The sequence below is a fragment of the Mixophyes fleayi genome, chromosome 7, assembly GCF_038048845.1.
Source record: "Mixophyes fleayi isolate aMixFle1 chromosome 7, aMixFle1.hap1, whole genome shotgun sequence".
Classification (NCBI taxonomy): Eukaryota; Metazoa; Chordata; class Amphibia; order Anura; family Limnodynastidae; genus Mixophyes; species Mixophyes fleayi.
In genome coordinates, this window is record NC_134408.1 from 91830367 (window position 1) to 91882204 (window position 51838).

Below are 51838 nucleotides of genomic sequence, written 5' to 3' on the forward strand. Positions count from 1 at the left end.
TAGAAAGCAACAGAGGAGAGCCAAATAGTGGGCAAATACTAAAAAACATAAATGGTTACACCGTTACTGTAATTCTCCTATGCTTGTCTGTCCCTTCCTACCACCGTTCTGCTTCTTTAAGCGTAGAAGTGAGAGTTGGGTCTTACACTTATGAATATTTTGTAAGTGCTGTCACAATATCAGGTTAGGGGTGTTGTCTCCTGGACTAAATGTCTGCCTTCACATGCATCAACCAAGTAAAGCACACCAGTCCAGTGCCTCGGTAAAAGTGGCTGCAGCTAGTTTTATTTAGCAGCATAAAAATAAACAAAACATAACAAAAATCATACCCTGTCTGGCTGTAACTAATACAATAAAGAGAATTCCCTCTCTAAGGTGGAAGGACCTAATGTCCCACACACATAAAACAACAGAACTCATAGGTAATAATGGCAATATCTCTCAGCAGGTCTCTGACCTGTTCCCCAGGTAGTGAGAGACTGAGAGCACAGCCTCACAGCCTTTTACCAGCACCATACAGGTGCAACTCCTGATTACCAGCAGAGTCTGGTAGGTTGGAAGACACAAAATGGGCCTTATGAATGGAGCTTGACCTTCTCTCTCCATTCATAACCCCAGGGACCCTTACACTGACTGACTGAAGCCAGACCGCTGTTACATCCAAACATACGCACTCTCCCTAGGGTTTTAAAACATATAAAACAGAACCCTGGGGCATATCTATCTTCCCTCAGCAATTTTCCCAGTGCTTCTGTCACAGTGCGTATTTTTATGCAAAAAAACCAAACACATCTCCACCTCAGCATCAGGCCCTTAATGTCAAGTGTCACTCTGGGTGTACTTCACAGCTTCAGAAAACCACATTTTATTTTGGGAGGTTTAGGCATTCATAAAATATTTTTAAATATCCTATTTTTGTAAGGGAAGTTTTGAGATGCGAAAATTGTGACATAATATTTGAACAGATAAAGTTGGTTTGGATTTTATTTAAATATCAGTACCTTATGCTGCAAACTGGGTAAGTGATTTTATACAAAACATGTTTGGTTTGTTTTTTATTGCGTGGAGTGAAGCTGTGTGTTGGTTGGAGTTGTGGCTTGGGAAGCACTCAGCTCTGCTTGTGTGTCTCTCTTTCTACCCCTCTCTCACTGTCTCTCTCTCTCTCTTTCTCTGCTTACTCAGGGTTATGTAAGGACATTCAACATAATTTAGCAGCTTGCAGCCAACCTCCAACCTCATTCTCAGTAACAGCAGAGACCTCCTCTAAAGCTCTCTCTACTCCTAGTTAAGATTCTAGAGTTTCCCAATCTTAACCCTAACTTGTCTGTAAAAGAAGTTATTATCTACCAAAACTGTTCCTTCTTTATTGCGTTTTCTCAGATTGTTACATAAGGTAAGATGCTTTTTTTTTTACTACTGTACTCACTGCATACTGGCATAACATAATTCACATTTGGGCAAGAAATAGTCTTTAGTACACTTTTTATATTTAATAATCAGATAGCTAACTACAGAATGTGTTATGTAGGAAATACCAAAATATAACACAGTGCTGTAGAATTAAGTAAATTATGCTATAGATATTATATATATATTATGTAATAAATGTACAAAACATATGGTAATAAGGGGTCTCTTGAAACAAGCTTACAGTAAAATTATATCTAATGGTAAAAGGGTCTTTCATCTCCTACTATATGACCATGGGTAACCTGCTTTATTACTCTTACAATGTTCGCAGTGTTTAATTGCTGAAACCATGGCTTGAACTACATTTATGACATTTAATATTCATATCCTTAGTTTTACTATCTTATTCCTCGATGACGGTTGCATCACACACAAGCTGTGGAAAGTGCAGAAAATTTATTTTTTTCGAATGAAAAGGGAATTTTTTAGAACTGTTATGGAATAAACTTGGGACTTTCTTGGAATGGGGGTGGGAATGTCTAAGTGGAATGCAAGCCTGACATAACACATCTTGGCAATAAACAATTTACTGACTGCATAACAGCAGCAACATTATGTGTGCTGAACTTATGATATAGTACTACGCTATTTTGTCACAGGTGTTGGGGTTATTCTTCTGATTCTGATGCAAGAACCTGCAAGATACTTTTTTCCTGAGGCTCCTCCAGGGTTTAGTGGACTTGACTAATAAAACAGATTTATTGACCTGGCTTTGCAGTACTTTAACACAGATGTTTTCCATATAGATGGCTTAAAAGCATTGCTCTTCGAAAAAACAGAGGAGGCACACTCTTGAGTCTCAGGGTTTTCATAGCCTTATATTTTTCACTATGAACGGTATTAGGGGATAAAAATGAACTGCTCAGACCTCCAATGGAATTACAGCATGCACAAGTGAATGACATGAAAACTTTATTTTTTTTATTTGCTTTTTTTTTTTTGCAGTTTCTGAATACATGAATCATTATGGAACAGCCAAACTGGAGTACGAGCTCTAATGATAAGGTAAGGATAATGTTTGGTTTAACTAATGTATTTTTAATTTAATTAATATGGCTTTATGACTTGTGTTTTTGTTAAAGTGTTAGTAAAGCGAGTATAGTAAAAAAATTATTTTTGGTATGAAGATTTTATAATTTAATCAAAATTGTTTCTGTATGTTGGCTGGTCTAAACATGCAGTTGTGCAAGTTGTGATATAGTCGAGGTCAAAACTAACAATGTGCAATGTATATCATCATCATCACCATTTATATAGCGCCACTGATTCCACACGCCTCGGTTTGTGCAAGTGTGCCTTGATTTTGGCAAAGGCACTTGAATTTCCAGAGCAAGATGCCTGGGTTTGCACAGGGGACAAAGTAGGGGCACCTGTGCGCTCAATTTTGCGGAGCTATGAAGAAATGATATTACCCTTTGCAGAGATTATTGAAATTATACAAAGGAGTGGAGATGGTGTATAATTAGTGGCATTCCTTGATTTGCAGAGCAGTTTACTACCATATCCACTCCACAAAAGGACATTTGCGGAGTGGATATGAAATTTTCCACCAGCTCAGACCTAGCAAAGTCATCCTATATTTTTAATGATCACCTTTTTGTGGCCCAATGATGCATTGAGAGTAGACATGCAACTTGAAGTATGCTTTGTGGACCATCCAGATGCACCAAAGCAAAACCAAGTGTGTTGCAGTGTGCTTCAGTGCATTTCAGAAATGTCTGTACACTGCATTGTTGTCAGTTCATTTTGACCGGATATGTGATAAAATTATGCTGTTTTTGTGCATTTGCTTTGATTCTTCTTATTGCTAAAGGTAAAGGAACGCAAGTTAGATGACAACGGTAAAGAAATGCTAAAACAGAAGTTTCTGAAATGCATGTTACAGACCTGGAATCTTCCAAATGTTCAGAATGTCCCATTTTGAAATGCTAAAAATGTTGCAAAGCATTAACACTGATCAATTTTAGTTCAATAAAACATTGCATGTAACTCATATATACATTTAAACATATATTTAATCAATTAAAGTCCTGATCATTTTACTCCTGTCATTCCACAACAAAATTGTTTTTCAGGGTTTGGGTTATTCCCCTTATCTCCAGTGAAGGGCAATCTTAATGCTTCAGCATACCAAGTCATTTTGGACAATGCTATGTGTGACGAAACGAGTGTGATAACAATGTAACCATCCTGTTTCTCACATAATGTGGATTTTCGCAAGTACTTTTTATAGCCCTTGCTTTTGCTCCCCAGCCCAATAGAATACCACTGCAGTGTCTAATTACATGTGGAAAAGGGGACATTGTAGCTCATTGTAAATATATTGTTTATTGTATATTGATGATGTGGCAGTGAGGTTGTTATTCATTGTCCTTAAAGTGAAGCCAGGGGAGTTATGGGAAAATTAATTAGTGTCCATTGTTCTCACCAGACTAGTCCAGACAGGCCATCTAGCAGGGGATGTTCTGTGGAAGGACAGCTTATCTTCACTTCCCTCTCCAACCCCTTCTAGTCCAGCACTGACCAATGGTTAAGAAGAATAGACCCAGGCTTTTGCCCAGGGAGGGGAAAGACTATGGAAATTAGACCCTAGATATAAGGAGCCACTCCAAGGGGGAGATGTTCATTCTGGGATTTCATTCATGGAAGGTGCAAGGTCTGGTTTTTGAGTTGTCGTTCTCTACCAGAGTCTAAATATGCAGCTGAGAGAGATCCATGGTTCGTCAAGCCTGGACAGCCAGGCATGGTTTCATCCATGGTGATGCTCTGCCAGGCCTCTACTGCAAATGTCTTCAGTTCCTGCTTGTTCTTGGGGCATTTTCCCTTCAGTTTTGTCTTCATCAAGTGAAATGCAAGCTCAATCGGATTCAGGTCAGGTGATTGACTTGGCCATAGCATAACATTCCACTTGTTACCCTTGTTAACTCTTTGCTTGCTTTTGAAGTATGCTTCGGATCATTGTCCACCTGCACTGCGAAGCGCCGTCCAATGAGTTCTGAAGCATTTGACTGAATATGAGCAGATAATATTGCCCGAAACACTTCAGAATTCATCTTGCTGCTTTTTTCAGCAGTCACTTCATCAATAAATACAAGGGAACAAGTTACATTGGCAGCCATACATGCCCATGCCATGACACCCCCACCACCATGCTTCACTGATGAGGTGGTATGTTTTGGATGATGAGCAGTTCCTTTCCTTCTCCATACTCTTCTCTTCCCATCTCTCTGGTACAAGTTGATCTTTTATCTCATCTGTCCATAGGATGTTGTTCCAGAACTGTAATGGCTTTTTTTAGATGTTGTTTGGCAAACTCTAATCTGGTCTTCCTGTTTTTGTGGCTCATAAATGGTTTACATCTTGTGATGAACCCTCTATATTCACTCTTGTGAAGTCTTCTCTTGATTGCTGACTTTGACATATATACACCTACCCCCTGGAGAGTGTTCTTGATTTGGCCAACTGTTGTGAAGGGGTTTTTCTTTACCAGGGAAAAAATTCTTCTGGCATCTACCACAGTTGTTTTCTGTGGTCTTCTGGGTCTTTTTGTGTTACTGAGCTCTCCTGTGCGTTCTTTCTTTTCAAGAATGTTACAAACAGTTGATTTGACCACATCTAATGTTTTTGCTATCTCTCTGATGGGTTTGTTTTGATTTTTCAGCCTAATGATGGCTTGCTTCACTGATAGTGACAGCTCTTTGGATCTCATATTGAGAGTCGACAGCAACAGATTCCAAATGCAAATGTCACACCTAGAATCAACTACAGACCTTTTACCTGCGTAATTGATGATGAAATAATGAGGGAATAGCTCACGCATATCCATGAAAGAGGTTTTGAGTCGATTGTCCCATTACTTTTGGTCCCTTAAAAAGTGTGAGGCACATATAGAAACCGTTGTAATTCTTACACCATTCACCTGATTTGGATGTAAATACCCTCAAATTAAAACTGAAAGTCTGCAGTTAAAGCACATCTTATTTTCATTTCAAATCCATTGTGGTGGTGTATAGAGCCCAAAATATGAGAATTGTGTCGATGTCTGAATATTTATGGACTTGACTGTATATGTACAGTATATGGAGATATATATATATATTAAATATTGTGGCAAGAGCCCGCTACTGCTGAACAACTTCTTCCTTTTTATGTAGTTTTATTGTCAGGATGGTTTAAAATGTATTTGACACCATATGAATTTCACAGCAGATATGGAGACATAGACAATCTCTCTCAAGACCAGCCAGCTTCCCCAGCATTGGTCTCACTGAACATATGATACAAACAAGCTTTTATACCTGATACTCCTCCCCCAGCCTTAGCTTGATGGACAGGTGACACACCCACCTTCTCTTTAAGAGGAAACGCCTATTACTGGCTCTGTTTGCACAAACAGACACACCCTGTCTGTTTGCTGAGAGGAAGGAGCTTTCCAATCATGTAAGTTAACCAAACTTTAAACCATACATAAGTCTTTACCTGGTTTAACCTCAATCTATGTGCATAACTGCGCCAATGTTTTATTCTGATTGTATGTTTTCTCTGTATATTGTCAGATCAATGCCTCCCTTTGTTACAATATATATATATATATATATATATATATATATATATATATATATATCAAATTATATTTTGTGTTTTTAAAATCTAAAGTGTTTATAGTGAAAGCAATCTTGTGAGGGGCAGTCTCAGTGGCATCTTTTATTAAGCGGTCAAAAAACAGGGTGTTGCTTTAGTGTGAGCAGCACCCCCCCAGAAATAATAATAAATTGTTTTCTTAAGACCCAATTGCCTACATTTTAATTATGTTGTGAAGTAGTATCAGAAGGTAACAATCCCTCCTTTCCCTATCTCATTGAGAGTTTACCTGGTGTGGTGGCAGCTACAAGTAGCTCCAACTTCAAGTAGCATTACTCCTCTTGGCAACCATGGATCACTCTACAGATCAGAAGCATCCCCGTACTGGCAGTAGTAGTACTTGTATGACCTTTACTAATAAAGAAAAAAAAAAAAAAGGTCATGCGGTAAGAAAGTGTAAGAAAGCATCCTCAAAATCCCTTTTTGTCAATGTCACAGAAAACATCAGCTTTTCATGTAAGGATTAAAAGAGAAGTTTCTGATAAATGTGGTGATTTATCCAAACAAGGAAAATAACTAACATTCCATACACCACCTGCAGTGGCAAGACAAGGCTCAGGCCATGCCTACTTTTTGTTAGCAGAGGTCCTGCTATTGCTGGAACACGTACTAGAACGCTCATTGCAAAAGAAAGTGCCCAACATGGTCATGCATCTTCATTGACTTCCCATGCACCTCCTTCTTACTCAGAATGTAGGTCTTTCAGCTTCAAGACAGCCACATCAGTGCATGAAAATAACACTGAGGCTGAAGAAGAACCTAGGCACTCACAGAATCCTGATGAGAGTCTAAGGGCTAGATTTACTAAACTGCGGGTTTGAAAAAGTGGAGATGTTGCCTATAGCGACCAATCAGATTCTAGCTGTCATTTTGCTGAAAGTACTAAATAAATGAAAGCTAGAATCTGATTGGTTGCTATAGGCAACATCCCCACTTTTTCAAACCCGCAGTTTAGTAAATATACCCCTAAGAGTATTCATGAGTGCTATATGTGTGTCTGACATGTCAGATTCTGACATGAACAGGGAACCAGCAGGTCAGCAACACACAGGCAGCAGACGCTATAACCAGCAGGGAGGCTAAGCGCTCTCTGCCTTAAATACATGGAAGGGCCAATGAAAAACTGGGCATCCACAGGAGGGAGAATTGGCCCCAGCAGGAGACTAATTAATAACTAGTATAGTGTCACGGCTTGGTATTTTGGACTCTGGATCTGTTCATAGATGTTGTGGGAACAGATCCTCGGGGAGTGAGAATATGGTAATACACTGGTAAGTGGTAATGATAGCCTGAGGTTCAAATAGATGCCAGATGCAGGATAAAAGTACAATCAGAGGTTTAATGATGACTGGATGAATATACAGGAAAGTCTTGATATATGTATATATATATACACACTAGGAGCGTAGTACAAGGTGGGCGGAGCCACCGGCAATATCATATGCAATATGAACAATCAGCATATAATTAAATATGGTTTTGAATGCACAGTCCAGCAATAAGGTGGAAAGAATAGGGCAGCAGGTATATGGTATCACAGTTGAGCAGCCCACATCAGAGGAGAGATTAACTGTCCAGGTAGCAGTATATGCACAATAGATGCGGCAGCAATCAGGAACCAAATAATGCCTTAATGCTTTCAATAATACATGAACAGTTCAGCTAGAGAAAAGAACAACAAGCAGCTTGATGATACGACCTGTGGAGTGTCATACAGCAGAGATAGTTGCAGCATGAGCTTAATAGTCTGTGGAATAGTACACAGCAGAGACAGTTGCAGTTTGATCTGTATGGTCTTTAACAGCAACACAGCAAGGCACTGACGATCCAGGTGAGAGCTCACAGAGTAGGTAGGAACCTAATCAGACTGGTAACATGATCAACAGGCCCAGAGGAAAGGAAGGAAGTGCCTTTTTAAGTCTGGAGCCAACGCAGGAACCAATAGGAATCTTAATTAGAAGTAGACAGGTAATCAGTCTGCACATGTGCAGATCAGAACTTGGAGGTTTGAAGTCTGTTAATGAGACACCTGTGAGTGTCTCAGTCTTTGTCTGTGGAAGCCAAATGAGCAGCGTGTGACATATAGTGCACGCACTTGGCTGACAACAGGCCGGGTTGCGGCAGTGATAAGAAGAGTGTTCCTGCCGTTGCCATCGTGACGGCAGGGATGAAAACCGGAAGTGACGCCCTGGTCATCACGGGAACAGCCGGGACACATCTAAGGGGCCCAGAGCGAGTCGCGGCAGTGCTGAGCTGCCGGGGCTCGTAACAGAGGGGAGTAATTGTGGAAAATGAATGTGTTGTACTTGAAAGAGATAATCAGGAGGATGATGATGATTGTGTTGAACTAAGACAGCTACCAGTGGTACCACTTCTTGCCCATGATAAGCGCATTATCATGTCAGGGCATAAGATGAAAAAAACACCTCTTCTGTTTGAAAATATTTTTATCCCAACCCAGACAACATATGTCAAGGCAAATATAGCCTTTGTGACATCAAAAGAAGTAGAGGTACAGATGTAGATCATGTAGTCACCTCCTTCCTGTTACATCATTTGCAGCTAATTCATTCCAGTAGTTTTTCAAAAGGTGGTAAATTGTGTATAGTTACAAGCAGCCCAGCAGCTTGTAAGGTAGCAGCTGAATGGGCAGACACCTCATGAAATTCTCACCATCTACACCTTCGTCACCATTGCCTTCTCATTATTTGTACGTAGTCCAGCCTCCAATTTTCCCAACTACAAACTACTCCCTTAATGCAATCCATGATTCCCAAGAGACATCCTTGCCCGCCACAACTGCTGCTGCTGGGGGTGATACATCAATACAGAAGGGGACCAAAAAAAGTAAGCAGCATAGTTTTACACAATTGTCTGTGAAGCAAGCACTGTTACACAGCGGATCACTAAAGCCATGCCAGCTATATTAGCATTGGATTTGATTCCAATTTCTGATATCAATGTACCAGGTTTTAGCCATTTAGTTGAGGTCATGTGCCACACTACTAAGTTCCATCTCAACTCCATTTCTCCTAAACAGCAATTCCTCAGCTGTACTCGGAGGTAAAACAAAAAATAATTCAGTCCCTACATTGTACCAATCGTTCACTTAACTACAGATATGTGGACAAGTGGTAGTGATCAAACAAAACACATGACCATGACAGCCCACTGCGAAGGTGAATTACCATCAGCAGCACTGGTAGGTTCATCATCCTCCTTCTCATCCTTTCAGCATAGTAGCGCTAACGCACAATGCCAGTTCATTCACAGGCAAGCTACTCTTTGTATCGTTGTGTAACGCCCCATAGTGGCGTTTTAGTAGGAGGTGTTTGTGAAAAGTGACAAGCTGGTTGCTATGGTGATAACCTTGCCTAGTCTGCTAGAGACAGAGAGGAGAGTAAGGAAGGGCTGTCAGCTAGGGGAAAGAGAGACACCCAGGGGCAGAAGAGATAAACACAGGACCAGCAGAGATGATGTGAAAGCTGTGGACCCTGGCACAGTAGAGATGGATGTCCTGGGTCCTCTGGTATTGCCCAGGAGTGGGTGAGTGGCAGCTGCTGCCTAGAGACAAACACTATTGTCCCCTATATCCCCTAAGCAAGAGTGGGGGAGCCCATAAGGGGAAGGACCCCAAGAAAGAAATGGGGACTGCTGCATGCAGTAGTGTGGCTGCATACAGAGGGAGGAGTCCCTAATCCCATAGCGGGGGAGAACCACATGTTACTAAAGAGAACCTCAAGAGAGAGGGGAACATGGAAGATACCCTGGAGTGAGGGTGGCTGCAAGAGGCATGGTAGCTGAAGTGTCAGAGCCAGGGGCTGTGTGTACACAGAGAGAAATGTCAGAGTCCGAAGAAGAAATCATCCCCGCAGAGGAGGGGTGAGCTGTAGTGAAGTATGGAGTACTGGAGTATAAGAGACATGTGAATTATGTTATATAACATCTATATAACATTAACTGTGCAGGAGGAGTAAGGAGATATATTTGCAATGTCAAATCCAACGTATGCTATCTGTGGATTAATGCAGAGCTTATACACAATCAAAGGAAATCTTCCTGCATGCATGCATTACGATCGATTGGAGAACAGAATATACACACCATCATCTCTCCTCGGTATAGAATATGCTCTGTTTAATGCATACCAGGTCACATTTTTATAGTACTTCTGAAGAACTTGTTGATGTACAAAAACAGTTGATGAATCACAAGATCAGTTTGGTGACAAGCCTGCGGTTGTACTTGTTCTAGCGTTATAGTGCAATATTCCAAGAAGCCTTAAGGTAGTACGTTATTTGTAATCAGCTACTTCTGCAGATGCCATCTTTACTTCTGCTTCTAACATCCTCTGCAAAATTTCTAATATATATACATATAACCCTGAGCATATTAAAATGTGAAGCATTCTTAAGGGTATACTACATTTCATATTAAATACATTATCAGCAACCATGTTCATATTGCTCATTAAAAACTGTGCTGGAGAGAGTAAGGAGCTGTATATATATTTCTTTATTGCTGAAACCATTATGATTATCGTTCTGGAGGAAGAAGAGTGTAAATAAAGAGTTCAGTTTGTGATAGAGATGGTCTGGCGCCCAAATTAATCTGACTTTTATTGCACTGCACCACAAAGTGACATCATCAGTGTCCCACTATTTACAAAGAAACACCTGCATGTTCAGGGACCCCCTGGTCATTTACACCCATGCCAATCAGCTAGCCAGGGCTTGAGAAGGAGGTACATTGTGTAACATTTGCACCCCACACTACACAGTGACAGGGGGTTACAGTTGGTTTCACAAATAAAGATACTGGTGTAACTGTTGGTAAAACTCATAGCAAAATGGCTCACCCTGCTAAGACTCTCCTCAGGATTCCTCATTGCCGATAACAGAGCGCATATTGTGTGTGCATTATAACTGGGTGAATTTCAACATGTACCATGCTTTGCTCACACAATAAACTTGGTGGTGCAGAAATTTTTGGGCATTTTTGAAATTTAGTGACCACATATAGAACATTGCAGTGGCTGTAAAGAAAATATCATCTGCTATGCCATCAACTGAAGCAAGAGGTACTAACAGGGTAGAATTCCACACTGTGTATGTTTCAGTGACTAGAGGAACAGCAACAAGCCATCAAGACCTACACATCAAGCCATGAGATTGGGAGAGGGGACATGTTATCTTACTGCAGCACACTGGAGAATCCTTTCTGTTTTATGCAAACTACTCAAGCCATTCAAAATTGTTATAAATTATGTAAGTTTAAACACTGCCAGTCTGAGTCAATTCATACCCCTAATCAAACTACTGGAAAAGTAGCTGTAGAAGTTTAAGGAGGAAATGAAACTTAGCGATTCTGCAAAGTATGTTGGCCTTGTAGCTCAAATTTTGGTAACCATCCTTGATCCTAGGTTTAAGTCAAATGTAATGTCTTTCTTTCCACATGACACAAATTTTCACAGATTCAAACAACTCTTTGTGAGCAAGCTGTCGGCTCAAGTCACACATGACATGTCCCCTGCTTTAACTTCTCCTAGAAACACAGCACACTAATGTGAAAGATTAGTATGACATCTGGTCAGGCTTAAAAGAAATTCCTATATATATATATATATATATATATATATATAGTGACACATCGACCATATCTCAATCTGCCTTACCTTGTATTAGTAGAATGATGGAGGATTATTTTAATGATAATGTAGAAATTAGCATCTCAGTCAGACCCTTTGAATTTTGGGAAGAAAAAAATGGCAATTTGGAGCCCCTTAGCTATGGTGTACTTAAGCTGGCCACCCTCCAGTGTGCACTCAAAAAAAAGTGTTTATCACAGCCTGAAACATTGTGATTGTCGGAGGAGACTACTTTCCAAAGATGTATGAAAACTGGTGTTCAAAATTAACTACAAATTGTATGAGAATTACTGTTCTTGCCGCCAATTACAAACAGAAGCTGTAACACTAAATACCAGAGGGGATGAACTAATATTGTGTTATGATCTTTACATCAATGATGATTATGATAACATTGTCAACAGAGAGAAAGATGACCACTGTAACCTAATGTCCATTAATAAACTATTAATATCAACCAACAAACGAAATGTTCTGTTTTGTGGTGGTCCAAACAAATCAAGCATTTCAGCCACAAAAGTGGCAATCCCTGTCGTTGAAATTCTTGGCTAGTAAGACTATGCATGACTATTCACATGGTTGACGGTATTATTAGGTCGACAATTCAAATGTATACAGTATTATATAGTTAGATATAGGGACAGGGTTAGGGAAATTATTATTGACCTAATAGTATTATTAGGTCGACTTTTCACATGGTTGACAGTATTATTAGGTCGACAATTCAAATGTAAACAGTATTATATGATTAAGGTTAGGGATAGGGACATGATTAGTGTTAGGGAAAGGGATAGGGCTAGGAATATTATTGTTGACCTAATAATGATTACTACATTTGAATTGTTGATGTAATAACATTGTCTACATTTCAAATATCGACCTAATACTGTGGATGTCATTATTGTCGACTTTCCAACCATGACAATATTAGGATGTCACTATATAAATGTCAACCATGCAACTGTCGAACATATGTATCACATCTAGGTGGGAGGACAAAGTGACAATTCCATATTGCACTATTTTACATTATGGCCTTTGTCTATCATCTTGTGCAAAATGTCTACTGGTGCCGCTGCTGTCCATCTAATGAGCTTTGATTACTGTCTCTTTACATGGAATGACTCTTACTGTCTAACGTTGAAAGTATTGTGTCTGTGATCTCTCTCCCACCATTCATGGGTCAGGCACACCTTTGTCTATTTTCTTTTCTAAAATGGCAATCCTATCAGTCAGTGGTCTGCCACTATGTGTCATAGGGATTCACAGTGTCTTAAAAAATGAGAGGTCGGTGCTGGTGATGCTGTTTGCAGCTCATAAAATTTATGGGCATTTTTGGAATGCATTGACCGCATGTAGATAATTGGGTGGGGTGCACCTGACCTCGGATATTTTATTTTCTAAATAACCATCCATTCAGCCAGTGCTCTACCTTTATTAAACTGCCATCATATCTGTCACTCTGTGCCACTATGTTTCAAAGGGATTGTATATTTTATTAAACTGTCAGTGTTTGTGCTGTTACTCTGTCACTAATTTTAGCCAGCCAGATCGCTGCAGCCTTTGGCCAAAATTGGTGAAGAGATAATTAGAAAATAGACTGTAAATGACTGCAAATGAATGTTAATGCTATAAATACTAATGTAGGAACAAAAACAGCTCAATATCACATGATATTACGCATTTTTCACACGTTTTAATGAAATCCAGATCCAAAAAGAAAACCAAAACACATGAGGATTTTTGGTCAAATCCAAAACCAAAACACAAAGATGGTTTTAGAGCCAAAACCAAAACCACGGTGGTCTGCACGCATCTCTAGTTAAAGTATTCTCATAAATATAACTGTAGTCATCGAAAACTAAATGAAATCTAAGCCATTTATTTTAGTTTTATATTAAAATTAATTTCATACACATGGCATATTTTTTATTTTGATTGTAAATTCTTGTGACAGATACAGCCTGACACATAAATGTTTACATAAATCAATACTATATAGGGCGAAGCAAAAACAATCCCTATCTCCGACAAAAGAAACTGTTTTCATCTGCAAAAGGGCTTTTGCTCTTTGCTAAATAAGAGCCTTAGGGGCTGATTTAGAGTTAGGTGCAAATCATACTCAGCAGACTCCCGAATTTTTGGGTCCCAACAGGCAGGACAAGGGGCCTCAATGATGCAATTTGCAGCATATCAAGTCATTTTGGCCCTGTTTCTGCAAGGCTGTAATGCAATAGCGGAAAAGCACCATGGGGGGGGGAATGACACAAATTGCCATGCCACACCCAACCACACTTGCCCCACTTGAATTCTCCCCTGGGACTCCCAGAGGGGAGTTAGATAAATTATACTTTTTAGTTTTGGCATTCCAGGCATGGCGGAGGCCACAATGATGCGATTCACCGCAAATCACGTGATGACGGCTCTCATCCTGTCCACTTCACCAGGAAGGAAGAGTCTATACCATATACCACAAATCACAGCCTACCTGTAACATTTTTATAGTTATCTTTTCTGATTGTACTGAGCAGTTTTACAGTTAACAATTTAAACTATTTGCTAAATAAGGTTGATGCAAACAAAATAACTTTTACATTGTTTTAATTGCAATGAATGAATGGTTTCCAAGGAAAACAGTGCAATAATAAAAGGACAGACTTATACATTTTCATAGTTGAAACCTCAGAGTTCTGTTTATTGTTTAAAGTGTTTTAGGACATGACTAAAAGGTATACATATATAAATTGTATGGCATAAATCCTAACAATTCTAGTTGCGACGCTTTCATTGCTGTTGGCGGGTAAGACGTGAATGAAAATATCTAAAATGCAAGTGCCAATATTATCATTTTTGCATTAACAGTGATTCTTTTTTAGATTGCAAGTACATTGGAGGGGAGGGGTACAGTGTTTATTTACAAGCCTTGCTTGGCACTTTTGGTGTTTATTGAAGTTTTATAATATTGGGTCTCAGAAGGTAAACTTGTCTCCAATATGGCATATGTCTCCATTCAAGGTACAGAAACGCAGACGAAGCAAAGGGAAATATGGCAATGAAGACTCCAGCAGTAAAAATAAGCCCGCTGTCATGCATAGTCCAGGAAACAGACAACTGTCTGCCTCAAGTATCAGTGGATATAAGAGAGATGTGGTGTTTGAAGAATCTAAGAAGGATCAGGGAACAGTGAAAAAGGTCGTGGAGAAAAGCATGATGGAAAACAAGGTTAAGTCACAACCAGATATCCCAGGTCAGCTAAAAATATTATATAAATACAATGCTTCATTAATTACATTTGCAACACATTTTTAATTGGTATGTGTAGACATTCATTTGATCGACATTCAGAAAGTAGACAACATTAGGTTGACAATTCATGTGGACAATATTCTTAGGTTCACAATTTAAATATAGACAGTATTACATGGTCAGTGTTAGGGATCGGGTTAGGTATATTATTGTCGAACTAATAATAATGTCTACATTAGAATTGTGGACCTAATAATACTATTGATGTTATTATTGTCAACTTTCCTACCCGGTCTATACTATGGTATCGGCCATATAAATGTCCATTATGTAACTCTCGAACATATGTATTACATCCCTTTAACACACAAACAAAAAACCATGGGATCCATTTATCAATACTTGACCAATTTGGGTTTCTTATCGCAGCAATAAGAGATCTAACTGCAGCACTATTAATCAAATTTGTCTAGCCTGAACAGCTGCCCAAAAATGGCTGCCCATGTGAATACTTCTCCCACCAGAGAGGCTGAAGAAATTCATAAAATGGGATTACAATGTGGACTACATGGTGGTAAACGAGATCTGACGTTTAATATTCAAACTACTAGAGCACGTTTGACTTCCCAGATAAGATAAACAAATAGCCATGTAGGAAAATCTCTTGCAGCAAAATGTGGGTGGTTCTGTCTTTGTACTGTGGGGATGTTAATCCTCTGGGGACTGAGGTCTGTGTTCACAGCATACTATGCTCTGTGTGAGAATCCACAACAGGAGTAGATAGAGTGGCGTCGCTGAACTAACTATAGGGATGGCACTGGCTGACAGCACAACTGCGATTGTAATTCAAAGTGGAGCAGTTGGCGAGCCTGAGGATCCCTGTCACATCTCATAAGGGTGCTCCTGGTAATGTCTGCAAAAGTAGCCATAATGGTGGGAGCTCCATGTAATAATCCAAGCATGGGGTTACCTGTAAGACTTCAAATAGCTAAGCTAAGCATTTCGGAGCTTGGTTTATAAGGTTGTTTTGCAGTGCCCATAGACAGCTATCGGGACTGTTGCTGTTAATGGTAGTTAGGGGAGAGCCACAGGTATCTCGGTTATCTGCAGCAATCCATGTTTCATAATTAGCTCCTTTACCAAAAACTGCTGTAATCCTGCGGACACCCTACTCCTTTCATTATATAAGTTTCTCTCTTAAAATATTACTCAGTTTAAGGCTTACATGAATCATGAGGAGACATCAGGACTACCTTTATGACACTTTTGTATGTTTGCACCTTATTTAACATTGACCAAAGACTAGCTACCCTTGAGTGTCGAAGTGCAACTGAAATGAGCTAAATGCATTCCTTTAAAAGTATTGGGGGCGGGATATAGGGGACTATTTATGAAGCAGCAATGAGACAAAAATCCAGAGAGACTGTTAGATTTCTCTAGAGAATGGTTATTGAGCTCTTCTCTAAATTCAACAATGGGTTAAAGCAGGTACATCAACACTGGAGAGGCTGTGCTGGATCCCTTGCCGGGTCCCATCATTATGTGCATGTGCAGCCAGAGCAATACCTAAAGAAGGAGGGGGGGATCACTTCCTTCTTTTGCTGGCAGCAGTAAGGTTTTTAATATTATATAAAAGAGGGGATTTTGCCAGGGCTCGCCAATGTGCCCTGGCATGTTAAATATCGGCAGTACTACATTTTGTAATGCCGCAAAATGCAGCAATACAGGGACGCACAGAGCATTTTTAAGGGGGGGGGTTTCTCCTCCGCCAAAAAACCCCAAAAAACGCGAGAGAGCTGCCACGCATGCGCAGCAGCTCCATTTAGGCAGCACTGTACTATACAGCAGCCGCGGACGCTTCTTTGACAGCGCTGCGGCTGCTGTATAGTACAGTGCCGCTATATAGGGCACTTTTTTAGCGGAGGGGAGGGGTTTCTGGAGACCCAGAAACCCCCCCTGCATGCACCACTGCAATACAGAATGCTAGATGCCATCGCTCATCAGCCACCAATGGTAAATAGACCCCTAAATCTTTAGGAGCTCAGATCTGGTGCAAAAATCAAGTCCTTTTTCAGAATGAAAATGGGTGTGCCCCACTGCACAGCAAGGAATGCCCCTAATAATATTTTTATGGAACATCTCTTTATCTAATTTGAATAGTCTTGCGCCACAAAATGAATTTTCACTTGTGCAGTGCTCCGCAGAATCAGATACAGAGGTACACCTACTCCATGCTTTGCAAGAAATAGCCAGACTTGGCTCATCTCTTCCCTTTGGTCGGTGCAACGTTTTGCTCTTCTACGAATACCACAATCCTGCTTGCAAAACTATGCGCTTTGCTACAAATTCCTGACCTTCACTGGTTGTCTTGTTCTCAGTATAGTGATTATGATGTTTTCATTGTAGTAGATCTGTAAGGTATTATGAAATATGAAATGATACAAACACTTGCTTAGAATGTACTCCAGTGATCTTTGTCTACCCTATGGCTGGCACCCACTGCCATTGCCCTACTTACAGCCATTTACAAGCAACAAGCTATGTCTGATGGGACAGTTTACAGTACACACTCTAATATTGTTCAGGTTTAAACACAGAGAAGTCTGCAAAAGATCTGCAGCGGTGCTCAGTGTCACTAACAAGATATCGATTGATGATAAAGGAGGAAGTGGAGACTTCTGTGAGGAACATCAAAACAACCTTTGCAGAGTTATATAAGAGGTCAGTGATTAAAAAACAAAGCTTTAATTTTGATTAGAAAATAAGCAATTCTATGCTTGCAAAAAGAGATTACACAAAATAGATGGTCTTGTTTCTAGTTATTTCGTTTATAGTATTCAAAATGGATTAGAAAACAATAAAAATACATAGGTATGAAGAGACCATTATACGTAGAGGCAGTGTTTACATTTCAAAACTGCTTTATTTGTAACCATTAATCTCACTTGGGTATGGCTATTCCTAACTATCTGCCCTGTATTTTTCCATCCCCCACCCCTCCTCCATCATAGATCATTTTAGAGTTTACTTAAGCACCAAATTGGAAACACTGTAAACTCATAAGATCAATATTTATTTAGGATTTAAATATTAGTGCACTTCTCAAGCCAGCTGGCACTGACACCATCTCTTCTCCAGCTTTCTATAGTAGCTGTAAAACAAGACACGTGGTCATTTAGTACACTGTCTGGTAAGATTTGTATACTATACATATATAAGAATCTATAACTGGATACTGAATGTGAATTATGTCATGCAAGTAAATGGGTAGTGTGTGTAATAAGTAGAGATGCTCACTGACCCCCATGAAGTGGTTTTGGTTTTGGATCTGTATTTTTTTTTAAAAAAATTGCTAAAATATGCTAAAATCACATAGTTTTGCTCTTTTTTGATCCTACATTATTATGAACCTCAATAACACTAATTTCAAGTCATTTGCAGTCAATTTTGACCACCTCACAGGTCACAATATTATTTTCATACACTTTTGGACAAATACTGCAGCGATCTGGCTAGATGGTAAGCGACAGAGCAATGACTCAAACACATGGCAGTTCCTACCACATCTAGGACACATTGGCACACAGCAATGGCAGAAAAGAAAAGTAGGGCAAGGTGGAATTGTCCTTGGATCATTAAACCAGTTATGGTTCATTTGATCGCTCTACCTGTTTCTTGGATAAGTGATGTAATTCTACAGCTAATACATGGCAACGAGCACTGACTCCCCCGGGATGCGTGCTTTTATCTGACACACACCAATCCAGGGTGCCAGACAATGCACGAAAAAGAGCCATTGTAATTCCCAGCAAAAGACCAGTTCATCAGTGAGCTTCGAATCAGCCCCAATTTCCACAAAATTATAATCTAGTTAGGTACCTTTGATGTAAAGTGCAGATTACAAATACTTGATGAAACAGCAGCAAAGTGGAAGGTAATATATATACACGTCTATTTAGACATCCATGCTTACATTATTTATGCTAGCAACATTGTTCTTTGTTAATAAAACAGTTGTCTTTATACCGTTCAATTTTTTTTTAAAATAATCCTCCACATTCTTTGGATGTTGACAGTTGATAGTAGGATCAGGTGGAGTTACAGCACAGATGTCACTAATTCTGGTCAATACTTTTACAGTATGCAGGACCAGATGTCAAAATGTTGTGCTGAGTCATCTGCATCATCCCGGGGTCTCTTGGGAAAGCTAAGTTTTTTTCCTAGCAGCAGTTGAGTGAGAAGGTGAAGGAGGAGATGCCGTCCTGTCACGTAACACTTGAGCTGTCACCTTGCTCACCAGGAGCTTTTTGCATCTCTTCAGATCTGGGTCAGTTGGAAACAAAGAGAAGACACAGGTCTTAAACCGAGGATCAAGCACAGTCGCCAAAATGTAGTGATCCGATTTCAAGATTTTGATAACTCTTGGATCCTGGCGAAGCGAATAAAGTACATGATCTACAAATCCGACATACTTAGTGGAATTGCTTTGTTTAATCTTCTCAAGCCGCTTTTCCAAAAGTCTAATTAAGGAAATAACTTGACTCAAGCTCGCAGTGTCTGAACTCACTTCACAGGTGACTACTTCAAATGGTTTCAGCACCTTGCAAAACATGGAAAGTATTCTCCACTGCGCTTGACTAAAATACATGCCCCCTCCTTTTCCAATGTCATGGCTTGTGGAGTAAGCGTGGATTGCTTTTCACTGTTCCTCCATCCGCAGAAGCATATACAGGATGGAATTCCACCTTGTCACCACCTCTTGCTTCAGTTGGTAGCAAGGCAAATTAAATTGCTCTTGCAGCTGCTGCAATCTCCTACACGCTGTTGCCGAATGCCGGAAATGTCTAGATATTTTACGGGACAGCATCTCCTGCACATTCCTGAAATTTTTTAAAAAGCTCTGCACCACCAAGTTTATTGTGTGAGCAAATCAGGGAATGTGATGGAATTCACCCAGCTGTAATGCTCTGACAATATTGGTGGCGTTATCATAAATGAAACATCCTGGGGAGAGTCCAAGCGGGATAAGTCATGTTGCAATGACATCCCATAGTTTTTGTAACAGATTGTCAGCTGTATGCCTCTTATTGAAACTGGTGATACACAGAATAGCCTGCCTGTGACAAATGTGACGTACTTGGGTACATGCTGCTGCTGTTTCTGCTGGTGAAGGCGATTCACCAACCCAGTGGGCTGTCACAGTCATATAATCTTTAGTTTGCCAAGTTCCGCTTGTCCCCATATCTGTGGTTAAGTGTACAGTGGGTAGAATGGCATTTTGCAGCACAGTAATAACATTTTTACGAACCTTCTGGTAGAGGTGAGGAATAGCTTTTCTACTGAAATGGTGTAGTGATGGAATTTGGTAACGGGGACACAAGACCTCAAGTAACTGTCTAAAACCAGCTGCATTGATGGTGGATATTGGACGCAGATCTAATACGAGCATAGTCACCATGGTATCTGTGATCCGCTTTGCGACTGGGTGACAGGTTTCATACTTGCTTCCTCTTGCAAAGGATTGTTTAACAGTCAATTGTTGTAAACTACTAGTAGTCTTCTTCTTGGTCTGCTTCTGGGATGAAGATTCACCATTAGCAGCAGCAACAGTAGCAGCAGTGGGACCAACGCTCAAGAATTCTTCAGAGGAATCAAGGATAGTGCAGGAGTCATTTAGCCTTAGCAACTTGAATGCAGGACTAACTCCGATTGCAAATGAGGATATTGATGAGGACGGTTTTGTGGGTGTAGATTGCAGGCGTCGGGATGTAGGTGAGAGAAGGGTCCTAGCTGAAGATGGACTGCTTGTGGTTATTTTATTTTTTACCATAGCTTTCTGATTTTCCAAACACTTTGCCATGAGCTCGCGTCAAATGGCGTAACATGGATGAGGTTCCTAGATGGTTAAGGTCCCTCCCTCGACTGACTGTGGCTTTACATACACTACAAATGGCTAGACAATTGTTGGCAGGATTTGAGTAGACATAAGAAGTGACTTTTTTGGTCTTATGTCCAGGCATGACAATGGCCTACTTCTTATCATGTGACAGAACTGCTTCCACTGGTGCATGACTTACACAAACAACATCATCCTCATCAACATACTCATTAGTGCCCTCGTCTGCTACACAAATATCCCCCTCATCCTGTTCCAATTCCAAAGTGGTATCCTCAATTGGTGTATCACCGACTACACTCGGGCTGTTCAGGCACACATCAGCAGAAATGCTGAAAGGGGCCTTCTTTATGGGTAGACTAGCAGATTGGTCACGATTACACATAACACTCATGCATGGACTCTCCTCAGGGATTGGTGTCATTTCTGAATCTTAGCATACATTTTCCTCTAATGCCTTACTGTTTTCTTCCTGCTCGGCTTTTACACGTTACCAGTATTTGTGCACCACTTTTGGAGTCCGAATGACTTGGTCTTGCTTGGTCGCGAGTGACCTTACAAGAAAATGCCTCAGTAACAATTTTAGATTTCGCACTCATAGAGAAAGGCAAAGGCCTCATTCTTTCTTTGTCACTGTGTGTGTAGAATGGCATGTTGGCAATTTTTTTTCCCGGCAGATAACTTTTCATGGATTACAGCTCTTTTTTTCTTCACCACGGTAAAAGATGTTTTTTTTTTTTAATGTTTTTTTCCCTGACTTAAAAAGACTATGTACTTTTACATAGGCTTTACCAGATGACGTACAGGGATTACCATCATCAGGACTGGTGACAGCAGCTGCTTGCGGCTCCTGCTCTTCTGTGTACTGCTGTGAATGCATTTTGATAATACCCTACACTTTTTGGTGCAAATTCAGAAGAAAAGCCTGCAAGGACTAGTATATTTGTATTTCAGCAATGACAATTATCAATGGAGCTCTTGTCTTTGGGTGTATATAGCACCCTACACTTTTTTGTGCAAATTCAGAAAAAAAACTTGCACAGCGTTTTGTATTTATATTTCAGCAATGACAATTAGCAATGGAGCTCTTGTCTTTGGGTGTATATAACACCCTACACTTTTTTGTGCAAATTAAGAAAAAAAAGCCTGCAAGGACTAGTATATTTGTATTTCAGCAATGACAATTAGCAATGGAGCGCTTGTCTTTGGGTGTATATTACACCCTACACTTTTTGGTGCATATTCAGAAAAAAAGTCTGCATGGCCTTTTGTATTTATATTTCAGCAATGACAATTAGCAATGGAGCTCTTGTCTTTGGGTGTATATAATATCCTACACGTTTTGGTGCAAATTCAGAAAAAAAAGCCTGTAAAGACTAGTATATTTGTATTTCAGCAATGACAATTAGCAATGGTGCTTTCTTTAATACTGCTACCACCCTCCTCTTTCAATTCTGTAAGTTTGCCTGCCCAACTGCTCTACACTCTATCCTACCCCTTCTGTATCCCTCTCTCAAATGGCGCTAGATCGCCGTGGAGGGCGGTATTTATAGATTCCAAAACTCGCGAGATCCGAGATCTGATGACATCACAATGACGTTTTGCCTCGTTTTGGAATCCGAAAAAGTGCGAAAGTACCGAGACGAGTCGGCTCGGCACTCGGATCCCCTAAGTCCGGGTGTGTTCGGTTTCGAAGGAACCGAGCCTGAGCATCTCTAGTAATAAGTACATAATATTGGTGGTACAATGTAATGTATACTGCCTCCCAAGTAGCTGGTTTAATTCACTGCCCGTGTACTGCTGTATTATTAGGGTTAAGGTTTTGTGCCTCAAGAACTGTGCTTGTATCATCTTTTTCTCCTCTTCCTCGCACATATATCTTCCAACATTTTTGGTTGCAGGATCATGGCAAATTAGGGAAAGACCCGATGCAACATAACTGCTCCCAATAATGCCTTTCCCAAGAGACCACAAACTCTTCTGTTAATCTACATCCTATTGGCAGCAGCATTTTCATATAGCCTTGTCCTAAACTGAGCTTATCAATGCGTCTACCTTGTGGTTCTCCAAGTGCCAGCATGTCCTGGCAGCTGGTGCTTGTAGTACCCTATTCAACCTAGTATGTGTGTTTGTATGGTAGAGAATATAGCTTGTAAACTCCACTGGGACAGGGACTAATTAGAAAGATTAAATTCTCTCTGTAAAGTGCTGCGTAATATGTAGGTGCTATACAAAGTAAGTTTAATAAATAATTATATACCAGGAGCGAGTTTAAATGGTCGTCAGTCTGTTATATCCCAAGTTTAAGCAGACAATGAAATAATTATTTAATATCCTATTAAAAGCTTAAGGACGGTTGAAAATAATACAGTTTTTGGATATGACATGGGCTCTAACACAAAAATAATAATTTTCTTCTTAAAAATAAATACAGCATATATAAAGAGCAAATATTTGAAGACACTTATATGACCACACCCACAGGGGATACATAATAAAACAAGCAAACAGAAATGTACTCATAACTTAAAGATGGTAGTTATACCCCTGCTTCAGTCTTCCAAATGCATCAGAGCACTCCACATTATTGTCATGATTTTGGGAAAGTGACAAAATCTAGCATGATGACATGCATCTGAGACAGATCCAAGAGCGTAACAGGAGACACACAAATACAATGCATGTGGTAACATAACTTATGACTGGGAGTAAAAAGTTGTAAACATTAAAAGCACATAGTTCACATCAGTCAATCACATCCATGGTCATTGTATTCAAATAAATACATATTCCAATCATAATAAAAGTTAAGAAACAATAAGTATTTGGTAATTAATTATAATCCAATACAAATGTTCACAATATAATAAATGATTTGTATAACATTTTTTTTAAATGTGTCTTAATATTGTTACATTAATAATAATTACAAGTGAATATTTGAATTTCTTACTGAATATAACACTTTTAACGCAATTCTATTTGACAAACACTTTTATAAAGCATTATACTACAGTATCATGAGGACTGAAGGTGTACAGGCTCTGTACGTCTATCGTCAACCATAATGTATCCTTACCAAAACCTTTGAACTAATTAAAAAATTAATTGTATCTTTTGTGAATGAAGAAGTAGCTCTTTACAATACATTGATTTACATATTCTGATTATGCTATCAAATGACAAAGGTCCATGAAAATTGAACTAAAAGTGAAACTAATGTATCACAAAATTGTAAAAGTAATAGACTAAAGTAAAATCACACGTGTCAACATTTCAAACCTCCGAGAGATTCTGGAGGGCAGGCCGGGTGGCAAATGTAGGAGGGTATGCGGTGAGTGTATCAGGGGCATTGTGGCAGAAGGAGTAGAGAAGGTATTGGGAAGAGAGGGAATGTCAATAGCTGGCAGAGAAAGTCCAGGTTGCCATACATGAACTTTCGTCAGATCAATAAATACTAAGTGGAGGTGTTGCCCATAGCAACCTATCACATTTTAGCTATTATTTTCTAGAATGTACTAGATAAATGATTAATATAATCTAACTGATTGCTATGGGCAACAACTGAACTTTTCATTTTTAGATGGTTTTATAAATATACTCCATAATGCAGTTTTAATAGAACCAAGTTAAACAAAATCCTTTTATGTTAATGTACTGTTTCTATTAGCTACTTTACATTTATCTATGCCAATAACGTTTGTATTTAGCCTTTCGGAAAAATAATGTTACTACCAAAGCTTTAAAATTAATACATATTTTCCTAAACTATTAAAAAATAAAAACGATGTATTTCTTCCTAGCATCATGGACAGAGAAACTCAGATGATATTGGAAGCAGAGAAAATTAAACAAGATGCATGTAAGTCACCATAATTCTTACGCTTTAGGAGAACATGATCATTATCATTTATTTAGGAATGGAAGGAAAGTATTTGGTAATAGAAAGAATTTTCTTAAGTTTTATGGAATACAAAAAAATGGAAAGAAAATTTCCCTTTTGCATATTTTTTAATATTACTCTGCCCAACCCCTTTATAACCCCATAAAAATCGAATAAACATTTATTAACAATAATTATAATTGCCAGAGCCTATAGTTTCTTTGCACATGCCAGGTCTCCTAGTCTGTGCAACCCGGGAGAAGTCAATAGACTCAATCATTTTTTTATATCTTTTTTTTTATTTGTATACCGACTTCCTTAATCAAGGAATCATAAATTACAAATGTTAGAAATACTGGATGATTTGACATGAATTTAGACTTAAAACAATATTTTGTTTTAATTTGACTTAGAATAGAGCATAGTGTCAAGTGTTTATAGGAAACTAGCAGGGTCACCTAGATTTGCAAGGGTCCAGTTTGTAATGTGTAGCAGTTTTTATATATTAGCAAATGATTTGGTAAATAAACCAAAAATGCTATTTATAAAATAAGATTTGTTGCTTTGTCGCGTTGTCGTTATGTCGTGTTGTCGAAAGGTTTCCTTCCAGCAGTCAAACAATTGTTTATAACCCAAAAATTATGTTTTCAATATTTGCCGCTCTTTCGCTTTGTCGCTATGTGGTTGTAGCGCCTGCGGGGAACAGGACAGACGCAACACAAAAGAACTTACCCTGTAAACGATGGTCACCTCCAGTCCGCCTCCGATATCCCAGCTGTGACCCGATCCCAGCAGATCCGCAGCCGCAACCCTTGTCACCTCCAACCACGTCCCTCTAAGAAAGAGACAGAGATTACGGCCGTGCCTACCAGGTAAGGGCTGTCCGAGAATACAGCAATGAACAAGGACACTCTCAGTCCAAGCCCCCTTGCCGCCTCCTCACTTTGCTCTTGCCAAGGCATGGGGGACTACAGGCACTTGAGACCAGGACTAGTCCCGCCTCAAGAACCTCGCACACCACCCGGTGAGGGCCTAACCGAAAGGGGGAATCGAGCGTGATACTCACCGGTACACTCCGACTTACGATCCGGTTCTCCTGCACCTCCCTGACACCTGCGGATGACAAGGAACACACAGCCTCCCTCTGCGCTCTCAGTGAGACTAAGATGGGCACCCACAAAACTAAACGGACTACAACAGCGACCCGACCCTAACAACGCTCTAATGGTCGGCAACGCAACTAAGTCAAACAACTATGACAAACTAGGTGTGGTGCACTAACGGAACTGCTCACTAACCACTACGGGGAACACCAGCCGGTGTTCACGGACTAAACCAGAGGGCGGTTCCTAACCCCATCACCCAGGCCGTACCAAGAAGCTGCCTTCTTGCTATGGGGTCACCCACGGATCCTAAGGACCGGCTGCACCAGGCCTGACTGAGGCTCACTGGAACAGCACACTAACCTGCGTACAGACTGCCGCCCGGAACAGCCGATCAAAACTGAACCGCCCGACTGCCTGCACCCAGATATCGAACACGTATCTCACTCCGGAACCGCCAGGGAACCTGCACGGAACTGAGGACTGGGACACTCAACCAGAACCACGGGACGCCCCTGGAACTGCGTTGAGCTGTGCTGCACTGCCACTGACTCACTTAGTCACCCCCTCTGGAAACCAGTGTGACCCCAGGGACCTAAGGGACGGGAAAACTATGTGTGTTCTTCCCTGACTATGTGTGAGCTGGTAACTACACTTGTCCCCACAGCACGGGTTAGTACAGGAAAAACACAGGAAACAAGAGCCTACCTTTAATGGGGGCCTGACGTCTTGCCCCTGGACACAATTATGTAGCACACCCAAAGTTACAGTAATACAGACAATACTCGCCGCACAGACAGAATACAGTAATACAGTACTTTGTACGCTACTCACCAGAGCACACCGCTGCTAGCCAACCAGCCGGTTGCTACAGCACCCACAGGAGCCTCCGCTCTACTGTACCTCTCAACGTTAGTGTGCTCACCTCACACTGGACCGTGCCCTATACTTACAAGGCTCTCACGCCTCTAACACATCACAAGCATGGCCTTCTGCCAACACACCATGGGCCTCCGCCCAGCTACTCACAGAGCCTTGTGCTCTACTTACGGGCCTTAGCCCCCTCTCTAACTCAGGGCTCTGAGCCTACTAACTAGGGCCTTGTGCCCTGCTAATTAGGGCTCTAGCCCCTGCCTACCTTGTGGCCTCCCTAACTCTCTACTCGGGCCTTGTGCCCTTCTAAGTCTATGGGCTCTCAGCCCCCTAACCAGGCCCTGTGGCCTTTCCTATGGCCTCTAGGCCACTAACTACCTAAGGGCCTTGTGCCCTTGCACCTGGGGCCCTCACGCCCCCTACCTAGCTAACAGGGCCTTGTGTCCTTTATCAATATGGCCTACTGGCCCACTACTGTTCGGGGCCTAGTGCCCAGTTCCCTGGGCCTTGTTCCCCTAATTCATGTCCCACGGGCCTAGTGCCCGACCTAACGTTGAGGCTACTTACCTGCTCCGCGCAGGATACTCAACTTGCCACGCCGTCTTCCTCTTCTTTCTCCGGGTCTTCCAGACCCTCCAGCCGGCAGCGCCTCTACTCCTCTTCGGCGCTGAGTCTGCTGCTGCCCTGGAGGCGGGCCGCTCTCAGCCCTTACAAGGGCTCCCCGCCGATGATCTCCGCTCCGGCGGCTTCTTTTCTTCTTGCACTCCGGACGTCCCACGACGTCCTTCTCTCTCCGCCGCTGACTCTCTTCTGGCAAAATGGCGCCGCCCGGCGACTTATATAGTCGCTGGCACAACGTCATCAGCCGGCGCGAGCGCCTATTGGCTCGCGTCGGCGCCAATCTTTTAAACGGCCGGGCGCGAGCCGCGATTGGCTTGCGTATCCGGCCGCTGATTGGCCAGCGGGGAAAGATGAGCCCTGATTGGCTTATCCTTCCTCCGCTGCCAGAACCTGCAAGAAAGAAGCCATACTCACCGCCGCTGGAGCGCTGGATCGGTAAGTAACTTCTTTCTTCTTTTTTCACCCTCTTGCTGGGCACAGGAAGCAGGAACGTCTTCAACCCCTCCAGGGGCGCAGCAATGCCGGGCGTCTTCGCCCTCTTCTCGGGCACCAGCTCCCGGGCACCCGGGAGCTTCTTTACATGGTCTAATAGGTTACTTTTTCGATACTAAATATCTATGTAAGATTTGGCAGCTTTACCTTCAGAGTTGTGGAAGATATTCACAACAAACAAACAAACTTCTTTATATATATATATATATATATATATATATATATATATATATATATATATATATATATATATATATAAAGATTCTGGTAGCCTCAGCTCCCTATTCCTGGTGGAAGTACTGGTGCAAACCTAAAACTTTGGGGGAGGAAACAAAAAAAAATTATGTCAGTCTTCCAAGTTGCAGCTTTTATATCTGCCATTTAAGAGAAAAAGTACCTTATTCATAAACAGTAGCTAAACCACAGACAGGATTTATTGTATATACTCTTCTAACTTTTTTTTTCCCCCCGCTATTTTTCTAAATATATATGAAAGCTGTCACATAAATTGTCTCATTAGATTAAGTATTACAGTTTTCCATAAAGGATCGATATCACAAGAGTTAAGGGGGTAGATAAGAAGGTGGTAGTAGGGAATATGCCACATTTCAGTTAAAGGTTACAGGAAATCTATGTCCTTTAGTGGAAGCATTGACGGCCAGACAGAGGAAGGCAGAGGAACTCAGAAGAATTGTCAATTTGTCTTCTCAAAGACCAGACACAGAGATGTCAGACCTTAGAGCACAAATTAAGGTATGTTTTAAAATTATTATTATCACATATATTCAAAGTGTCTTAGTCAGGGCTGGATTAACACAAGAGCTAATGATGACTCATCTACAGGCCCTCAACCCATAGAAGGCTCACACTAGTATTTTATTGTGACTAAACCCACTGAATATGCCATTCCCTGCTTACTTTAAGACAAAAAGTTATATTCCTAACTATTGTGTGCAGTAAACATACTTCTCAACACTGCCTATATTTCAAAATCAGAACATATGAATTTGCCCAGATTGAAAGGCCGTGCTGCCCGGCCAACTAATTAGTTTCTGACTGCTCCCGATCTGTCTAGCTATGTCCCTGCTTTGCCTAGCCAAGTCTCAAATTATTCAGTCATATCCCTGTTACTACAATGCTACATTAGCAAAACGTTTAGGAATCAGCCCAGAGGAGAAGGATAGATACCCAAAAATAAATTTGGCGGTGGGGTTAGACTGGAGTAAGGGCTCAGACAATTCTGCAAAACAGATTCAACTATGGCATTCAAAAAATTCTGTTAGTTCTGAGCCAGCAAAAAAAATTTCCAAAATACATGCAAACTACTACCTTCTTAAATTCTGGATTATGTATTGTGAGAAAATAACTGAATAATTGGTTGATTGTATATATGTTTGTCCTAGATTTCTGTCATATGTGTTTTAAAATTCCATTCTGTTAAGCCAGGTAAAATATTCTGGCTATCCATCATGATTTATGTATATAATGTAAAAAAAATATGTTTAATAGCACATATTTTTTATTAATGATTATAGTATTAGGAATTGTTCACTTATTTTATGACTTTTTTCATGCGTTCTGATGTAACTTTATATTGCACATATGCATGTGAGTATCGTGCGCTCTGTTTTGTATGCTAACATATGGCACATAATGTTTAGGCAGAGCACACTTACACCCAGATTCATATAGAAATACAACTCGAGATCCGCACGGATTTGAATACAGTCAGAATTCCATACAGTCATATTCAGTACTTTTTTTTTTTAACTGCAAGTTGCATTCAGACATGAATCAGGCCCTAAATATCTAGCTAGAGACAGACAGCCCTAGGATTTACTATTGTTTTTATTTTATTTCTTGTTTGTGTCCTGCACCATAAAATTGTCTAACCCAGCTTTCACTAAGTATATATTTTGTTTGATGGAGCACTTTTGTGTTCATTATAAATATTGAATTAAAGCTGCATTACCACTCTGGAAAACAGGTTCCAAAGGTGTCCCCTCCACCACTACCATAACCCAAGGGAAAAATGACTGCACGTAATAACACAATACAGAACTGGTAAATTAATTCTCTTAACCAACATTAAACGCCTGTGGAGGGGGTGTGAGTAGAAGGACCAACCCCAAGCCACATTCTCTCCTCTTTCTCCCTGGCTGGGGGAAGGGGCCAAGAGATGTCATCTTGTGACCCTGGTTAGAGGGAGGGCCCATCTTAGGAAACTATTTTTCCTAGGTGGTAATGAAGCTTTAAGTTAAGTAGAAGATCTCTTTACCAAGTCATATTTGGTAATACAGTATCTAAAAGACGCTGTTTACTGTGTTGTTAATGCCTTGTGCATATGCATATGTTGAACTGATTCTTACATAGATGTTACACCTAACACTACTCACATTCTTATAAGTAATATGATTGTGCATTACACTAATGGAAACCTACACCAATTGGTAAAAGCACCCCTCGCAAGCCTCATTGAATATTTCCACAATTACTATTCCTACTGTATGCCCAACAGTCTCACAATCTAATCCAGCAATGGATTATACACTAAAATAGAAGGCTAAATAAATCAGCCACATATGCTTATCAAAATATTTATGTCTTTTAGAACTTTGTCAGTGAACGCAAATATGACGAGGACCTGAGCAGGTCTGCACGGATTGACTGTGATGCAGTAGAACTGAAGAAGCAGATCCTAAAGTGTGGAGAGAGTGAGTCTGATTGGGTCTTTATACAGTGAAATGCAGTGCATGGAATCTTACATAAGCGCAATACATCTTGTAGGGTTGGTGAAATTATAGGAAGATTGCTTATCTAGAGGCAAGGATACATTGCTTAAATGGTAACTCAGCTGTTATATCATCTCCCCTTTGTAGTTTCATATACATTTGACCTATTCAGCAGTAACAGTGTATGACTAGTGTTGGGTTCAACAGAGGAAATTATTAGGAAGGTTCACAATTGAATTAAAATACTAAATGCCAGGGTCCAGGACCACTACCCAACATACACACCTTTTCCTCAAACATACATATACACCAAATTGTAACACACACACACACTTATAAGCACAACTCCACATGGATTTAGCTGCTTCTAACCAATCAGAGCAGCTTTTCGCATGTTCTGACCAGTCAAAGTGAAGCTACTCTGGTTTCAATGATTGCAGTGTGGTTACGGCTTTTCATTTTAATTTAGAAAAAACCCACACAAAACAAATAACAATATTAGGCGCTGCTTCCTGCTCATTAGGGAATTGAGAATCTCAAAATAAATGGATAATGGACACTGCTTATTCCAGCAATAAATACTTCTGACTTAATATTCACTTATTAAACACAACTATGAATTCTGATTAGTGTCCTTATTTCTTTATCTGTGAAGAAACACTAGGCCTGATTCATCAAGGCACATATCTGCCGATTTTGAGCATGTCATATGCAAAATCAGTCTGTGCATGTCCAGAATTGAACCATACATCAGTAAGCGCAGCCCTGTCCGCTCCGTCCTCGTACGCAAATTATTATTATCATCATTTATTTGTTAGTCGCCACAAGGTTTTCGCAGCGCCTTACATAGTACAAAAGGACACTTACTACAGCCTACGATTTCGGGGAGTGAATGGGACATTGCAGTTGCATTATTAGTCACTGTACAGTAAGAGCATGCCAAATTTAAATGCATGCAGCCACGTCCGAAACAAGCTCTGAAAATCTCAACATTACTTGTTTTTCTGCCGTATCTCCACGGAGTGATTTTGCGTATGAGACTTTCAAAATCAGCAGGTACATACCTTGATGAATCAGGCCAGAGGAGTAAATAAGGATATCATCGAGATAGACAACGAACCTTTCCAAAATAATCCAAGGACATCATTAATTAAATTCTGAAAGTTAGTGTTGTTTAGACTGAACAGCACAACTAAGTATTCATAATACCCAATGTGAGTACTAAAATTGTAAGTCCCCTCTAAAATCAATTTTGGGGAGAACAATTGACCCTTTAAGCTGATCTCTGGAATAAATAAAAGAGGGAACTTTTGTTTCACCGTAATCTTGTTTAACCCTCTATAATCTATACAGGGCCTTATACAATTGTCTTTCTTAGCGTCAGATAACAGGCTCTCCCCTAATGGAGACTTATGAGGACTGATAAAACATTTAGCCAAAGTGGAGAGAGGATGAATAATTGACCTTTGGGTAACTGGGAGATTGAAACAAATAAAGAGATATGTACTCCGAGTGAAAGCGTCTCACACGCAATGTGAGAGTTTAAATTTTTAATATTTTAATAGTGTTAAGGACAGAGTAGCTTGAGATCCTCAACTACTAGAACCTCTTCACGAGATGTTCACCTATGCAGCCCCCTTTCCAAGGAACTAGTTATGTTCCACAGTACTCGGTTGCCCCCATGACTTAAGCTCGGGCATTGTTAATCCAGCACTTACCTGGTGGAGTGGACGGAACACGGAAGAAGGTAGTGAGCAACCAGGATATTGTTGGCAGTACTCAGAGCGAGACAGGCAGGGGTTAATGTAGCTTAGTCTGGCATTTGTCTGATGTAGTGGACAGCTCATGATAGCAGGTAGTGAGCAATCAGAATTTGTCAGAACTCAGATTCAGACAGACAGGAATCAGAAGTAGAGAAGACAGCAGAATCCTTTAAACAAGCCAGGGGTCAGGGCAGGTAGAGATATGAGAGCAAATCCATTTAACAAAGTCAAGAGTCAGGAGTGGAGAAGACAGTAGAATCCTTAGCACAATCCGGGTCAAATACAGAGAACAGAACAGGTCAGAATACAAGGCACACTAGGGTCAAGCAGGAACTATTACAAGCATTGGTATGCTGCCAGGAAGAGGTTTATAAAGGCAGCAGCACCAATGAGAAACTGCAGGATGATTAGCTGCATGGGTGTGGTAAGTACTAGCACAGCTGCCAGCCTGGGAGCTGAAGAGAAGCTTGATACTATTAAAATGCTTGATGGTTGATGACATAACGTTAGACCTTTTGTCTTAACCTTAAACCTTATCTGCTCCAATAAAAGACACCACACCGACTTTGTAGGAAAATGAAACTTATTTAAATAACTGCTATTATGGTGGCGGGAGAACACTGTACTCCGCCTTGTCTATCCGTAAGCACACCTTAGTATTGTGTGTTAAAGGGACAACTGTGCCCCATGCCCCCAGCAAACTACACCCCCTCTGTGCTAAACATAACGCTCTGCAAGCCACAACAGAGGAGCTGTACTTGCACCGAACCTAAGCTGACTCTTCGAAGGGAACGGGTTCCAAAAGCTTTCTACTGTGAATACGCACTTCACCCACCTTGTTTATCCTGTACAGTGTTCCCCTGCCACATCAAAGCAACCAGCGAGTGAAACTAAAGCCCACGCTTTTGGTTTGTCCAACATACCTACGGGGCTTAACCAGCACCCATATCAATACCACGGGCCGTGTTCCATGTTGGCCCAACATACCACTGGGCTGGACCAGCCCTGCGCTCCAGGTTGGCCCAACCTATTGTCCTTGCTGCTCCAGCCCCTGTCTGTGAGATAACCAAGCTTTGCATATTTAAAAAAACAAAAAACAGAAGGTAACGAGATATCATTAAACCAGGAAGTGAACCGGGTCTAGGAGTCGGAAATGGGAGGGAGGGATGCTTGTCCTGGAGCCAAGAGAGATACTCAAACTCCTCCCAGTTCTTTTAACCTATTCCTCTGTTCCTCCCCTTTGTGATATTATCCCTGGTCATCACCACACCTTCCTGTTTTTGTTAACCCTCAGTGAACCACACTATTATGTACAAACCTCAGCTTTTATTTTCCCCTCAGGCTTAATTCATCCCTCAGTTCTATTAAAATTCTTAACAGTTGATAACATAACATTAGACCTTTTGTCTTAACCTTAAACCTTATGTGCTATAATAAAAGACACAACACCGACTTTGTTGGCAAATTAAACTCTTCTTTAAATAACTGATATTATGGTTGTCGGAAGAACACTGTACTTCGCCTTGTCTATCCGTAAGCGCATCTTAATAGTTGTATGTTAAAGGGACAACCGTCCCCCAAGCATCCCGGAACCCACACCCCTCTGGGCTAAACATAATGCTCCGCAAACCACCCCAGAGGAGTTATACTTGCACCAAACCTAAGCCGACTCTTCGAAGGGAACGGGTTCCAAAAAGCCTGCTACTATGAATGTGCGCTTCACCCATCTTGTTTATCCTGTACAGTGTTTCCCTGCCACGCCAGGTTCCCTCCCGAACCTAGGCCCGCCACCATCCTAACTCGCTTAAAACCAAATATATTTCTGCTATGAAAACACTGAAGCCACTGTCTGTCAAATGCACCCTATTGGGTTTATATAGGGCTGGATCCTGAAAATAAATACCTGGGTGTTCTATTCTAATACCTCCAATGGACTGGATAAAGTTTGCTACGACAGCAATAACTTTTTTACAGACCCTGTCTGCCTTCCTTCCTTCATAAAAGAATCTCCACTGCAATCGGGGAACTATGTCAGACCAGCACAGGAAAAGTTCAGGTCAGGAAGCATGTACCCAATTCAGGTCCAACAATATGGCCAATCGTAGCTCAATAGATTTAACTTTACCGACATCATTCTCCCCCAAATGAGTTACTAGTCTATGGGGAACCCCATGCTTTCCCATTTCATTCGCCATTAGCCCTCTGAAACTCGGTCACCTCATTCCCCTCCGACCTATCCAAGAAACGACTACTGGGCAGAGGAACGCAGTTTTATCAGCAGCTGCTCGGCGCAAAGCAGACCGATGAACAAATGAGTGATCGAAGGCCGAGATGGTCAGCGGACTCGAATGTGCTGTAAGGCAGCATAAAACAAAAACAGTTAAAGCACCACACAGCAACACAGAAATCACATAGGCCCTCATGTCTTGAAGCCCACTGCATGCGAGAGCCCATGAGACCCACTCCAGTAGAAAAAGAAAATAAAGGTAAGAAAAGGGGGAACGAAGAGGAGAATACGTAAGGAGCAAGCAGCACAGGCGAAGGTAAAGCCGTCAAAACCTTGTGGTGCCAACAGCCAATCAGGCTCACTTTTAGAGGGAAAATCAAGACAAATTCCTTTGCATCGTGCCCCCAAAAGCAGCAAGCAACCAGTCCTGTATCCACCCTGGAAATTGAGAGGAAGAAGAGTTTAAGAGAGATGAGAGGGTCTCACTTACTGACGATATGCAGTGGACTTTCATCTGCCCAACTCCTGAATATATGGAGCTGACTCATCATCCGGACATAGCCGCACCTATGCGCAATGAATGTGTGCCAAATTCCGCTCTATTTAAGCACAGGGTGTCAAGCTCGTATTTAATCACCACCGTGAACTATCGTCACAAGGCAAACCTCGCAAGTGCGCTGGGGCGACAATGTAACCCATCGCCCCCTACCTAGCTGATCTGTGTTGAACTGCTGTACCTTGCAAGAGATCGTGTGAGGGGACAGAACCACATTCACAGCTAACATCCCAGAGAGCGGAGCCGACCGCCGAGCGGCTACCAACTTGCTCACCCGGAACGCGCCTTAGAACAACAAAACAAAGGCCGAACTGAATAGGTTACACTCGTAGGGGTCACATGCCACTCGTGAGAGAGAACCTAGCAAATCCCTTAAAAGCGCATGACTCACAGATCTTCTGCTGTCAGGGAGAACGGGGCGCTTCCGCACAAAACCACGCAGGTCCCTAGTCCTTTTGTCACATCAGCCAAACCATACAATAAGGAGAAAAAATAAATACCCACTAGGGAGGAGGACATAACTGACTTTGACTTACCAGCGTTATAGCCAGCCCATACAAAATCCAGAATCCGAGCATGCCCATCTCCACTCCCACTAAGATCTCCATTCCGAAATGACAGTCACTCCCACCAGACGGACCTCAGAGTAGCAGGCGCTTAAGAAGACTCTGCAAGACTTCTCACTGCAGCTTCGCAATCTGCCAGACATAAGTGGGAGAGGAGGAACTGGTGAGGGACGCCTGAGGCTTAAGAGCTCGGAACTTGTCCCAGTTACCTCTAGACAAGGCATCCGCCAGGCTATTCTCCACGCCGGGCACATGTCGAGCACTAGAGGAGATATCGTGGCAAAGGCAGCGCAGTACAGAGTGAGCAGGTATGGCTAAATCTGCATGTCAGTACCCGCAGGCACTGTCCTCTATTGAAAGCATAACACTGCCCTTTGTGTGGCATTGACGTGCCAGGCCTTCCCCGTCATGGGGGGGCGCTTCTTAACTGCAGGAAAGGTACTGACCCGCTCCTCCTCCGTGACCTTAAGCAAAGTTTCAACGTCCCGAAAACTCAGCAAAAGGGTCCCGTGACCATCATACTTGGACCTAAACTCATGATCATATACGCTAACCAGACACCCGGACGAGATGCCATATACATCTTGTGAATCATTTGGAGGTATTTGAGTACCTCCATGTACTTCCCAGGGTGTGAATCCTTCGGCATAGCGCACTGGTAGTTTTTTTTTAGCCTTGTCTGTGACTGTGAACATGTCAATATACTGCCCCTTGAAAATCTTGTCCCTAACTGACGCTCGCACCCTGCAATATATTGCCGTGTTCTTGCAGCACAGCATCTCAGATCCTATGAGGCGCTTAGACCTGACCCACGAAACGGGCCGCACGCCAGCACACCCTGTTGTGCTATAAAATATTTACGTGAGGTTTTAACTAGCTTAGGGGGGCAAGCGCCAGATCTATAAGAGTCCTGACTAGTGCTTAAGCGATCAGAAAAAACAGGCATGTCATCATGTACATAGTCATCATCAAACTCACCCAGCCTCAGAGAGCCGCCAGACGAACCTGATAGGGAAGGCAGTCCGTCCCTTGTCCGGTCATACAGATAACCTGCTCCGCAAGCGTTAAGGCCAACAGCATCCATGGCCTGATCCACCATATCATCTGCCGGAAGAGAGAGATTAGTATCATCCTCGTTAAACAAACACAGTGATCCTTGCGACCCAGCGGAACCGGAGGGGGCCCTATCAAGATGCTGACTACCTGTGGCTGATGATTGCGCAAGAGCTACAACTGCCTGCGCCATGCGATGATCGAGAACTGGATGCCCTACTATGCATACCTCCAGATGCTCCTATGGCAAGAGTCCCTTCCCCAGTGGACCTGGCCGCTGATTCCAACTGGGCTGTGGTGCAGAGCCTGGGTATTCTACTGGGGTGAGACGCCCCTTTGGAAACAGTGTCTGTTGTATATGCTTGTTCGCCGACCTGGTGCCTAATGCCCTTCCTGAACCCCGCAGCTGACTGGGGCATGCCACCCATAATGCTATAATAAGCTGGAAGCCCTGCTCCCCCTGCATGCCCATCGCATCTCCCATCCGCATTGGGTGATTGCAGGCATGGAGGTGGGGGTGCACCCCCTTCCATATGGGCATGCCTCTTATTGCTGGGGCGATTCAAATGTTTATTGCTGGCAGTGGGAGACTGGGGGGGCGGGAAGCTCCTACCAGTTCTTTTAACCTATCCCTCTGTTCTTCTCCTTTGTGACACTATCCCTGGTCATCACCACATCTTTCTGTTTTTGTTAACCCTCAGTAAACCACACCATTATGTACAAACCTAAGTTTTTCTTTTCCCCTCTGGCTTCATTTAGCTCTGAGTCCTACTTATCTAGCAACCACCATCTGAACTGCAGGATTGATCCATATGATACATATGGTTGCAGCAGTAATGCACAGCTGACAGCTCAGACAAACAGGAGAGACCCTATTTCTTAACAAATACCATTTAGTTCAGAATTATATAAAATTCCTGTACCCACAATGGCAGAAATAAAAACATCCCACAGCAAAAGGACAACTCAACAGCAGTGAGAAATTAGTTAATAGCCTTATAATTAGATAAGGCTACTAGGGAAACCTAGAGAAACCTCCCCATCTTTACCTAGGTCCAGAATTAATTGGACATTCACAGACTAGATATTGCTTTTTACCACAATATAGGCATAGTCCAAGGCTTCCCATTCTAGTTTTTACTTCAGTGGTAAGTCAGAAGGTACCAATTTGCATTAGCGACTCATGCTTTGCATGTAAATCCATGTTTGGGTAAACAAATTGCATCCTGATTCTAAAAATAGCTCAGACCTCATGGGGCTGGATTACCCTGTGAGACTGTCCAAATCTGTATAAAAAGCACTGTCTTGTATTGAATATTGTTCTTCTTGCTCCCTGGTACCTTTAACCAGATGAGCAAATAAACATCACTTGCTTCAAAGACCTGCTTGGAAACTTTTCTCTCCCCGTGACCTACAGATTAGACCCAAAATCTAATCTGTTCCCGGCTGTTTCTGAGGTTTGGACCCAGCATCCAGAACCACTGATCTGCCAGCTACCCAGCAGCTCTGGCCTGTGTGATAGGCCAGGGGGGATCCATCCACAGCAACAATGATCCATCGGAAGAGGTCGGTCAGGAGTACCAGCCCAGGTACACCAGCAACGGGGTACACTCGCAGCGTCAGTTACCCAGAAGAAACCCGGTACTGGATGCCAGTAAGGAGTCCAGTAGTTGCAGCATTTGTAGGCCCCTCCTATTGCGGTTAGAGGGTGCATTTGGGATAACAAAAGGGAACGGTGTCAAAGTAAGCCCAGCCGGTTCCCTGCAACAACAGACAGTGTGGCATAGGCGGTCCATTCTATCACAACCAGTAACTACCAATCAAATGTACCTACACATATAAATGTATTGCAATATAAATTGCCATTATGCAATCAACTTTTTGAACCCGCTGTCCGGCACACTACCTCTGCTATTCTCTGCACTCCAGGAGCAGAATCCTGTGCCATCGGCCTACTCTGTACAACAATAATCACATAGACCTTTAAGAGCTTTGAACCTGCGGTCATGTGTGCTGCCCTGAGACCCGTCCTATCTCATCAGCTCAGCTATTTAAACCTGCTTTGTGCACAGGCCTGTGCCAGAGTGATAGGCTCCAAATCTTTACTCCAATGATCCTGTACATCTTGTGGCTAATCCTGTGAATTCTGTCCTGGACTATTCCAGACCTCTCTTCTGCCTGTCATTTGGTACTGTTTATGCTCCTGACCGTTCTTGTTTTGACACTCCTTGCATTTTTTTATTTGGCACTCTGCATTTTCTTTGTGATCCAGTCCTGGCCAAGTTGATCACACTCTTATTGCTGTTGATACCAGCTCATCACTCCTAGAGGCACCACCGAGGCCCACGACCTGCAAACCCACCAACAGCGAAGCCCAAACCTCCATGCGGGGCTTTCTGGCAAAAACCAAGGATTTATTTAACTACACACCTCTATTATTGCCAGCGCTAATTCAACTTGGCGAAAGAGAATCCAATGTATCTGCTAGAATCGTGACACTCTGCAGTGGTAATCCGTATCCCGATGCTCGGGATACTGACAGCCACTATTCCTACAAAAACAAACAGATTGATGACATTATTCAATTATCTTCACAGCAACGGCGTGGATTTCCGAAAACTTGGATTTCCGAAGACTCTGCTATGCAACGGTTGGTAATTCCGAAGATGCTGTGTGCCGGCACTGGATTGTAACGTCCCCGACCACATTTAAAGAGGTACATTAGTTATACTGTTAGGGTTCCAATACTTACCTGATATCACAATCCAGCGCCGGCATGCAGCATCTTCGGAATTACCCGTGTCGCATAGCAGAGTCTTCGGAAATCCACGCCGTCGCTGTCAAGGTAAGTGTATATTTTCATCATGTTATTTAATAAATCTTTTTCTTTTTGTAGAAATACTGGATGTCGATATACCGAGCAGCGGGATACCATATCCCACCCACATTATGCCAGGGGTCACCTTTTGCTAATCTGCATCTCCAGCGCTTATCTGTTACATCAGAGAACAATTTGCTTGTAATAATTTTATACTGAGTTTTCTAGGATCATTATAGTTATAGAAGAAACTCCATTTGCAGTGGCGATTAGGCCTGTTATGTAAAAATGGCAGTTAGGGATATGCCACAAGACTTTCATTGTTTAACTAGATGGATTTAGTAAATTTTACTAAATTGATCAAAGATAATAGTTGCTTGGTTAGTATGCGCACATTAACATTTTTCTTGGTAAATAACACATTTGTGTTATCTACTTATTTTTTAATTTTTTTTACTGCATAAATGTGTTTTCTTTGTGTGGCATTCTTGTTTATACAAAATTATGAACTATGCTAATATTTCCAGTTTCTCATCCCGAGAACAATTATTCCACAAGGACAGTGAGCAAGTCGGCTTCATCTCATGTGGTCCAGATTGGAAGAGCTGCAAAGAGTAAATTACACTGGCAACACAGGCGTAACGCTTCTAATCAAAGCAAGGCATGCACTGGGGATATTACGGATACAGAGGCTGTCAGTGACAATCCTACAAAGCTACAGGATCCTGCCAGGAGTTTTAAGCAGGTGCAGTACCTAAAAAATGAATACATAATCAGATGCATTTGCTATGCACTTATACAAATCAGATTTCTCCAATAGCATTCCATCTTCTTATTTGCTCAGCACATCTTTATGGTACATCACAGGAGTTATATAGTTATTTACCAGTCTACCTTCAGCTTGGTGTGGGAGTGTTGGCCCTGGTGGTTGGCTAGGGCAAAATAGCCATAAGGTACAGTGGTATCGTGACAACATGACCCAAAACTGTGAAGTGGCATTGGTAACCATTGCACCACTGTGCTGCCCTCAAATACTATCATTGTTCAAGCTGGACACCACCACCATGTAATTAAAACCTTAGAAGCAGAGAGGAAAGCAGCACCTGACCATTAACTCTTTTAAGGGATGCTGCTGGGAAGTAGTATTTTATCATGACTTACGAAATACATCCATAATTACCTTTTAACATGAAGCTCGGGTTCTTTCCTTCACTTTTCCAGTATGGAAACTTCCCACTGCATCAGCATAGAAGATTTGTATCCAGAAGAGTTGGCCAGAGAGGAGAGAACAAACCATTTAAAGTTGAAGAAGGGGAAGATATTGTGGACAACCCAGTTTCAAGATGTGAGAGAGTGAACGAACAGCAGAACAGCTTTAAGAACAGATCCAGAAGGAGATCACGAAACAAGGAGCTGGTGGCACCTCAAAGTAACTCGTTACAGCATTGTGAGCAACAGTTGGAGGCCAAACCAGCAGTGAAGAACAATGATAGTTCCACTGACCATATCACTTAAGTTAATTTAAGATTTTACAGTCACGGTTAACGCTATATCTCTCCATTTGCTGGATTTTGTGTTTATAGATAAAATATATCTTAGATATCTTGATTATTTAAATGAGTTGGCGGTAGATGAGGTACATTTAAAGAATTATTTTCTATAGATGCTGTCGTACATTTGTAGGAGGTTGAAACTTGTAGTGAGTTTTACATTTTTTTCCTTGCATGCAACTTGAAATGTACTTGGCAAACAGTTAGCAGTGGGAGACAGAGGGGTAAATTTATCAAGCTGCAGGTTTGAAAAAGTGGACATTTTGCCTATAGCAACCAATCAGATTCTAGCTGTTATTTTGTAGAAAGCACTAAATAAATTATAACTAGAATCTGATTGGTTGCTATAGGCAACATCTCCACTTTTTCAAACCTGCAGCTAGATAAATTTACCCCAGAAACTTTATTGTGGCAAAATTAGATTACAGTGTTTAATAAGTTGCCATAACAGCAAATAACAAAACCAAAAAACGGCTATTTCTTTTCTGGCCACTTGAGTCCCATTCCAGGAGGAATTATATCAATCTATCCTGCCTCCATCAGCATTTGGTAGCAGATTTATCTCCTGTATCAAACCCAACTTATGGGACCCTTGTTGTACTTCTCGATAGAAATTTCTCTACTTACATGACTTCGCATGACCCATAAACATGAAATTGGAGGAGAAATATATCCACCCCACTTTGCCTTGCCTTCTCAAGTCCCCATTCTCAACCTCTTTGGATTCACCCATGAACCCTCTGTGCAGGGGTATCCTCTTGCATTGCCAGATGGAATAACCCACTATGGCAGTACTTCTGTGGCTGGCCACACTTTGGCCACCTCATTACTATGAAACTGGGGGGGGTTAATGAACCCAATCTGCATTTTCCTTGCCCTCCAATTTCTCTCAAACTCCACGGGTGCCTATCATGTTGCATCAGAGCCAAATAAAGGGACCTCTTGTCCACCATAGGGCCACTTTCTGTGGATAACCACAGTACTTACCACAAAGCATATTTGCCAGCATACCTTTACTAATCCTGTTTTCACAAATGCATGAAACTTGTTTTTGCAAGTCTGCCACCAACACCTTATGGCAGGCATTTCATTTTTCAACGGTTATCACCAGATCAGAATTTATGGTGACGAGAGTGACAAACGTTGGGGCAGAGGAGTCCCACACATTTTTAACAGTTAGGCCTCCCATGTGTAAGGAGGTACTAGGGCATTTATGGTGGCTTGACAATCTGCTACATATGATTGGGTATGCTAGACTGCACCTGAATGCTTACGATTGGAAGTGTGACAAAGAGTCTGTGATAATGTATTTCAGTTCTGGAACATGCTTCGCTCTGTTATATTGAGACCTGACATCTCAGAACTAAATGATGCAGTGGCTTAATCGCTGGTGGTGAATATACAGATTGGCTGTTTATTGCCTGAACTGCTCCTAAGTTACTGCAGCAAAAAAGATGTGCCTATTCGCCAGCTTATGCCTCCACAGCCTGATTGCCAAATATGAATGGAAGAGCTTAAGTAATATCACATCTCTAACCTGCTGTCCATTCTGGCGCATCTGTAAAAAGTTGCAAGCTGCAGCTCGTGGTTACTCTTGCTAGCAATATGCATATGCTATTGAAGTGTTAAAGAAATGCTAACCATACCTGTATGTCCTCCTATGTCCCTGTTTGAACTGTTGTATATAGTGGTGTTGCTTATTAATCCATGAGGTGGCCAACTGAAGCTTTCTGCTGATAATTCTCCCCATTGGGGTGGCACTAGAACAGAGATTGTGTCTTTGAGTTGCACTTTCTTGGCTAGGGAGCACTTAGTTACCTGTTATTTTGGGGTCTCGACTAGAATCAATTTTTATGCCCAGGTGTAACGATCCACGGCGATCCGCAGCTTGTTTCCTCTCTCTGTGTCTCGGCTGTCATGGCAACAGTCGGGACGTCACTTCCCCTCTCTAGTCCCAGCCGTCATCATGGCAACGGTCGGGATACCTACTATCAACACCACGTCCCGGCAACACAGGGCAGTCGGGCACGTATGCATTAAATACAATAAAGCCTGCAGTCTAATTAGGTTTAATGGTATTTATTAGGCAGCCCCTGTAGGGCTAATCATGTGAGGCCCAATCCTTCTTCCTGATTGGCTGCATTTAGTATTTAAGGCAGGGAGGGCTTAGCTTCCCTGACGATTATAGCGTTCACAGTCTGTGTTGTTTGCTGACCTGCTGTTTGTCTCCTGCCTTTGGCTGACCTTCTGTTGTGACCCTTGCCTGTACCTTTGACCTTGCTTGTTTGCAGACCTAAACTTTTGCTTGACTACTGGACACCGCTGTTTTGCTTGTGACCCTGACCTCCGCTTATATACCGATTTGCCTATCTGCTACGGACCCGTCCTCGGCCTGCCTCTGATCACCTGCTCCAGTCTGGGCTAACGCTTCCGGTTCCTTCTTCGCTACGGCCATCATACATGAGCTTTTACTACACTGAGCTTAAGACCTGGCGACATCCAAGTACCTGTGAGCACATAAAGCTCTATGGGAAAGGTGGCTTCTAAAGGTGAAAACCTCAACACTATCCGTTCTAAAAGCTCATCTTGGTGGTCGTGAGCCCTAACATTACAACCGGCCAGTGAACTTACTGGAGAGGATTATTCAGGAATGACAACGGGACGATTCCCTCTCCAGCCCAAGTCTTGGTGGGACAGATGCAAACCTTGTCACAGATGGTTCAAGGACTCTTGCATTGCTTATCTGCGCAAGAGGAAGCCTCTAGGACTTTGCAAGCCCAGCACACTCCCCGGGCACCTGCGATGCAGCCCAAATTGAATCTGCCAGACCGATTCGCTGGAGAGAGAGCTTTATTCCGCAATTTTAAAGAACGTTTTAAGCTCTATTTTCGGTTAAGACCCCATTCCTCAGGTTCTGAGCAGAAAAGGGTTGGTATTATAATATCCCTCCTCCAAGGTGGTCCCCAGTCCTAGGCTTTCAGTCTTGCTCCTGCCAGTCCTTCTTTACAGTCCGTTGATGCTTTAATGCCCTGGGCCTGCTTTATGATGATTCAGATCGGGCGGCCTCGGCTGAGGCTCACCTAAAGGCCTTGAAGCAAGGTTGGCGCGCCGCTGAGGAATACTATGCTGAATTTAGACGATGGTCTACTGACAGGTAATGGTATGGTCCTGCATTGCGCAGTCAATTTCGCTTAGGTTTGTCGGAGCAGATCAAACATGCTTTGGTACAGTATCCTTCTCCAAAATCTCATGCAGCTCGCCATCAAGATTGTCAGGTGGATCAAGGAGAGGAAAGCAGAAAAGGAGGCACCTTCCTGTTCACCATCTGCGTTTGCTCCTGCATCAATGGACACTGAAGAGCCTATGTAATTAGGAGCCTCCCGTCTTTCTGCAGAGGATAAAAACAGAAGATGGGCCCAAGGTCTCTGACTTTACTGTGGCATCAAAGGTAATTTTTCCCGTTTCTACCCTAATAAGTCGAGAAAAGAGTTGGCCTAGGGATTAAGGAGGAGGTTCACCCAGGTCTGCATATCATCTCCTCCAAAAATGCGTTTTTTTTTCCTGCACATATCACTTGTGGTGCTCATTCACGTCATATTTCGGCCTTTATTGATAGCGGTGTCGCTAGAAACTTTCGGGACATTTTCTGGATTTGCCAATTCTGCTGGGATTCCTTCCAAGAGAATCAGTACTGCTATTACTGTATATGTCTTAGATGGAGGGCCACTCCCAGGTGGCAAGATCTTGTGTGAAACGCCCCCGCTACAGTTGGCAGTGGGATCCCTTCACTCAGAAACTCTGTCCTTCTACCTTATCAATTGTCCATCTGTACCATTAATACTGGGTCATTCCAGGCTTCGCCTTCATAACCCTGTAATAGATTGGGCTAAAGAAAAAATTACCCAATGGAGCGCCTCATGTTCACCGATTTGTTTGACTTTGCCCCTCCGGATTCTGCAGCCTGCTTCCAAGCTACTTCCTACTCACTCATTATCATGAATTCCAGGATGTATTCTCTAAAAAAGCGGCTGACACTCTGCCTCCACACCGGGATTTCGATTATGCCATCGAGTTAATCTGGGTGCTACCAAAAGGAAGGTTGTATTCACTCTCTGGGCCTGAAACTAAAGCCATGCAAGATTATGTCGAGGAAAATTTACAAAAAGGTTTTTTTAGACCTTCAAAATCTCCAGTGGGAGCTGGATGTTTCTTTGTTTCCAAGAAGGATGGTGGGCTATGTCCTTGTATCGATTTCAGAGGCCTTAACAAAATTACTATAAAAAAACACCTACCCACTTCCTCTCATCTCAGTCCTGTTCAATCAACTTAAAGGTGCTACCATCTTCATCAAAATTGATCTTCGCGGTGCATACAATATCATCTGCATCAGAGAAGGTGATGAGTGGAAGATGACTTTAATATCCATTCTGGCCACTACGAGTATTTGGTTATGCCTTTGTAACAAACTAGCTGTCTTTCAAGAACTCATTAATGAAGTTTTCCGGGAGTTCCTTGATCAGTTCATGGTCGTATACTTGGTTGACATATTAATATACTCCCACTCCTTGTCTCAAACACTGACTCCATGTCAAGCAGGTTCTCCATAAATTACGGGACCATCATCTTTTTGCCAAACTTGAAAATTGCGAGTTTGAAGTTCAGAAAGTAGCACTCCTGGAATATATAATATCCCCTACCATATTCTCTATGGGTCCAAGCAAAGTTCAGGCTATTCTGGATTGGGAGAAGTCCATTAATCTGAAAGCTATCCAAAGGTTTCTGGGCTTCGCCAATTACTACTGAAGATTTATCAGTGACTTTTCTGATTTGGTGGCTCCCATTGTTGCCCTGACCAGGAAGGGGGAAAATCCTGGAAACTGGTCCTCAGAGACTATCAATTCCTTTGAAGGTCTTAAAAAAAGCATTTATCTTCGCCCCCGTCTTGAGACATCCCAACTCTGATTTACCTTTTGTTCTGGAAGTTGATGCTTTTGATATTCGTGCTGGCGCTGTCCTATTTCAGAAAGATCCTGGCAATCACCGACTGTTTCCCTGCGCCTTTTTCTTCCGCAAATTCTCTGCTGCAGAGACCAACTATGATGTTGTCAATCGGAAGCTTTTAGCCATCTTTGAAGAATGGCGTCACTGGCTGGAAGGGGCCATTCATGTCATCTTGGTCATCACTCACCGTAAGAACCTCCAGTACATTGAGATTGCAAAACGGCTAAACCCTAGGCAAGCATGCTGGTCTTTGTTTTTTACCCGATCCACTTCATTATCACTTATAGACTTGAATCTAAGAATATCAAAGCGGATGTATTATCCAGAAGTTTTGTTTCACACCATGTACCTGCTCCGGAACCATTGTCTATTATACCATCTTCTGTTATTCATGCTGGGTTGGCCCAAGACTTGGGTATAACTCTTTGCAGATTTCAAAAGTTGGTTCTTTCAGAAGGACCTGAAAACCGCTTGTTTGTACCAGTCCACATTAGGAAGGCTGTGTTCACTGAAGTTCATGAAAATAAAACCACCGGACATTATCTTTAAGACTACATCACGTTCTGTTTGGTGGACCACAGTGTCTTCGGATGTTAAAGATTTTGTCCCGTCCTGTGAAACTTGTGCTAAAAACAAATTCCCCAGAAACCGCCCTTTGGGCTCATGCCGCTGTCTGTTCCTACCAGACCTTGGACACATTTGTCTATGGATTTTATTGTGGATCTTTTCTGTTCGGCAGGGCATAACACTATATGGGTAGTGGTGGACCGATTTAGCAAAATGTCTCATTTTATTGCTTTAAACTTACAAGTGCACAAAATCTAGAATCACTTTTCATCCAGCATATCTTCCGGCTCCACGGCCTTCCTTCAGCTCTTGTCTCTGATAGCGGCTCTCAATTTGTTGCCCAATTCTGGAAATCTTTTTGTGCAGCCTTTCATCAATATACCACCCAAAATCCAGTGGGCAAATGGAAAGCGTTAATCAATCCCTAGAACAGTTTTTACACTTGTGCACCTCTGAATTTTATGACAACTGGTCAACTCTACTACCTTGGGCAGAGTTTGCATACAATAACTCATGCCATTCTTCCATTCGTACTTCCCTGTTCTACTGTAACCTAGGTTTTCATCCTAGATCCAACTCTTTAGCCTCTCTCAAGACTTCTGGTCTCCCAGGTATGCGCTCTATGGCTTCTAGTCTTAGAATTATTTGGAGGAAAGTTCACTCTGCGTTGAGGCGGGCCTCGTTTCATTCCAAAATGTTTGCGGATCCACACCGCAGAATTGACACCTTCAAAGTAGGTCAGAAGGTTTGGCTTTCCACTCGCAACATTAGGCTCAGACAACCGTGTAAGAAACTTGGGGCTAGGTTCATCGGACCTTTTTCATTATCAAGCAAATTAACCCTGTGGCTCACAGGCTGAAGCTTCCTCGCTCATTGAAAATTCCAAACACGTTTCATTGTTCTCTTCTTAAACCTGTCATCTACTCTAGCAAGTTTAAACGTCATCAATCTCAGAGATCTCCCTCAATTAATGTGGAAGGACATCGGGAATTTTTGGTTGAAAAAGTTCTTGACTCCAAGAGGGTCCAAGGACAAATTCACTTCCTGGTCCAGTTGAAGGGCCTGAAAGAAAGGTCTTGGGTTCCACAGAAGCGTCTACGCTGATAAACTTGTCAAAAAGTTCTTCAAGCAATTTCCTAAGATACCAAGTTGTTGGGGTTCCTTAACCCCTCCTCAAGTGGGGGAAGTTTACTGTAGCGATCTGCGGAGATCCGCGGCTCGTTTCCTCTCTCTGCGTCTCGGGTGTCATGGCAACAGCCGGGATGTCACATCCCCTATCTAGTCTTGGCCATCACCATGACAACGGTCGGGACACTTACTATCAGGGACACCTACTCAGTGCCGCGTCCCGGCAACACAGGGCAGCCGGGCATGTGCGCATTAGATACAATAAAGCCTGCGGTCTAATTAGGTATAATGGTATTTATTAGGCAGCCCCTGGGGGCTAATCATGCGAGGCCCAATCCTTCTTCCGGATTGGCTGCATTTAGTATTTAAGGCAGGGAGGGCTTAACCTCCCTACCGGTTATAGCATTCACAGTCTGTGCTGTTTGCTGACCTGCTGTTTGTCTCCTGACTTTGGCTGACCTTCTGTTGTGAACCCTTGCCTGTACCTTGGACCTTGCCTGTTTGCCTGACCTTTTGCTTGAATACGGGACTCCGCTGTTTCGCTTGTGACTCTGACTTCTGCTTGGATACTGATTTGCCTATCTGCTACGGACCCCTGACCTCAGACTGCATCCGACCACCCTCTCAAGTCTGGGCTAGCACCTCCTCTTCCTTCTTCGCTACGGCCATCATGGATGAGCTTTTACTACAATGAGCTTAAGACCTGGGGGCATCCAAGTACCTGTGAGCACATAAGCTCTACGGGAAAGGTGGCTGCTAAAGGTGAAGACCTCAACACTATCTGTTCTAAAAGCTCATCTTGGTGGTTGTGTGCTCTAACACCAGGTTTGTTGCTTCGGCCTCAGTTTTATCATCAAAAATGTGCTTTACAGGAAAATAACTGGAAGATCCTAAAACTGCAATATCCTGCTGCTGGAACCATCCATCCTCCCCCTATTTACAGGCACATTTTCATAGTGAATATATTACTCGATTTGCCTCCACAAAGTTATTGTATCAAAAAAGATGTGCCTGTCCTCCCCCTATTCACAGAGACATTTTCCATTACTTAACTGGTCAACTTTACTGCTGGCATGCCATATTGGCTTGTTTGCCCACTTCCTGTCGTGTTCGGTTATCTCTTTTCCGTTCTGCTGGTTTCTCTGTTGTCATAAGTTGCGGAGTTCAAAGATTCTGGGAAAAGACGCCCATCAATCAATACCATGACTGTTTTAACAAGCCTTGGATTGGGGAAAGGGAAGATTGGCAGACCGGTAGGTACTGTTTGGGAAATGATTGCCCTGTCATCATGACACACAATCACATCATTGTTGTGAAGATTATAAAATTAACAATTATAAAAATATTTTGATGTAAAGGGATAAAATACTATATTTATAGGAGATCAGTGAAAGGAAAACTCATATTTCAATATTTATAATCAAGATAGGGCATCTTAATCACATTCTTTTTAAGTGTTGTGCTAGATATATTTTTAGTAAAGGATTTGGACATTTTTATAAATGTGCAATGATAACAAGTGGACATTTTGGTATCATTTCCCATGAGTGCCTTTGTTAAAGGAAAACCTTTACCTTCTTTTAGGTTTTCACCCGTGTGCTATAAGAAAATGAAGTTGTCTTGGCAAACTCCATGCATTCACAACTATCGTAAGCTGGAATTTTAATAGTAAGCATTTTGAGCAACCATTTACATATATTGTGACTCACAGATGTACACATCGAATGGCCATGAGTTAAAAGTAGAATGTACCTTTAAATGTTCCTGCTCTATACCTTTATCTCCCTAAAAAAAAAAATTTAACTTAAAAAATTTCTTGAACCCACATGGGTGACAGCAATAATGCAAAAGATAACACGGAAAGAAAAATCAAACACTGTCATGATACATGTTAAGAATTGCTGTGCATAGCGAGACATGGTGAGTAAATGAAAAATTGCAAAAAAATTTCAAGCAATATCAGTATTATAAGGTGGTGGAAGGGGTGGGGGGTGTGGTCGTTGGCTGTAGTGAACCAAGGAGACGAGGAACCTCAGAGGTGGAAGAAAAGCAAAGGAAATGACTCAACGTGCAGGAGTGTTATGAGCAGGGGTGGCAGGGCATAGAAGAGGCAATCCAGAAGTGGGGCGTGCTGGGGGCATTACTGATATAGCCAGGGAGCCCAGATTTGGTGAAACTTACCCTCTTTATCACTTAGGTGGAAGGTGATTTTTTCCATGTTAGCAATGAACCAGATATAGGATTTTAAAGAAGAGATGCTGGCAGGGAAGGGCTGGCAAATATTAGCGCGGGGGAACAAAACTCGACTCAGCAGCCTATTTTAATGTGAAAAAATGCAGGTGGCTCAATGACCCAGCCCAAGGTAGTGCACTATGGGACCGGCCCGGGGAGCAGATGCCCCCATGTCCCCCAGCCCAGCCTGCAGCCTGCCCCTGGATGCTGGGAGGCTCTGTGCATTTCCACAATTTAGCACCTAGCGGCTGCCAAGACATGATTAAAAAGCAACACTTGCAATGCGTTTTTTTTCACTATTGTAATTGACCCTTACTCCGTCTTAGTCATATTATACAATTTATCTATCAGTGTGGATATACCAGTCCATTTAGTCTTTATATTACAAATCACAGTCTCTCCCTAAATTTTATATAAATAACAGTTAAGTCAGCTCACAGTTACGTTTAATACTATATAAAGTAAGCATGAAGTATAACCTATATGATATCTCTGTGTACAAGGCATGTGCTTATATTTCTAAAAGTGGATGCTGTATTTTAATTTACATTTTATTATTTCAGTCTTTGCTGCCAGAGAGCTGCAATTACTATGTCTCATATAGTGGATAGCTGTATGTTTTGCATGCCAACAGCAAAGATATTTTCATGTTAAAGGATTGCACAACTCATTAATATTAGTAAAAACAAATATGAGATGTGAACAAGTACAAAAAGTAAAAGGGTCTAATACATTGTTAAGAGAAATATTATTTACTCAAACTATGACATGGGCTAAACATAATCAGTGATACAGCAGCACTTACAACATACCTCCAAACATTAGGCTTCCTACTGAGCACGACAAGCACTGTGCATGCACAAAAAGGTGGTGAGGACATGCTGGGTTTGGGAGCATAGACTCTTTAATTGGGGATGTGCTTAACATGTCAGAAGCCCCAACTCCCTTCACCAGACATCACCCTTGAATTTCTGCGCACACCTGCCATCTTTGGTGATGTTCCAACTTCCCGGAAGTTGAGACAAATGTCCTCTCAAATCTGGACATCCCTCCTAACTCGTACAGTAGGGAGGTATGCTTACAGTGGACATGGAAATGTAATACATTGATCTCATCCTCTAACACAACATATTTAAAGATATAATTATGGCATTGGAGTTACTTATTAGATCATTATAGAGTGTATATTGTATTTGTACATTAAATTGTCAAAATCCTTTAGAAGACTCTGAAGCAATAATTATAAAAAGTTATCTATTTGAATTATCACATCGTGTAAGATTGTACATGGTAAAATATTATGTAAAAAGAACTATAGAAAACACAACAGAAAAATTGTATCCTGTAGTACCCATGAGTGAAAAAAGGGAATAGACCAATCCGCTCCAAGGTACGGACAAACCTCAATTGGATATGTTTATTTATAATATATAATCCAAGGGGGTTATACAGATGACAATTGATATCAACTGAACAAAGTAGTGTGTGAGGCACTCCTGTCCGAGAGAGTATATCAATATAAAATCAACTTTATTGATGGTTACTTAAAAATGCGACATAGACAAATAGCTAAATCCCACCTGGATCGGTGAATTTAAAATATACAAGTGAATAGAATTGAAATATAGTGTAAAGAGAATTATTTACCTGGTTCAGGAACAAATGATCATTCAGACTCCATTTGTGACATGGAACAAAGGGAGGTAGGACACTTAGTAGTAAAAACACAGCTGAGTGGGTGGTAAGAACATCAGTGAAAAACATATCTAAACG

The 51838-nt window shown here is 41.8% G+C and overlaps 1 protein-coding gene across 1 annotated transcript; it reads left to right on the top strand.

Moving 5' to 3' along the window:
• The first annotated feature begins 2336 nt into the window (after positions 1–2336).
• On the top strand, positions 2337–41491 carry SPATS2L (spermatogenesis associated serine rich 2 like). The gene is made up of 8 exons (XM_075178591.1): positions 2337–2475; positions 14774–15005; positions 17590–17725; positions 24704–24762; positions 28516–28625; positions 30484–30586; positions 40115–40332; positions 40809–41491. Exons 1-8 carry the CDS (start codon positions 2437–2439, stop codon positions 41100–41102), a joined length of 1191 nt encoding a protein of 396 aa, XP_075034692.1. The 5' UTR covers positions 2337–2436; the 3' UTR covers positions 41103–41491.
• Positions 41492–51838: the final 10347 nt, after the last annotated feature.

Bases quoted from the DNA above. Each gene is read 5' to 3' on its own strand.
- SPATS2L (XM_075178591.1), top strand. From the start codon at position 2,437: ATGGAACAGCCAAACTGGAGTACGAGCTCTAATGATAAG. The intron at 24,763-28,515 runs GTAAGTCACCAT...TATGTCCTTTAG, and splicing joins GAAAATTAAACAAGATGCAT to TGGAAGCATTGACGGCCAGA. The intron at 28,626-30,483 runs GTATGTTTTAAA...TATGTCTTTTAG, and splicing joins ACCTTAGAGCACAAATTAAG to AACTTTGTCAGTGAACGCAA.